At 43.8% G+C, this 60948-nt stretch overlaps 1 long non-coding RNA gene across 2 annotated transcripts; it reads left to right on the top strand.

The window, feature by feature from the left end:
* The first annotated feature begins 1698 nt into the window (after positions 1 to 1698).
* On the top strand, positions 1699 to 34086 carry LOC103786798 (uncharacterized). Of its 2 annotated transcripts, XR_008625991.2 has the most exons (3): positions 1699 to 3180; positions 12754 to 18290; positions 21629 to 34086. It is a non-coding gene; the product is annotated as an uncharacterized LOC103786798 (long non-coding RNA). The 2 variants fall into 2 exon arrangements; XR_008625990.2 differs by having other exon boundaries at positions 12754 to 34086.
* Positions 34087 to 60948: the final 26862 nt, after the last annotated feature.

Here is a 60948-nt window from a genome sequence, read left to right as displayed (position 1 = left end):
AATGCTGGGATTACCGGTGTACCCACCACACCTGGCCTCTGGGCAGATTTTTATGTTTTTATTTTTAATTTTTAATGTTTTTTTTTTGGTATCTAAAATACCAAAATACCATTCTGTCACCCAGGCTGGAGGGCAGTGGCATGATCTTGGCTCACTGCAACCTCCGCCTCTTCATTTCAAGCAATTCTCCTGCCTCAGCCTCCTGACTACAGACACGTGGCACTGTACCTGGATAATTTTGTATTTTTAGGAGAGATGGAGTTTCACCATGTTGGCCAGGCTGGTCTCAAACTCTTGACCTCAAGTGATCTGCCTGCCTCGGCCTCCCAAATTGCAGGGTTTACAGGGCTGAGCCACTGTGCCCAGCCTAGGATTTCTTTGTCTTCTTCCAGTAAGTGTTAGTTCAAGCTCTCCTCTCCCCACTGTTGTTTCTTATCAAGGCCCTCAGCAATCTTCTAAAAACCATATTATAGATCTAAAGTTGCTTTTCAATTCTGGAATTCAAAAAGGTCTGGAGGCTGGGCGAGGTGGCTCACTCTGGTAATCCCAGCAATTTGGCAGGCTGAGGCAGGAGAAGGGCTGGAAGTCAGGTGTTCAAGACCAGCTTGAGCAACATAGCAAGATCCTTGTCTCTACATCTCTACAAACAAAAAATTAGCTGGGTGTGGTGGCATTCACATGTAGTTTCAGCTACTCAGGAGGCTGAGGCAGGAGGATTGTTTGAGCCCAGGAGTTCGAGGATGCAGTGAGTTATGATTGCACCACTGCACTCCAGCCTGGGTGACAGGGTGAGACTCTCTCTCTTAAAAAAAGAGGAGGCATGGGTGGGCATGGTGCTCACGCCTGTAATCCCAGCTCTTTGGGAGGCCAAGGTGGGCGGATCACTTGAGCTCAGGAGTCCAAGACCAGCCTGGCCAACATGGTAAAACCTCGTCTCTACTAAAAGTACAAAAATTAGGCAGGCTTGGTGGTGGGCACCTGTAATCCCAGCTACTAGGGAGGCTGAGGCAGGGGGATAACTTGAACCTGGGAGGTTGCAGTGAGCCGAGATGGTGCCTCTGCACTCCAGCCTGGGTGACAGAGTGAGACCCTGTCTCAAAATTAAATAAATAAATAAATGAAATAAAACTGTGGACCTCCATACCATAGACTCTGCAGCCATGAAAAGTGAGGAAGCCTTCCTGCACCCACAGAGGCCAGTCTCCAAGATATATCATTAGTGAGAAAAGTGAGGTGCTGAACAGTGTAAATGGCATACAGTTTGTGTAAAAATAATTATATGGCCGGGCACGGTGGCTCACCCCTGTAATCCCAGCACTCTGGGAGGCCGAGGTGGGCGGATCACGAGGTCAGGAGATCGAGACCATCCTGGCTAACACGGTGAAACCCCGTCTCTACTAAAAATACAAAAAATTAGCCGGGCGTGGTGGTGGGTGTCTGTAGTCCCAGCTACTCAGGAGGCTGAGGCAGGAGAATGGTGTGAACCCGGGAGGTGGAGCTTGCAGTGAGCCGAGATCATGCCACTGCACTCCAGCCTGGGCGACAGAGTGAGACTCCGTCTCAAAAAAAAAAAAAAATTGTATACACCCAGATGTGAACGTATATACATAACCGTTTCAGAGAATGCACACAAGAAATTGGAAACAGCCCTTCCCTCAGGAGAACAAACCAACGTGGCTGCGAGACAGGAGAGAAACATGAAATTCTAACAGCTTACTCTTTTGTACCTTTGGAATTTTGTAAATGTGCATTCCTCATTTGAATAAATAGACATCTTTTTTTTTTTTTTTTTTTTTTGAGACAGAGTTTCCCTTTTGTTTCCCAGGCTGGAGTACAGTGGTGTGATCTCAGCTCACTGCAACCTCAGCCTTCTGGGTTCAAGCGATTCTCCTGCCACAGCCTCCTGAGTACCTGGGATTACAGGTGCCTGCCACCATGCCTGGCTAATTTTTGCATTTTTAGTAGAGACAGGGTTTCCCCATGTTGGCCAGGCTGGTCTTGAACTCCTGACCTCAGGTGATCCACCCCCTTGGCCTCCCAAAGTGCTGGGATTACAGGCATGAGCCACTGCACCCAGCCAGTATTTTATATTTTTTTGAGACAGGGTCTTGCTCTGTCACCCAGGCTGAAGTGCAGTGGTGCAATCACAGCTCACTGCAACCTCCCCCTCCCGGGTTCAAGCGATTCTCCTGTCTCAGACTCCCAAGTAGCTGGGATTACAGGTGTGTGCCACCATGCCCAGCTGATTTTTGTATTTTTAGTAGAGATGGCGTTTCACCATGTTAGCCAGGCTGGTCTCAATTTCCTGACCTCAGGTGATCTACCTGCTGCCTTCCAAAGTGCTGGGATTATAGGTATGAGCCACTGGCTTCGGCTAGGAAATACTATTGGAACCCTGCTACTGAAAGTGTGGCCCATGGACCAGGAGCTTGGGCATTATCGGGAGCTTGTTAGAAATTCAGAACCTTGGGCCCTATAGCCCAGACTCCACCTTTTTTTTTTTTTTTTTAAGAAGGAGTCCTACCCTGTAGCGCAGGCTTGAGTGCAGTGGCATGATCTCGGCTCACTGCAACCTCTGCCTCTTGGGTTCAAGTGATTCTCCTGTCTCAGCCTCCCAAGTAGCTGGGACTACAGGCATGAGCCACTGCGCCTGGCTAATTTTTGTATTTTTAGTAGAGACAAGGTCTCATGTTGGCCAGCTTGGTCTCGAACTCCTGACCTCAAGTGACCTGCCTGCCTCAGCCACCCAAAGTGCTGGGATTACAGGTGTGAGCCATGGCGCCCAGCCCAGATGCCACAATTTAAAAGGCTTACTTTCCTGGGTCAAGCTGCCTTTTTTGGGGGTCATTAGGGAAGGAATGGATGTGTGCTCTACGGGTTCTTATAATAGCAATGAACCTTCATAATCAGACTCATTCCTTAATTTTGCTTACTTTTTCATGCAGCTGCATTAATACTACATTGTCAAAGACAAAGATGAACATGAGACATGAGATATGAGTTTTAAAAGGAGAGAAGAGCAAAAAAACAATACAGCTATCCAAGGAGCAAGTGCTGAGCTTGTGAAAAAACAGCTTCTATTTTATTAAATAATAGTGTTCCTGCAGGGATGTCTGAAGTACTCTGCAAGGCTAATTAGGACAGATCAATGTACACTTAACCTCTCCAGAAGGCTGAAAGGTGTGTAGTGACTATGTGTCATTAAAAATTTACTTGACCATGGGCATCAGATGTCCATGAAAGAATGACCCTGGTGAGTGCTCTAAGTTTTCATTTTACTCATGTCATTCTCAATGCATCATAAATGCCATAGACACCATTACTATCACCCAGGCTCATAGCAGCTGATGTGCTGTATATGCTTGAGAGGGTGGTATCAATTAACTATATTATCTATAAAGCCATACTTGCAATTACTACCACTTCACAATTTATCATTAACACATTTGGCAGTTTTTTTTCTCCAAAGTAACATTTATTTAAAGGTTAATCAAAATTCTTAGAACAGCATTTATTATAATGTGATTTTTTGATAATTGACTAAATCAGTGGCTCTTAAGAACACCCTCATCTCAGTCCCGCTCAGTATACACCACAGTGCCATTTGGGGAAAAGAAACACATATTAGAAATGTTCGTTTCAGACCTCGTCATGGAAGATCATATATTAATGTAATCAGGTGGTACATTTACATGCTCATTAGTAATTCATCATTAGTCCAAATGCTCACTATTAGGAATAAATGTACAACGAGTTATTCAGAATACCCAGAAAGAGTATTTCTTATTTAAACATTCAGGACAAGCTGACTGAAATAAGTGCACACCTTGAATTTGAACTTTCAAGGCACATCACTAAAGTCAATTAGTTATGTCAGGACACTCTTCTATAATAATCTCAATTATAAAATTCCTGCCTCTCCCTAACACAGGAGTTGGAGGGAGTTCCAATATCTGAATCTTTCTAATTCACTGTAACTGCAAAAAAATCTTGATGAAGTGTGTATTTAAATTTCATGCCTTAATACATAGCATGCCACTAAAACCACATTAGTTATGCTTTATGCTGCTTAATCATACGTCAAAATCTGTAAAATCTGTTCTTGCATGCTAAGGTAATTTAACTGCAATTAATCAATTAAGAAAATAAAATGTAATAAATGCCAAATAATGTAACTTCTTTTAAACAGACCACTATCTACACATTTATTCCCCAAATACTTATTAGCCGACACCATATAAGGAAAACATAATAAAAAGTAGACTTCACTGAGCCTTTCTCCCATTAGTAGCTTGCTCTAAACTTACAAATGTTTTAGAGAATTCTTTGGCATGATCTGACTTTCCAACTAAAATGTGAGCAACTTGAGGGTCAAACTTATCTTTTTTTATCCCGTGTGCCCAACACAATGTGTTAATCATAATAGGTGGTCAGTTTGTTGAATGAAAGAATTGAATGATTCAAATATCATGAACTAAATTATTTTATCGTAATGTTTATGAACTACAATACTTATATTTTTTCTTCTGACAACTATACATTATACTTCATTGGCATTTAACTAAAAGTAGTAGTACACTCTTAGTTAACTTTTTCATTTTTTTCATAGAGTCAGTTAGGTTTCATAGAACCATCAAGGTAGGTTGGTAGATATATTTGTTTGTATTTGTTCCTCTAAATGAAAATGGTGATTTTTTTTTCAAATATGTAATTTAACAACTTGATGAACATAGTTGCGGACTAAGACTTGGGAGGCTAATTATAAGTTATTAGTCCAGCTGGCAAGAATTTATTAAGCACCAACTGAATAAACCAAACTATGCTAGCAGCTAAAAATATATGAAAGGATATACTGAAAAAGAAAACCATGTCCTGCCTTCCAGACCTTAAATCAGAGAAGGTACATACATGTGCATTCAACAAACATTACTGACTACACTTTACACCATGCAAGGCACTAAAAGGGAGGAGGACAGCCAACAAGTCTCAGTTCTCAACAAGAAGCTAAAAAAGAAATTAACAAGTAACTGCATGCCAAGCACAAAGTCATGAATATCACTGAAAAATTACAAACTGATTCCCTTTGAAGCCTCAGGAAAGAAAGCAGGTGAAATCATGGAAGTCTTAAGGAAGTAGGTGCCATTAAAAATAGTTCAAGAGAATTTCCCTGATTACATAAATTAGTGAATTCACTAGTGATGAAGGCATTGAAAGTAAAGGTCCAGAGGTTTTCAGAGTAAGTTACTCACTTTCTTAAAAACAGCAATCTGTTTGTTCATCTCATCAAGTTAGTTTGGTGACATAAAAAAATTATAACTTCTGAATTAATGGCCATTCAGTATGAAGAACACTGAAGAAATTTCCTTTCAAGGTTCCTGATGGTAATTGTAGCTGAGGAATCTCAAGACTGCAAGTATCACAAGAATATTTTAACAATCAGGAGGTGCCCTCCTACCGTTGCACCACTTGCCCCATTGTGGAAGGCCACACTGCAATACAGTAGCCCCTGACCACATGTGGCTATTGAGTACTTGAAATGTAACTTTCTCAAACTGAGTTGTGCCATTGGTGTAAAATACACACTGCACTTCAAAGATTTATTTTATTTTTATTGAGACAGAGTCTCGCTCTGTTGCCCAGGCTGGAGTGCAGTGGCACAATCTCGGCTCACTGCAACCTCCACCTCCCAGGTTCAGGTGATTCCCCTGCCTCAGCCTCCTGACTAGCTGGGACTACAGGCACGTGCCACCACGCCTGGCTAATTTTTTTTTTTTTTTTGTATTTTTAGTAGAGACGGGGTTTCACTGTGTTAGCCAGGATGGTCTTGATCTCCTGACCTCGTGATCCTCCTGCCTTGGCCTCCCAAAGTGCTAAGATTACAGGCATGAACCACCGTGCCCAGCCCGAAGATTTATTTTTTAAATAATGTAAAATACGTCCATAGTTTTATATCGATCACCTGTTGATATAATAAGATTTGGGGGTATATTGACTAGAATGCATATATTATTAAATTATTTTCACATATATCTTTTTACTTTTTACTGTGGATACTAGGAAATTTAAAATTATATATGTGGCTCACATCATATTTCTCTTGGATTAGTGCATGTCTAAAGGCATTGTGAAGAAGAATAATTTTTTGAAGTATATCATGCTAGAAAGGAAGGATGCACGGCATTTTAATATGATTATTTGATATAAAAATAATAAGCTACTCAACACATGCTTCCCCATAGCTAGGAAAAACATAAACATTTCTCCTGACGAACTGGAATCTCCTGCCCCACTCTGATCTGGTAGTAGGTGGCATCATTTCTATGCCTCTCTTTTTCTCCAACTGGCAGAAAGGTGAGCCTAAAATTCAAGTTATTCAACTGCAGGATCTTTGAGGGAGGTCCTGGTTTTCTGGTTTAGTTTTATCCTACGCCCTTTTATTACGTGCCTTTGTTTTAATCCTTATTTTAATGGTTTTATTATCATAAGTTACCAAGATAGCGTTTTGGAACCAAGAAGAGCTATGGAGAAACAGAGTGAATGAGACTCATACTATGGTGCAATCAGTGAGATGCCACCCTTCAGAGCTTGGAAAGACTCATTATGTCTGAGGCCCATCTCTCTGATACAGGTGTGAAGCACAAGGGATGTTTAGCAATACCAGCCAGGACACACATTTGGGATCACAAATACACAGCAGAAACTATTCACAACTGACAACCACAGATCCATAAGACAGAAAGGCACCATATTCAAAGGGCAGAAAGAGCACTGAAGTCATGCAAGCAGCTGTAAGTAATAGGGTATCATATCAGGCAGAAGTAGCAGAGACTATCAGGAATACTTAGAAATCAGGCAGATGGTGGCCATCATCAGATCTGATTCTATTTCATGAAACACCACAGAGTGGAATTAGGGCATAGTGACAGCATCCAAAGATCCAAGGAAACTTAGCAGAGGCCTAGTCCCGTGTAGACAGAAGGGGACAATTTCCATATCTATAGAGCCACACTGGCCCCTAGGATATAATTCGGAATCATGGCCTCCCAGATCTAGTGAACTGCAGAGATTCCAGCTCAGAATGAGCAATAATACGGGAGCCCAGCAGTAGTAGCAGGGCCACTATATGTACCCAATGAGGAAAAGAGAGTCAAAGGCTCCAAATATTCTTCCTATTGTTGTTGAGTTTGGTCCAGGGACTGATAGGTTTGCTGCAGGTGGGAGTAGATTCAGCACACTTTTGTTCAGGCAGAAGCAGAGGAGGGAAGGAAGATGTGGCAAATGCCTTCTCTTTATAAACTGGAGGGATTATAGTGGTGACTATGCAACTCTTGTTCCAAAATCAATGCTTTAAGAATATTTAGGCAACTTTTAAAGAAATACTTCTTCTGAGCCTGGCCAACATAGCGAAACCCCGTCTCTACTAAAAATACAAAAAAAAAAATTAGCTGGGCATGGTAGCGGGCGCCTGTAATCCCAGCTACTAGGGAGGCTGAGGCAAGGAGAATTGCTTGAACCTGGGAGGCGGAGGTTGCAGTGAGCCAAGATGACGCCATTGCACTCCAGCCCGGGCGACAGTGTGAGACTCTGTCCAAAAAAAAAAAAAAATTCCTCTTCGGTGGCTTTCCAAATCTATGGAAACCGTACTGCTTCCTGTTAATTCCTATTCCTCTCCAAAAATGCTTGTAATATTTTTAATAGTATGGTTGTGTATGTCCATTTTAGCACTGGTGCAATCTTAATTAAGGTTGTAGAAAAAGTATAGAATTTGTGGAACGTTGTGTAACTTTGAGAATCCTTATGACTGCATTTTAAAGAAATAATTAACAACAAGGAATAACTAGTAATTTTTTCAGCTATAGAGAGGGATATGAGAAGACGAGGACACAGGAAAGATCATGGCCATATAAAAATCAGGACCACAGAGTCACCACAAATTATCAGAAATATTCTAAGTCAAGTATACATAAACTTGACTATTTTCTTAGAATGATTTTAGAAGATTTAGCACAAAAATGGGTTTCATTTCAGAGAATCAAAATCAATAAACATTTTAAGTGAAAAGTAGTACACAATTGACTACAACAAAAAATAAGGAAAAGTCTTGGGATTGAATCAACCATAAATGACCTGTTAAATGTAAAGTACATTATGACTATATAAGCAAAATTAAAAAAAAAAAAGGCCCAAGACCCAATGAATTCATCAATTTTTTAAAAAGAAGCATGAGATCAAAGGTAGAACTAAGTGGTGAATTTCACAAAGTAGACCTAGGCAATTTCAAATTGGCTGCTATACTTTTCAAGGTAAAGGACACAAACCAAAGGTACCTATATATACTTTTCGTGATATTTATTTCAAGGAGACAGATCAAATTAAAAACTTCAAGAATGTTTTCTGCCTGGTAAATATTCCAGCAACCCACATAGGCACAGACTCAGACACTTAGTCCAATAGAACTCCAAAGAGGTTTTCCTGACGCTGAGAAGAGGGGGTGAGTTTTGGGGGAAAAATTTTTAAAAATAAAGTACTTCCAGTCTATATATTGTAAACTCACCTATTCAAGGATTTGTGAAATTTAGAAACAGCCTAATAAAAATTCTAGGACAACTGAGTTGTCACAACGTCACAAGAGCACAAATTCATATTGAGTGACTTTTCTAGTAATATGAACAAAACCAACATAAATTTCCCTCAACATATCAGAAATAATATATATTCTATTTAGTTCCAAGAAAGAAAAAAAACTTTTATAACTTGAGAAAACTCAAAATATATGACAATCTGTCACTAAATTAAAATAAGCTATAGTAATAAGTGACTATGTAAAAAACCCACTACAACCATGCGTTCATCTTCACGTACAAAGGCTATTTTTAATGGGTCGGAGTAAAGCTTTGGCTGATACATGCTGATGGCAGAATAGGGCCAGAAATGAGCCAAAGCTGTGTGTATTCCAAAACTCATTGATATTTAAATCTGGAGTGGGTCTTTGTGCTTACATTTGAACATGTTGTGAGAACATGAGCCTCCTGTTGCTTTGGAGTAATACATGCTCATTCTTACAAAATGTTTGCCTTGTATGGTTAAGGTATTTTACTGAGGCTATAAAAGGAGGGCATATTACTTTGGTGGGGGTAGAGGAGAATCAGCACAACTATTTTGCTAGTGCACTACTGCTAATACATGTCCTGCAAATAGAAGCATGACCTGATGGGGAAGCTTTAAGAGACAAGAGTAGTAGAGACGTTTGTCTTATGACTTGGGAGTGGGAACAAGGTATTCCCCCAGATGTATGTATTACTTCCCCTTTGCTGAAATAAGCGCAAGAAATAACTAATGGTTTTCTCCGCTATAGAGACAGAGATAGGAAAGGATACAAAAAAGACCATGGCCATAATAAAAATCAGGACTACACAGTCACCACAAATTACCAGAAGATGAGAGAGAAATACTCTGTCAACTATACTACTGACATACACTGGAATGTCTTCTTAGAAGAAATTTTAAAGGATTTAGTGAACAACCAGTTATTATTTCAGAAAATAAAAATTAATAAAAATTTTCAGTGAAAGGTAGTATACAATTGGCTATTATAATTGGCTGTTTAGTTCTTTGTACCCTTCACAAAATTGCAAGATATTTTTTAACTTTTTATTTTAAAGTAATTAAAATTTCACAAAAAACATGCAAAGAAATGGACGGGAAGGTCATGTGCACCCTTCATCCCGTCCTCATTCTCAATGTTAACATCTTGCAAAACTGCAATATTAAAACCAGGAAACTGACAATAGTACAATCCATGGAGCTTTTCATAGAATCCATAGATATTTCACCAGCTATATATACAGTTATTTTTGTTTGTGTATGTGTGTATAGCTCTGTGTCATTGTATCACATGTGTAGCTTTGAGTAACCACTAGCACAATCAAGACACTTAACTGTACCATCACCATAAGACTCCCTACTGCTACCACTTTATGCACACCCCACCCTCTCCCCTTCCCCTCCCTAACCCCTGGCTACCACTAATCTTTCTCCATAATGATCTTATTTCATGAAGGTTGTATAAATGAAATCATTCAGTAATGTATCTTTTTAAGACAGGTTTTTTTTTTCACTCAGCACAATTTCCTTGAGGTTCATCCAGGTTGTTACCCATAATAACAGTTTGTTAGTCTTTATTGCTGTAGTCTATAGCATGCTTATATCACAGTCTGTCCAACCATTCACCCATTGATGGGCATATGGGCATTTCCAGTTTGGTGCTATTACAAATAAAGTTGCTGTGAACATTCATGTTCAAATTTCTGTGTGAAAATTAAATTGCAACATTTTTAAGGGAATGAGTGGTGTTTTATTCACTATTGTATTCTCAACACTTCATATGACACATAATAGGTAATCAAAAATGTCTGTTAAATGAATGAGTGAACCAAAAAACTGCCTCTAAGTGGCAGAAAATAAAAAAGGACTCATCTGTTGGGGGAAACCTAGTTGGGAGGAAATAGGCCAAGAAGAGGTCTTGAAGTGGCACTGGTAGTTTTAAGACTACAGCAGTGTTTCAGAAAGATTTCTGACACACGAACAAACACACATCAATCAGAATATTTTAAAATTTAATTTAAATATTGAGCTTCATATTAAGAAACTGTTTGGATTAACAAGCTATAGCTGACCTTTTTAAGAAACAACTGGGGAGACTTCCATTTCTAGCCAAGATGGACTGAAAGGGACTGGATGTGCCCTGCTTCCTGAAACAACCAAAAATAAACCCCGACAAAATATATGAAACAATGGTTGTCAAGACATGAGCTATCAGACCACAAAGAACGTTGATCCCTGAGGGAGGTGAATCCTATGAAGGCTCTGGCTTAAGCCCGTGAAGGTTTCTTAGCAGTGGCACAGGAAGGGCAACTAACTCAAGGGAGGCAAACTCCATGAATTGAGGAAACAGAGCTAAAGATATGGGATAATAAAGTAGCTAGAACTTACAGGACAGAGTTCAGGAGAGAGCAGATGCACAGACAACAATCTCTTGAAATCTGCAGAGAGTCTCAGAGATCTGGATATGTGCATGAGGAAGCTACCCAAGGCTGAGGAAAGAAGCATCGGAAATAATTATACGGGGAACAGTACCTGGCACCTTCCTAGGGCTGGAAATAGGCCTTTTCTCACCAGTCAGAATGGAAAATCTCTTAATTCATATGCAATTAGGTAGAACCTCAGTAGTGAGAAATGAGGTAGACTATGCACTGCTCTGGTCTCTCCTAGCTAACATTTTAATCCCAAAAAATTGAAAGCAAAAAGAGCCAAGTGAATCTATCTATATCTAGCTGGTGGCATAATCACACCAAAAGAAACAATTTTACATGACTTAAAACCTCAGTAATACATACATCTTTAAAGAGAAGAAGGGGGCTGTACACAGGGTGTACACAGGATGTGTACATCACTACTGATGGTAGTAGTCTTGGTATTATTATTCTGAGCCTGTTGTAAGTGTATTTGTAGCATAAGCAAATAAGTACGCTACTGTCATTAAGAATTAAGATTGTAGGATGGTCGGCTGGGAAGAAAGGACATTGATATGATACAAGATTTATGTGACTAAATTAAAATCCTGTTGGCCTGTATATTAATAGGAAGTATTAGTGTGAGCTCCTGATGTATTTAGTCTTAAAATTAAACATACACATGCACACTCTCACACACACACATACACACACTTTTTCTAGCTCTTTCCTTTGAAAGGGCCTAGATTAAGGACAAAGTCAGTAGCAATGAGCTCACTAATTTTAAGATTACGGTTTTCAAGTACTAGTTCCAAGACAAAAAACTAAAATTTCTTGGATAATTGCCTGCTTCCAGGTTTGGAAAGGAAATATTAAAGATGAGCCTGTTATATTTTGTCACACCAATTATCCTGGAAGCTCTCAAAAACTTGAGGTTCTTTCAAAAACACAGAGGAACCAACTGAGATAAACTTTGAGTAATCAGAGATGTGGCAAACTGGGCATTCATAAGTATGATAACTGCAATAGCTTGAAGCGCATTAATGTTCACAATGAAATTTTTTAAACCATTGGTAAACTTTAGAGGATGTTAAGGAACCACACATTATATTAAGAACTGATAAAGGGAGAGAATAAAGCATCCATCCTGATTTTCTTATATAAATTGAAACTCTAACAAACTAGTTTATCTTTATAGAAGCATTCCACCCAATAAATAAACCAGAAATGACAATTATATTGCCATTTTTCAAGCTCTAAGGAATAAATAGATGTAGGCAATGATCAACAACACCTGCTAACGTCACAAAAAGAGAAAGAGCCAGTAGTCTTGTCCCCCATCCCCTAAATGAATTTCATCAAGTTTCTAGAGTCTTCACTACCCATTAACAGGTAAGAAACAGGGCTGAGGAGCTCATTAAATGACTCTGCAGGAAAGCATCAGCAAATGCAGACTACGGAAAGCTCTACAGCACAAACAATCCAGTTTCTTAAGAAACAAGGAAAAATAAACATAAACCTATAGATTAAAAGAGGAGACATATTAACCAATTACAATGTATGGACCTTATTTGTATCCTGCTTCAAACAGTAAAGAATACAAAACTTTCGGAGACAACCAGAAAATTTTGAATATTGGTTTTGTATATTTGAAAATAGTAAGAAAATGTTGACTTTTTAAGTGTGGTTAATTTTCTAGATGTGGTTCATTTTTAAGTTAAAAAAATCTTATCTTTTAAAGATACAGACTGAAATGTTACCAGATAAAATGATGTCATGTCTGGGATTCACTTCAAAATAATTTGAGGTGGAAGTGGAAAGTGGAAACAACAATTATGAAACAACCTGGCCCATGAGATGATAGCTGTCGAAGGTAGGTATGGTTATACAAAATTTCATTACACTTTTCCCTCTACTTTTCTAATATATTCTGAATTTTCATAACAAAAAGTTAAATACACTTAAAAGTAGACAAATACATACTAATTTGAGGTGGTGGTTAAGGACTCAGAAGTTACAGTCCATGTGTCTGAATGAAAGTACTTTCTCAAACATGCAGATATCAGAGATTTGTAGGATTCCTTCAATGGAGACCCATGTTTTCTCCACACAGAACACTGGTTTCTGAGCAAAAGTAGGCCCTCTTTCTGAAAACAGATCTGACAATATGAAAGTGGTTGGCTACTTAACTGAAGATACCAAAAGGAAAAAAAAAAAGGACACCAAAAAACTGGGTCTACAAATGTGGTTGTTGGTTCTCCTTGTTTTTTTTTTCAAATAAGGCTCGGTTTAGGAGCAGTCTAATAGAGCATGTGACTGCTATACTTCCAACAGTATCTTTGCAAATAAATACAACCCATACAATTCAATTGTCCATCCCACTTTTCCTGTTTGTTTATTGCTCTTCAACAGCAGTTTCACCTCATGCTTTTTAATTTTTTCATCCTGAGGCAAGGAAGAAGGATCTTTAGAGTTGTTAAAAAAGTTTCCTGAAGTCAAGTAATTCATTAGAAAGTATGTTTTATCCAGAATCCTATTGTTTCACTGCAGAAGGAACACTCAGTAGCTTGTCCAAGGTTATGCCAAAGGAAGTCTCCTCTCTCTCGCTTATCTGAATCCTATCCTTCCAAAAGAACATGCCCAGGTCCAATAAACAGAGTTCCTAAAAGGACGGATGTCTCCCATTTAAAAAAATATTTCCCAGAGTCTCTAGGTTCAATGTCCTACAAATAATCAGCATTCAAGATATGAATTTACTAACTTTTAAAATCTATACAAATTTAAAATTTTCAATATTATTTTATACGCAATTATCCTATCTATGATATTACTGTCTAGCATTATTATAAAAGTATCATCACAAATCCTAATGATCATTTCCACTAAACGCCTGAAAAGGTCATGGGAGATTTAAATTCTGATGTGTGCTTTGGAAGTAGAATCAGCTTTTGGAGAAACAAGGCTAGGGAGCACTTTTTGAGGCCGATTACATTTTTGGAATTATTTGCCAAGTTGTATTGCCAAGTTGCATTGCAGAACTTGTAAGAAAACTTTTTCCTTTTTTTATTTTTATTTTATTTATTTATTTATTTATTTATTTATTTATTTATTTTTTGAGATGGAGTTTCACTCTTGTTGCCCAGGCTGGAGTGCAATGGTGTGGTCTCAGCTCACTGGAACCTCCACCTCCCGGGTTCAAGTGATTCTCTTGCCTCAGCCTCCCAAGTAGCTAGGATTACAGGTGCCTGCCACCACGCCCGGCTAATTTTGTATTTTTAGTAGAGACAGGGTTTCACCATGTTGGTCAGGCTGGTCTTGAATCCTGACCTCAGATGATCCACTCACCTTGGCCTCCCAAAGTTCTGGGATTACAGTCATGAGCCACAACACCCAGCCAATTATAACTAAACTTTTAAAAATATTTGTCCCCATAGTTAGAATTTTCATTAGTGTATTTATCTTTTTCATGTAGTCTTGTTTACAAAGGCCATTTTAAAAGTTGCTGTCCCAGGCTTATAAAGTAATTTTATAATGTCTTCCTATCGACCATATGAAAGCATTCATCTCTGAGAAAGTATCATAAAGAAATTCTACTGTAATATAATTCAAATATTAAAGTAAACATAAAAAATTATATTGTATGACAGAATACCAAAAGAAATAGAAAATCTCTGCAAGAGGGTATTTAATTTCTGATGAAAACAAAATAGTACTCTTTACAGTTTGGCCTATCACATGACAGTATTTCTCAAAATCCTGCTAAATTAATGTTGGAGCACACTTCTTCAGGCATTAATGATTTCAGTAATGGTCAATGGTAGTTGATACAGATAAGAAATAACTGATAGTGATATCAAATCTATACATATTTGACTCTCCCCACATTTCTAAGTGATCTAGACCAGAGCTAGGTTGTTTATATGGTAGCCACTAGTTACATGTGGGCTATTTATATTTAAATTAATTAAATGTAAATAAAATTCAAAATTAAGTTTCTCTGTTGCACTAGCCATGTTTCAAGTACTCAATAGCCACATATGGCTAGTGAGTACCATATGGGATGGTGCAGCTATGGAACATGTCCATTATCACAGAAAGTTCTACTAAACAAGGTTGGTCTACATTAGAGAGGTGACTACTGATGAATGGAAAATCTCAAATATATACATAAATGTGTGTGTGTGTGTATATATATATACATATACACATTTATTTCTATAGCAATTTTCCTTTTGTTATAGGAGGTTTCATTAAATATGTCAAATTTAAATTTTTTTCTGGAAAAATTTATATTTTAATGTAAACAGTTAAAATTGTGCCATGAGCATTGTACTATAGATTTTCATTTCCCTTGTATTACAAGGAGAATGAATTCAAAAGATTCCATTTTCTCAAAATAGTGAATTATAACATTACCTGGTCTTCCCCTTCAATTAGCATTTTCTTTCTTTATAAACATCTATTCTAAGCCCTCTCTGCTTCCAATTTTACTCAGCCAAAGCCCATTTTTATTATGCAGCAAGGAAATCCCACTTCTGGCCTCAAACTCCACTTTCAGTGGAGTTTGGTAGCACTTCCGGTCTCAAACTCCACACTTGTGAAGTTTGTGAGTTACATAAAAAATTAAATTCCTAGCCAGGTCTTCCTATTGGGTGAGGAGGCCCTTCCAAAGTTCCAGCGAATTCCTTAGTCTGACAACTTTTCTCAATTCAGAAAGATGTGTTTGGTAACATATATTAAAAGGCAGAAATATGCAAATGCATAAACAATAGAATTTGACATAATTATGTGATAAAGTGAAATGCTCCTGCAGTTAGTTATTGAACATGAAGGACCTCTCTAATTCTTCAGAGAAACTGTGAGATAATCTCTACCATTTATGCTTAGCAAGGAGCCATGCTGCAGAGGAAAAGTAGAAATACACACGAGTGACAAAAGCAAAAAAATATATATATGAAAAACTCTGAAACCACCCTCAATGAAAAGTAATATGTCTGTATTTAAAGAGTAGGTAAATCATATAGTGAATTTAGAAGGTAAAAAACGAGGTCTATAATTACATGAGTATATAGAAAATGTTAAGTGTTTTCGTGAAAAGCTATATAAACAATAATGAATAATCATTTCACATTGAAAATAATTTAATTTTAAAAGGAGATAGTACAAATAACAAAAAAAAAAGTCGAAGTATGGAAATAGTAGAAATTTCAAATATTTTAGGAATGTCTTTCTCCAGAGTAGCATGTTGTTTAGAAACTAAATTTCCACAGTAGATTTCATAGCTCCTGAACATGAATTAAAACTTTGATATTAGCTGCAGAAATGTACATTAGTTTGTGGGGAGGGGATAAAGAAAATAATGTGCCAACCTCCCAACAATTTCCCCAAACAGATTTTTGCATCTTGGTCATTACACTTACTTTCAAGATTCTTTTCTTGGTTTAAACATGTAATCTTGTCTCTTTGCTCACCTGCTCACTCTTCAAGCAAGCCTACGGCCAAATAAATTGCCATACATGTTTACCAATAAACCATTATTTTCCAAGGAATTTTTTCTTAATTTTTAAAATTTAACAAGTTTAACTACAATTAATAAAGTACTCCCGGCACAAGGACTCTGAAACATTGTTTGGGTCTTGGAAAAGTTTGAAACTTCCAATTCATTAGGACTTTGAGTAACTATTTTGTACCTAAGAATGAGAATTGATGGAGAGAGTGGTACTAAGCACATAATTTTATGAAATATGATGAAAACATGAGAGTTTTGTTATGACGCACATAACAATAAAGAACCTGTTTCTTTTTAGCAGGCTCCTAAAAAGTACCTCCCTTATAATTATTAAATAAAAACACTCACTTATTCAGTACTCAGCTAGCTTTTAAGATCTGAATAACAGAAGTACACGGTGAGAGAGGTACTTACATGGTTTCCTTGGATACTGGATGATGCCATTCAGGTCTATGTTTTTATCTGAAAGTGGTGCCCTGTGGAGAAACGAGGCTTGGTGAGTGGCTGTTTATACATAGTAAGTAAATAGGAACTTTGTTTATTTTACAAAGCATTTTTTATTTTGACCCAGCTTTCCTTTTCTCATCACACCCAACTCCTGTAAACAGCAATAATATGGTAGAACAGGTACTCTGTACAACTCTTTTTAACTCCACTTAAGAAATCATAATTATTAAGGCAGAAGCTCAGAATGCTTTGGCTAAGGATGTTACTCCTTGGGCTGCTTTATATATCTTGACTATTTTATTTATGTCAGACATATTAATGAATATTGCCTGCCTCTCTATTTTCCTCAAAAGGAATATTGCTCAAACCACTAATAAAGAAATTAGTCTAAAACATTCACATAAATGATAAATGTCCTTACCTTAACCAAAAGATAAGAGAACTCAAGCTTTAGCCAGTTTCTAAACATGAAGGGTTTCCATAGACCTTAGCTGCCATTTTACATGTTCCAGTGGCATCCTAGATTCCCAATAGTTTTAGTGCTATGAGCATACAATTTTGACATTCAGTCCCTCAGAACTACACACATTCTAATTTTGGTAGTATGAATAATCTCTCCTATGTGATAAGTTATTTAACCTTCTAATATTTCTTAGAATCGAAAAGAACAAATGAGCTGCAGCAAAGAATGGCAAATAACTTTTATGCTTAACACAATTTAATAACCTGAAATGAAGTAAGTATGTGCTATGTTTCCATTAAAAAGTTTCCAGCCACAATTAATTGAACGAAAACTTGTCTTGTTCCAAGATTATTCTTGGAAATGTAATTTTAAAATCTGCTTGAAATGACGAAACTTACTTTTTTATACCATATGAAAGCAATTTCATTTTTTAGGAATGATTTTTGGATAGACTTCCGATTGGATATTTTCCATCGGAACTAGCAGCATAGGGGGTCGGGAGGGGGGAGGGGAGGGAAGCAATTCTGTGTTCTTTTGCCAGCACTGACAAAGGTCTGGTTGTCAGTGATACCTTTACAGCTAAATTTACTCCAGAGTGACAGAAACAGGTGCACCTCGGCCTGCCAGACACTTGTGCAGAGAGATCACGCATCTCACGGCTTGACGATCAAGGGGGCAAAGCCTCGGTCTTCATAGAAAAGGAGAGGAGGCAAACGCAGCCCAAACTGGGGGTTTCTCTTCAAAGCCAGCTGGTCTGGCTTTATTCTACAGGAATTTTTTTTACCTGTCAGGGTTTGGACAACAAAGCCCTCAGCAGGTGCTGACGGGTACAACTTCCTGGAGAAGCAGAAAGGCACTGGTGAGTTTCAATTGCCAAAATATATTTTTTAATCTCTAAAAGTTAATTTTGTTGTGTTGAAAGAGGCACCACTGAGGTACCTGTGTTCACAAAGTTGATGAGACCATTGGAATCAGAGCCAACTCACTCAACAGTGGGTTTGCCTTATGTGAAAGTAAAGCTGTTACCACATAACAATTTTTTAGTTTTTTTTTTTAGGTTTAAAAAAAGATTCTATTTTTAAATATTGGTCTCTTTCATTACTGTTTTCAATATTTGGAAGTTGAAGAGTTAATTACATTTATAATATTACACGATTTAACACACATTTTAGTCTCCTTTTTATCTAATTCTGTCATAATCTTTTCTGAATAAAAAGTTATTTTCTAATAAATCTCCCAAATAAAAAGGTGTAATGGTACATACTATTTTCAAAAATTACATGTACTGGGTTTTTTTAAATGTGTGCATGCTACAAGAACATGAATAGAGAGAACATGCAATTAACTTTATTTTAATACATTTTTAAAATATACATTGCATGTATAATTAAATAATTTAAAATATATTGCATGTTTAATTAAATAAAAGTAAATTGTATTGTAGTAAATATTATTTAATAATTAAAAGTGGCAATATTTTCTCATTACTTTACAAAGAGTGTCTTTTGAGAAAAATCTTTGAAATTAACAACCAAGACGGTATTAAAGCATGTTTTTACATCACTGATTTCCAAAATTCGTATATTTGTATATTTTTTATTTTTATTTTGTTAATTCAAAAGTTTAGGCAAAAATATTTTTTTTAGAATAGGACTTTAATTAATGCAAAACATGAAAAAATGAGACCACATGTTAGGACATATTTTTAAAAAGTGATTCTATTTCAGGGATTCATTCTTTTAACTATGCTTCACAGCATTTCTCTACAAATTGTTGCATTATAGTAAATTGAAAACATTTATTTAAGCAAGTAAGCAGCTCAAAGCTAGAGCCTATACATAGTAAACATATGAAACCATTTTAATAACCAAATTCCATATTCACAAGCAACATGGGCTAATGAATTTAAAAGAAACAACAGTATACATTGATTAAGAATGCTATAAATTATTATGGATAAAATCAATTTTCTGGGCTGTGGGGAGTAGAATTGGTGCTTAAGAAAGAAAAGACTCCTACCAATATAAATTACTAATACTATGAGGCAGTTGTTTTATTCTGATGATCCCATAAATAACTTTAAATCTACATCCTTAACACATGATTTTATAGTGGAAAAAAAATAAGGTCTGACTTTTTTAATGACCACTGTACCTGAAATGATTTTTAAATCAGTGACGACATGGATATGCCACAAATGTATAACTAACATACTCTTTTAAACTGTTGTAATTACTGTTGAAAATTATGAAACATTTGTGGTTTAAAAAATTATCAGAAATACTCCACCCAAACAAAATAGCTAATATTTAAAAAACATAACGTTACCCACAAACATTTTAATGAACCCCTATTTTAAAACATTAAAACCCAAATATACTTTTTATTATAAATTGTTACATATATATTTCAAATGATTAAAACATTTAAAAATATATATGTATTTATTGCGATTTCAAGCTGCTACTTTCATATATATTTTGTCATGCTTCATTATGTTTCATTATATTGATTCAGACACCTGAGTAACTATAGTCGCTAAATTTTTAGAATAACTTCATTAGTCTCTTAAAGAATTAGTATGTATTTCATGCACTTGAAAATTTACTTATATTTTTCTAGTCTGTTAAATACTATATTCCTAAACAATCACAATATTTACTTTTAAAGATGATAGTTACTGCAAAACTGAACAACATGTGTTCTTATGTCAACTTCAGAATTGTATTTGTTAAGTTTTCACATGCATTACCATTGGCTATAATTATTACATTGTCATTAAGTATAAGCAAACCAAAAGCTTCTGCCAAACTATTGTTTATGACTCTGTCAATTATTTAAGTATAAATGAAGCTATTGGAAATAATATTAAATATAGCTCAAATATTTCAAAATAACTAAAATTTATCATTTTAGCTGTGCCTGAATTGTAGACTTAGTCTAAAATCCCATTTTTTAAAATTTTCATTATGAGAAGCTGTAAATTCTTGTCCACCATGCAGCTATGTTTGTCCTTTCTAATAAATCTTCAACATTGTGTCACAAAAAAACCTATGCCAACTCCCTCAATGTATGGGAATGGTTTATTTTAATAAAATATTGGAGTTTAAAGTAGCATTGATTTACACCTGCTCTAAATATTTAACATTAAAACATATGCATTTTAAACATTATTTGCAAGTTATCTTCCTATCTTACAGATAGCTTATTTACAGTGGAGAAAAATTGTTTTCCTGTTTCAGAAAGACACTTGGAAAAACATGTTATTTAACCTTATATATTAATAGGGAAAATCTTGATTCTCCCAGTAGTTAACTTCAATTAATTATATTTTAAATATCAGCCTATTTAATTTCAGTGCAACAAAATTTCCAGCTAAAATGGTTTACTTGTAAGTATTTAAAGCAACAAAAATATTTTGGCAGCTTTATATGTATCTCCTCATTGACCAGCCACCTGACTGACAGCTGTCAACTGTCCCTGTGCCAAATGTAACCCAGTAAAGATAAAAATTACATATTACTCATCCCTGTTGATAATACCTGGTGCCAGTAGGTTTTCAAATAGGAATAACTAGACTATAGATAAAAAACAAGTAAGTGGGGAATCATTTCTACTACCTACCATTCCTCCTTTGTCATTAACTCATTTCCCTTTCTTTTTCTTATTGATCCCTTTTCCCTTGCTGTCCATATCTACAGAGTTATTTTCCTTAAAGGAACTTTCAGAATATGTTACAAGTCTGTGTCCATGAAAATACTGGGCAGCCAGGTAATGATGCCCACACATTTCTTTTAGTCATATTTTCTTTTGAGCTCATAAACTATTTCGGAGTTATGGGAAGAAAGCTTTAAAGCTTTCAGCTTCTCATTTTCAAAGAAAATGAAATCAAAGAACAAAAATGAAATTTACCAAAGGTCACCAAGGTGGTGACCTTTATGTAGATACAGACTTGGGTCTGTTTCCCAACTTAATATCCAGGGATTTTTTTTCTAATTAGACTTTAAGCATGTTGACTAGTAAACTATAAGTAACAATGATCACGTGGAAGTTGTTTAATGAGTTTTTTCCAGGGAAGGCACTAGTGGCTCATTTTTTCAGTCTACCCGAGGTCCCTGTACTTGAATGTTTGAGAAGCACTTTGTTTCTTTTAAAGATTTACTTTACTTGGATTTTAATTTTTATCTTTATTTTTAGAGAAAACATCTTGCTCTGTTGCTCAGGCTGGAGCGCAATGGTGCCATCGTAGCTTACTGTAACCTTGAACGTCTGTGCTCAAGCAATCTTCCTGCCTCAGCCTCCTGAGTAGCTGGGACTACAGGTATGCATCACAATGCCCAGTGAATTAAAAACAACCTTTTTTTTTTTTTTTTTTAAGAGATGGGGTCTCACTCTGTCACCTAAATTGGAGAGCAGTGGCACTGTCATAGCTCACTGTGGCCTTGAAGTTCTGGGCTGAAGCAATCCTCCTGCCTCAGCTTCCTGAGTGGCTGGGACTACAGGCATGAACCACTACATTCGGCTAATTTTAATTTTTTTTTGTAGAGACAGGGTCTTGTTCTATTGTCCAAGCTGGTCTTGAATTCCTGACCTCAAGCAATCCTCCTGCCTCTGCCTCCCAAAGCACTGGGATTATTATAGGTATGAGCCACGGCGCTGGGCCGTCATGCTTACTCTTCGGAGAGAGAAGTGAAGTATCTGAACGCCTCAGCCTGAGAATGGGTCATTTGCAAAGTAAATAAAGGCAATGCCAAACGTCAGCACAACAAGCAATTGAACAGAATGACTGCAAACTGCTAATGAAGGAGAAGGCAAGGTGCGGTTAGGATGAACTGTAGAAGGACCCATCCCCTAGAGCTCATTGAGCATCCACCCTGCTGTCCGGCCATCCTCTCCATAGAAAAACTACGGCTCTTTGTTATTTTTCCAAAGCGTGCATCTTGACGAGCACATTGAGCCCAGGTGGCATCTTTGCGGCTGCTCTGGCCATGTACGCAGCTGTATTTTTAGAGCACTCGGGGGGCTCGATGGTCTTTGCTGACTTGAGGAAATAGGTCACTGTATTGCAGCAGATCCTTGGTCATGGGGCTGGGTTGGTCATTGCCACTATTTTATGGGATGGGGAATTTGGAAGATTATGAAGTGTCAGCTGGTTGCCCTTGGACATGCAGTGAGAGGGAGGATTCTGTTTTGCTGGAATTTATAGTTTTTCTTTCTTTCTTTTTTTTTTGAGACAGAGTCTCGCTCTGTCGCCCAGGCTGGAGTGTGCAGTGGCTCGATCTCGGCTCACTGCAAGCTCTGCCTCCCGGGTTCACGCCTTTCTCCTGCCTCAGCCTCCCGAGTAGCTGGGACTACAGGCGCCCGCCACGACGCCCGGCTAATTTTTTTGTATTTTTAGTAGAGACGGGGTTTCATCGTGTTAGCCAGGATGGTCTCGATCTCCTGACCTCGTGATCCGCCCGCCTCGGCCTCCCAAAGTGCTGGGATTACATAAGAGACCATGAGGCAGGGGCGCAGTGGCTCATACCTGTAATCCCAGTGCTTTCGGAGGCTGAGTAGGAGGGATCACTTGATGCCAGGAGTTCGAGACCAGCCTGGGTAACATAGTGAGACCCTCATTTCTACAAAATATAAAAATATTAGCCAGGCATGGTGGTACATGCCTATAATTTCAGCACTTTGGGAGGCTGAGGCAGGAGGATCGCTTGACCCCAGGAGTTGGAGGATGCAGTGAGCTATGATTGCTTCACTGTACCACAGTCTGGGTGACAGAGAATGACTATATCAAAAAAAAAAAAAAAAGATCTGGTGGTACAGTTGCCCACCCCACCTCATATCACTGGAGTTTCTTGCTTGGCCCCACATTCTCTCCATAGTCTGACCAGAGAAGAGCCTTTGGGGTTTTTTTTTTTTTTTTAAGATGGAGTCTCACTCTGTCACCCAGGATGGAGTGGGATCTTGGCTCACTGCAACCTCTGCCTCCTGGGTTCAAGTGATCCTCCCACCTCAGCCTCCTGAGTAGCTGGGACTATAGGCGTGTGCCACGACACCTGGCTAATTTTTGTATTTCACTATGTTGGCCAGGCTGGTCTTGAACTCCTGACCACAGGTGATCCTCCTGCTTCGGCCTCCCAAAATGCTGGAATCACAGGCATAAGCCACCGTGCCTGGCCTGGGGTGTCTTTATCCTAGACTTTCCCACTTTCTTGTATCCTTGTTTCCTATCCACGTGGGTCTCCTTGGCTCTGGCGTCTCCTTAGTCCTGCCACTTCTAATACCTGATGTGTTCCTCCCTGGAGGTAGCATGACTTAGCAGAAAGAGCACAGCCTTTAGAGCGAGGCACACTAGGTTTGAAACCTAGCTCCCCATTTACCAGCTGTGTGACCCTGGGAAAGTCACTTAACCTCTCTGAGCTTCCAGTCCTCATTTGTAAAATTGGGAACAAGAGTACATAGGGGCTGGGCGCAGTGGCTCACGCCTGTAATCCTAGCACTTTGGGAGGCTGAGGTGGGCAGATCACCTGAGGTCAGGAGTTTGAGACCAGCCTGGCCAACATGACAAAACCCCTCTTTAGTAAAAATACAATAATTAGCTGGGTATGGTGGCAGGAGTCTGTAATCCCAGCTACTTGGGGGACTGAGGCAGGAGAATTGCCTGAATGTGGGAGGCAGAAGTTGCAGTGAGCCGAGATCACAGCACGACACTCCAGCCTGGGCGACAGAGTGAGACTCTGTCTCAAAAAAAAAAAAAGGGGGGGTGCATTGGGATTGTTGTGAGGATTCAATGGGACAGTGTATGCAAACCACCTAATACAAGGCACATAGTAGGAGCTTATTATGGTGATGGGGTGGCATTGGCCACAGGGCCTTGGGCTCAGCCTGTCCCTCTGTCCCTCTGATCTGGATGGGTGGGTATCCAGGGAAGTACCCCTACTTGATAGGCCTCAAGCCCTCCCTCCTTGTGTCCAGATCCTTTGAGCACCTACCTCCACGTCCTGCCCCTCTGCCCTCTCTCCCTGGCATGATCCTGGCCTTCCAGTCACATCCCAAAACCACTTTGCCTGGTTTCCTTTGGGAAGCAAAGCCTGTCTGGGGCCCTCCATAGACAGAGAAGCTGTGAAGGAGATAAATGCTGAAGAAGGGGTGAGGCGACAGACTCAGGGGCCAATCAAAGTCAGGAAATAGGCTGGGTGTGGTGGCTCATGCCTGTAATCCCAGCACTTTGGGAGGCTGAGCCGCGGATGACCTGAGTTCAGGAGTTCGAGACCAGCCTGGCCAACATGGGGAAACCTCATCTCCACTAAAAATACAAAAATTAACCGAGCATGGTGGTGCATGCTTGTAATCCCAGATACTCGGAAGGCTGAGACAGGAGAATCGCTTGAACCCAGTGAGCCGAGATCGCTTCACTGCAGTCCAGCCTGGGTGACAGAGCGAGACTCCATCTCAAAAAAAAAAAAAAAAAAAAAGGCTGGGTGTGGTGGCTCACGCCTGTAATCTCAGCACTTTGGGAGACCAAGGCAGGTGGATCACTTGAGGCCAGGAGTTTGAGACCAGCTTGGCCAACATGGTGAAACCCCGTCTCTACTAAAAATACAAAAAATAGCCGGGCGTGATGGAGTATGCCTGTAGTCCCAGCTACTCGGGTGGTTGAGGCACAAGAATTGTTTAAACCCAGGAAGTGGAGGTTGCAGTGAGCCGAAATTGAGCCACTGCACTCCAGCCTGGGCAACAGAACGAGACTCTGTCTCAAAAAAAAAAAAAAAAAAAAAAAAAAATATATATATATATATATATACACACACACACAAAATTATATATATGTGTGTGTGTGTTTATATCTATCTATCTATCTATCTATCTATATATACATATACACAAAATTAAGCCTACAAATATCTCTAATCCTAGCCCTGGTTTTAGCCCTACCCTTATCCCTAACCCTAAGACTAATCCTGCTCATAACCCTAAACCTAGCCTGAATCCTAGCCGTAGCCATCACTTAACCCTAACCTAACTCTAGTCCTATCCCTAACCCTACCCCTAAATCAAATCCTAATCCTAAAAACAGCCCTAGCTTCAATCCTAACTCTACCATAAGCCCTACTCTAGCCCTAAACCTAATGGTAAATCTAAGTGAGGTTTGCAAAATGAACCCGGTGAAGCTGATACTAAACTTTCCTCTTTTATTCTGTTGCACTCAGGCCAAATGAGTCTGGAGGAGTTGGGAAAAAAATGGGGCAGGGAGGGAAATCTTAGCTTCCTACTGCAGAGGCGACTTTCAGCATAAATCGTAGCCTTCCACAAGAAAGCCAACATGTTTCCAACAAGGAATCTAAATGGAATCTTTCCTGAGTTAAGAGTGCACAGGGCTGTTACCAGCACCCACTCTCACAACAGACACCGGAATCACAAATGTCAGGGCTGGAAGAGGCTGTCGGGCAGCCCTTGAGGGGATGAGAGACTGAGTACCATGAAGAGCTAGTGACTTGCCTGAGGTCCCTAAAGGAAATCGAATTCCATCCTGCACCTCCTCCAATAATACTGGCTTCCAGGCCAGGCGCGGTGGCTCACGCCTGTAATCCCAGCACTTTGGGAGGCTGAGGCAGGCAGATCACGAGGTCAGGAGTTCGAGACCAGCCGGGCCAACATGGTGAAACCTCATCTCTACTAAAAATACAAAAATTAGCCGGGTGTGGTGGCACGTGCCTATAATCCCAGCTACTCAGGAGGCTGAGGCAGGAGAATCACTTGAACCCGGGGGGCGGAAGTTGCAGTGAACTGAGATCGAGCCACTGCATTGCAGCCTGAGTAATAGAATGATGACTCTCTCAAAAGAAAAAAAAAAAGCAAAAAACCGGCTTCCAGCATTTGTCAAATGGCGTGATCAGGTCAAATATTAGTTCAGGCCATCTCCAGGGTCTCTTGTTTGTTTGTTTTGAGACAGGGTCTCACACTGTCATGCAGACTGGAGTGCAGTGGCATGATCATAGCTAACTGTGGCCTCCAACTCCTGGGCTCAAGTGATCTTCCCACCTCAGTCACCTGAGTAGCTAAGCCTACAGGCATGCACCACCATGTCCGGCTAATTTTATTTTTTTGTAGGGGTGGGGTCTTGCTATGTTGCCTAGGCTGATCTTGAATTCCTGGGATCAAGGAATCCTTCTGCTTTGGTCTCCCAAAGTGCTGGGATTACAGGTGTGAGCCACTGTGCCTGGCCAAAGGGGTGCATTTTGTGTGTTTATTTTTATTTTTATTTTTTGAGACAGAGTTTCACTCTGTCGCCCAGTCTGGAGTGCAGTGGCACGATCTCAGCTCACTACAGCCTCTCCCTCCCAGGTTCAAGCGATTCTGCCACCTCAGCCTCCAGAATAGCTGGGACTACAGGTGCCCACCACCACGCCCGGCTAATTTTTGTATTTTTAGTAGAGATGGGGTTTCACCATGTTGACCGGGCTGGTCTTGAACACCTGAACTCAGGTGATCAGCCTGCCTCGGCCTTCCATAGTGCTGGGATTACAGGTGTGAACCACTGCGCTCAGCCAGGGGTGCATTTTTGAGTAGTAAATGTGGGGAACACGGCTACAGCACATAAACCCCAGCAACCATGCGGCTGCCACCAGGTTTGAGGGGACGCTGGTGGCCCCCTTCCACTGGGCAGCTTGCTCCTTCCGCCCTGTAATGTGATGTTCCTTGAAGTGTGCTTCAAATTCCTTAGCTATAACGTTTTATTTCAGAATAAAAATAAATAACCAGGTCAGGAAAAGAAAACTGATGGCAAGCCTTGCTGTGCGAGAGGAATTTTTTTTTTTTTTTTTTTTTTTTTACAGGTGACAATTCCCAGTTAAACATTTTCACACAGTCAAGGAGGGGGACAGCTTGGGCTCACAACAATGCTGCTAGAAAATCGGCCGGGCACGATGGCTCATGCCTGTAATGCCAGCACTTTGGGAGGCCGAGGCAGGCAGATCACATGAGGTCAGGAGTTTCAGATTAGCCTGGCCAACATGGTGAAAAGTCGTCTCTACTAAAAATACAAAAATTGGCCAGGTGTGGTGGTGGGCACCTGTAATCCCAGCTACTCAGGAGGCTGAGGCAGGAGAATTGCTTGAACCTGGGAGGTGGAGTTTGCAGTGAGCTGAGATCACACTACTACACTTCAGCCTGGAAAACAGAGTGACACTCTGTCTCAAAAATAAAATAAAATAAAATAATGGACTGGAAAATCACTCATGGGCCAAGCGGATTGCTTGATGGCTTGCCCAAGAGATATTTGAAAATATTAAGAGAAATAGGAATTATGGATCACGATGGGCCCTTCAAAGAGGAGAAGAACGATGCATCGTCAGCTTCTGCAGAAGATGAATGACAGAGAAAAGATAGACGCGCTTAGGCCGGGCGCCGTGGCTCACGCCTGTAATCCCAGCACTTTGGGAGGCTGAGGTGGGTAGATCACGAGGTCAGGAGATCGAGACCATCTTGGCTAACATGGTGAAACCCTGTCTTTACTAAAATACAAAAATTATTATATTTTTGTAGAAGTGTGGTGGCAGATGTCTGTAATCCCAGCTACTTGGGAGGCTGAAGCAGGGGAATCACTTGAATCTGGGAGGTGGAGGTTGCTGTGAGCCAAGATCACACCACTGCACTCCAGCCTGGCAACAGAGCAAGACTCTGTCTCAAAAAAAAAAAAAAAAAAAAAAAAAAAGAATAAAGAAAAAAGAAAAGATAGTGGCTCACGCCTGTAATCCCAGCACTTTGGGAGGCCGAGGCGGGCAGATCACGAGGTCAGGAGATCGAGACCATCCTGGCTAACACGGTGAAACCCTGTCTCTACTAAAAATACAAAATATTAGCCTGGTGTGGTGGCGGGCACCTGTAGTCACAGCTACTGGGGAGGCTGAGGCAGGAGAATGGCGTGAACCTGGGAGGCGGAGCTTGCAGTGAGCCGAGATTGCACCACTGCACTCCACCCTGGGCAACAGAGTGAAACTCCGCCTAAAAAAAAAAAAGGTAGATACACTGTTTTTTTCTTTTTTTTTCCACACTAGAGTTTTATACTCTTCTCACATAGTTTTGTTCTTTTCAGTAAAAGTAATTCATTAAATCTAAACCTAGCTGTGATGGTTTCTTGTTTCTTTGCAGGATGTATTTTGTTTTGCTTGTTAAACAAGTAACTCTACAAATCGGAAAATGTGCCTTGTCAGTATACCCCGGGTATGGAGTTTTCGTTGATCAAATATGGTCCCTGGAGGTCTGTTTAGGGACCAGGCAGGGTTTTTTTTCTAGCACTTTGTAGGAGCAAAGAACCAAGGCCAGGGCTGGGCGTGGTGGCTCACACTTGTAATCCCAACACTTCAATGGGAAGACCACTTGAAGCCAGGAGTTTGAGACCAGCCTGGACAACATAGCAAGACCTCATCTCTACAAAGAAATTAAAAATAATTTGTCAGGGCCAGGTGCAGTGGCTCACGCCTGTAATCCCAGTACTTTGGGAGGCAGAAGCAGGTGGATCACCCGAGGTCAGGAGTTCGAGACCAGCCTGGCTAACATGGCGAAACCTCTACTAAAAATACAAAAAATTAGCTGGGCCTAGTGGCACATGCCTGTAATCCAGCTACTTGGGAGGCTGAGGCAGGAGAATTGCTCGAACCCTGGAGGCAGAGGTTGCAGTGAGTTGAGATTGCGCCACTGCACTCCAGCCTGGGGGAAAGAGCAAGATTTGGTCTCAAAAAAAAAAAAAATTAGGCATAGTGGGGTGCACCTGTAGTCCCAGATGCTTGGGAGGCCGAGGTGGGAGGACTGCTTGAGTCTAGGAGTTTGAGGCTGCAGTAAGCCATGATCACACCACTGCACTCCAGCCTGGGTGACAGAGCAAGACCCTGTCTCAAAAAACAAAAACAAACCACTAGGACTAGAGCTTTCGTGAAATGGCCTCATCGTCTAGGGTGCTACCTGAAGTTCTCTGTCTCACGGCTGAAGAAATCAAGGGCATGAACTCTCCCAGGTGAGGTTAGAGCAGGAGTTTAATAAATGAAAGAGAGAGAGATAGTTATCTGCCGCAGAGAGGGGTCCTGAAAAAGGGTTGCTGTTTCTTCTTTTTTTTTTTTTTTTTTTGAGACAGAGTCTCACTCTGTCGCCCAGGCTGGAGTGCAGTGGTGTGATCTCGGCTCACTGCAAGCTCCACCTCCCGGGTTCACGCCATTCTCCTGCCTCAGCCTCCCGAGTAGCTGGGACTACAGGTGCCCACCACCACGCCCGGCTGATTCATTTTGTATTTTTTTAGTAGAGATGTGGTTTCACTGGGTTAGCCAGGATAGTCTCGATCTCCTGACCTTGTGGTCCGCCTGCCTCGGCCTTCCAAAGTGCTGGAATTACAGGTGTGAGCCACCGTGCCCGGCCAAGGGTCGATGTTGCACAGGTGAATACAGAGGCTTTTAAAAGAAATTGATGAGAGGTAGGTGTCTCATTTGCATAAGGTGTGAATTTCTGGTCCCCGTCCTCCTAGTGTGCATGCGGGCCCTCAGCTTGAGTTACTCCATATTGCTTTGTTCCCCATACTGCGCATGTGTCAGGGAATTGAATTTTCCATTGCAGGTATGTCTGGACAAGCCTCTTGTGTGGACTTTTTTCTTTTTTTTTGAGACAGGGTCTCACTCTGTCTCCTAGACTGGAGTGCAGTGGTGAGATCTCTGCTTGCTGCAACCTCTGCCTCCCAGGTTCAAGTGATTCTCCTGCCTCAGGCTCCCAAATAGCTGGGATTACTGGCGCATGCCACTACCCCTGGCTAATTTTGTATTTTTAGTAGAGATGGGGTTTCACCATGTTGGCCAGGCTAGTTTCGAACTCCTGACCTCAGGGGATCCACCTGCCTCAGCATCCCAAGGTGCTGGGTCTATGCAGCTATAGGCACGTCTTAGGCAAGCCCCCTTGTGCAAGTTCCTTTGTCTGTGGCTGCAGGCTGTTCTTTCGTTTGAAAGAACTCAACTGAGGACCCACCCTAACTGCCTGCCTGACTGGTTTCTTCCTTCCTCCTTTCTCACTGGCTTGGACTAGGCTTTGGAGAAGGAGACCATGGGGAGAAAGGTCAGGGGATTCTGTAACTGCCCAGTGGGTTCACCTTGCATGCTGTCTAGACAGGGCCAATTTTTCATGACAGGGGAATTGCAATAGAGAAGGAGTAATTCATGCAGAGCTGGCTGTGTGGGAGACTGGAGTTCTATTATTACTCAAAGCAGTCCCCTGGAGCATTCGGGGAGCAGAGTTTTTGTTTGTTTGTTTTTGTTTTGTTTTTTTTTGAGACGGAGTCTCACTCTGGCAGGCTGGAGTGCAGTGTCACGATCTCAGCTCACTGCAACCTCTGCCTCTCAGGTTCAAGCGATTCTCCTGCCTCAGCCTCCTGAGTAGCTGGGATTACATGCCTGTGCCACCACGCTCGGCTAATTTTTGTATTTTTAGTAGAGACGAGGTTTCACCATGTTGGCCAGGATGGTCTCAATCTCTTGACCTCGTGATCCGCCTGCCTCGGCCTCCCAGAGTGCCAGGATTATGGGATTACAGGCATGAGCCACCACGCCCGGCCAAGGAGAGCAGAGTTTTTAAGGACTACTTGGTGGGTGAGTGGAGCCAGTGACCCGGGAGTGCTGATTTGTCAGAGATAAAATCGTAGTGGGTACGTGCTGTCTTCTTGCACTGAGTCAGTTCCTGGGTGGGAGGAGCCACAAGATTAGATGAGCCAGTTTATCAGTCTGGGTGGTGCCAGCTGCTCTATCAAATGCAGGGTCTGCAAAATATCTCAAGCACTGGTCTTAGGAGCAGTTTAGGGAGGGTCAGAATCTTGTAGCCTCCAGCTGCATGACTCCTAAAACCGTAATTTCTAATCTTGTGGCTAATGTTAGTCCTACAAAGGCAATCTAGTCGCTTTTGTTTAAACTATAAACTAAATTTCTCCCAAAGTTAGTTCAGCCTATGCCCAGGAATGAATGAGGACAGCTTGGAGGTTAGAAACAAGATGGAGTCAGTGAAGTTAGATCTCTTTCACTGTCTCAGTCATAATTTTGCAAAGGTGGTTTCAGTTGCTGGGAGGGCAAGGGCTTGTCCCTGATGCTGGTCTGGAGTAGGAGAGGTTGGGGATGGGAGTGAGACTCCCCCATGCAATACAGTTCAGTTCAATTCATAAAATGTTTATTGGGCACCCACTATGTGCCAAGCCCCATGCTAAGCTCTGACACTCATGGCAAAGTGCTTCCCCTTATGGCCTCACTCTGCCCATTCTACTTGCCTTCTGTGAAGGCCCCAGCCCCTCTCTTTCCCCTGTGGGCCCCTCTCTGGTCCTGGGGTCCTGGATTGGACCCTCACCAAGGTAATATCCCCCATTGACCTCTTCCTCTCTTAGTGGCAGAACTTGGTAAAAAGTAGTTGCTCAGTAAAAGTTCTCAGGCTTGAATTAAATGGAATGCACTAGGATCTGGTAGATGTTCACCTAGGAGACCGAGGCTGGGGTAATGGAAGGAAAGCTATTACCACAATCTATGGGAAAAGTAATGAAACATGCTGTTATCTCAGTAGATAGGACGAGGCTTTTGATAAAATTCAGTAGTGATTCTCCCCAAGTCTAACTCTTATTTATTGTACAAACAAATCATAGTGATAATAAGATAAACAAAGACTGCCTGCAATTCTACCTCCCAAATGCAGAAGCTGTCTTCATTTTATTCTATCTTTCTTTCCTGTTCTCATTCATGGCATAATTTTTACATAATTATATCATTTTGTTGTCTGCCCGAAAGAATCAGGAGTGTGTGTTTTTTTTTTGGATTGATCCATTATCTTCATAATTATAGCCCCTAGTGGCTATAGTTTTCCACAGCAGTGGTTGTATTATAAGTGACTTAAATTTTTCTTATTGTTGGCAGTATGGGCTCTTCCCATGTCTTCCTTTTGATGATCAAAATAATAAAATTGTCTTTTATATTCAGTTACAACACAGTTGTGTAAATACCTTTTGTTCAATCTTTCCTAAAGCTTGCAAGGTGAATGTACTTCACTATTACAGGCAATTACACGGTGGAAATGAAGAAGCCATAAGGTGACAAGGGAAGGATCGGGAGACAACCGGAATTTGAGCCCATTCTTTTTTTGAAATGAAAATTTTTACTCTTGTCAGAGGCATTCAAACCAGAGTGACTCCATTTTGAATAGGGGCTGGGTGAAATAAGGCTGAGACCTGCTGGACTGCATTCCCAGTTAGGTATTCTTAGTCACAGGATGAGATAAGAGGTCAGCACAAGATACAGGTCACAAAGACCTTGCTGATAAAACAGGATGCGGTAAAGCCAGCCAAAAGTCACCAAAACCAACATGGCGATGAGAGTGACCTCTGGTTGTCCTCACTGCTCATTATATGCTAATTATTGATACAGGAGCTAGAAAGAAATTATTTAGGCAGATAGTGAGGGTAAGAGAGCCTTCAGTAAGGTTACCTTTTAATAAAAAGCAGCCCCCAAATCATTTCTTTTCTAACAGAAAGCAGCCTGAAAAATCAAGCTGCAAACATAGATAAGCAAGCTAAAAGCTTGCATAGGTAAATGCTGACAGCTGTGCCAATAGAAAAGGGATACCTGGAAGCCAGGTATATTCAACATGGAAGTTCCCTCTTCCCTTTTCTTTGTCGCCACGTGTGCAGTAAAAAAGCAGGCAACATGGAGACGGCCAGGTAGAGACTCCATTTGCATAATAAAAGATTAGGGTGGGGTTGGGCACGGTGGCTCACACCTGTAATCCCAGCACTTTGGGAGGCCGAGGCAGGCGGATCACCTGAGGTCAGGAGTTTGAGACCAGCCTGGCCAACATGGTGAAACCCTCTCTCTACTAAAAATACAAAAATTAGCTGAGTGGTAGTGGCCCACGCCTGTAATCCTAGCTACTCAGGAGGCTGAGGCAAGAGAATCGCTTGAGCTTGGGAGGCAGAGGTTGTGGTTAGCTGAGATTGCGCCACTGCACTCCAGTCTGGGCGACAGAGTGAGACCCTGTCTCAAAAAAAAAAAAAAAAAAAGAAACGAAGAGATTAGGGTGGGATGGCCAGCTTCTTTGCATGCTATGCAAATGGCACACCTGGTCCAGTCAATCTCTTGGGCCCTAGGTAAATCAGATACCACCTCCTCAAGCTTGTCTATAAAAATCCCCTGCATTTCACCACGAGACTAGAAGACCAACTTAAGAGGCCCTCCCTCTCTGCAGCAGAAAGAGCTTTACTCTTTCTTTTGCCTACTAAACCTCCACTCTTAACCTCACTCCTTGTGTGTGTCTGCATCCTCAATTTCTCCAGGTGTGGGGCAACAAACCTCTGGTATTACCCCAGACAAATAACGCTGCTTCATTATAATGCATTAGCATGCTAAGAGACACTCCCGCCAGTGCCATGACGTTTTACAGAAGTCATCCTATATGGTCTAGAAAGGGGGAGGGGACTCTCAGTTCCAATAATTACCCCCCTCTTTCCTGGAAAACTCATGAACAGTCCACCTCTTGTTTAGCATATAATCAAGAAGTAACTAAGTATTATCAATCAAGCATCCCAAGCTGCTGCTATGCCTATGGAGTAGCCATTATTTATTCCTTTACTTTCTTAATAAACTTGCTTTCACATTACTGTATGGATTCACCCTGAATTCTTTCTTGTGTGAGGTCTGAGAACCCACTCTTGTGGTCTGGATGGGGACCCCTTTCTGGTAACACTCTTTCCACTATACTATATTCCTTTCCAGATTTTACAAATAAAACTGCAGTGGGCTGGGCACAGTGGCTCACGCCTGTGATCTTAGCACTTTGGGAGGCCGAGGTGGGTGGATCACCTGAGGTCAGGAGTTCGAGACCAGCCTGGCCAACATGGTGAAACCACTGCCTCTACTAAAAACACAAAAATTAGGCCAGGTGTGGTGGCTAACACCTGTAATCCCAGCACTTTGGGAGGCTGAGGCAGGCAGATCGCTTGAGGTCAGAAGTTCCAGACCAGCCTGGCCAACATGATGAAACCCCTTCTCTACTAAAAATACAAAAATTGACTCATGCCTGTAGTCCCAGCTACTCAGGAGGCTGAGACAGGAGAATCTCTTGAACCTGGGAGGTGGAGGTTGCAGTGAGCTGAGATTGTGTCACTGCACTCCAGCCTGGGTGACAGAGTGAGACTGTGTCTCAAAAAAAAAAAAAAAAAAAAAAAAGAAAAGAAAACAAAAAAAAACTTCAGCTAATTTTTTTTTTTAGATGGAGTTTCGCTCTTGTTGCCCAAGCTGGAGTGCAATGGCGTGATCTCAGCTTACTGCAACCTCTGCCTCCTGGGTTCAAGCAATTCTCCTGCCTCAGTTTCCCGAGTAGCTGGGATTACAGGCGTGTGCTACCATGCCTGGCTAATTTTTTGTATTTTTAGTAGAAACACGGTTTCACCATGTTGGCCAGGCTGGTCTCGAACTCCTGACCTCGTGATCCATCTGCCTTGGCCTCCCAAGGTGCTGGGATTACAGGCATGCGCCCCACCTGAGCTAAGATTTTAAAATAACTTTCTTTCCTCTTCAGAATCGTTTCCTTTGGTCAAGTTCCTAGGTGTGGGATTGTTGGATCAAAGAGTATGAGCATTGTTGCGTCTCTTGATACCCTTTGGCAAAATGCTTTGCAAAGGGCTTGTTTCCAGCAGTCCTCATGTACATTGTTTCAGTGAACTTCTTTATTTCTTTCCTACTGCAACTCACTAACAAGGAACATTATGAGAAAAAGGTTTCCCAGCTCATTTACAATGGATAAATGAAAAATTTTTTTTTTTTTTAGACGAAGTCTCGCTCTGTCGCCCAGGCTGGAGTGCAGTGGCACAATCTCTGCTCACTGCAAGTTCTGCCTCCTGGGTTCACGCCATTCTCCTGCCTCAGCCTCCCAAGTAGCTGGGACTACAGGCGCCCACCACCATGCCCAGCTAATTTTTTGTATTTTTTTTTTAGTAGAGACGAGGTTTCACTGTGTTAGCCAGGATGGTCTCAATCTCCTGACCTTGTGATCCACCCGCCTCGGCCTCCCAAAGTGCTGGGATTACAGGCGTGAGCCACCGCGCCCGGCTACAATGGATAAATGATTTCTTATTGTACTTTTAATTTGCATTTCTTTGATTACTGTGAGGTTGAACCATTTAAAAATAAGCATTGCCTTTTGTGTGAATTGTGTTTCTTCTTTTGAGGAACATTCCTCCTGCATTCTTTGGCTCCCCTCCCCGCCCCAGACATACATTAGACTTTCCAAAGACGTGGAAATTAACACTTCTGGGTCATATTTACAGCAATTATTTACTCTGGTAATTTCCTTTTCATTTTAATTGTACTATTTTCAGGACTTTTATGTGTTTTCAAATGAAGATCTTCTCATCTGTGATTGCTTCAAAGCTTGGAAAATAATAATACCATCAACGAAGTGAAAATTACCCAATTTTATTTTTTCCTTCTATTATATATTTGTATTAAGCTCTTTCATCAACATGGAAAAAAATGACAGTATTTATGATAGTCACACACACACACACACACACACACACGGAATGTGAGAGGGGGAGGGTATTTGTGAAAAGACCACAAATTAGATTGGGCAAAATGGCTCATACCTATAATCCTAGCACTTTGGGAGGACGAGGAAGGACGATTTCTGAAAGCCAGGAGTTTGAGACCAGCTTGGGCAACATAGTGAGACCTCATCTCTATAAAAAATACAAAAATTAGCTGGACATGGTGGTGTGTACTTGTAGTCCCAGCTACTTAGGAGGCTGTGGCAGGAGGATTGCTTGACCTTAGGAGTTCAAGGCTGCAGTGAGCTGTGATTGCACTGTGTCCAGAATTGGTGGGTTCTTGGTCTTACTGACTTCAAGAATGAAGCTGCACACCCTCGAGGTGAGTGTTACAGTTCTTAAAGATGGTGTGTCCGGCGTTTGTTCCTTCTGATGTTCAGACGTGGTCAGAGTTTTTTCCTTCTGGTGAGTTCGTGGTCTCACTGGCTTCAGGAGTGAAACTGCAGACCTTCGCCGTGAGTGTTACAGCTCTTAAGGCGGCGCGTCTGGAGTTGTTCATTCCTCTCGGTGGGTTTGTGGTCTCGCTGGCCTCAGGAGTGGAGCTGCAGACCTTCTAGGTGAGTGTTACAGCTCATAAAGGCAGTGCAGATCCAAAGAGCGAGCAGCAGCAAGATTTATTGCAACGAGTGAAAAAACAAAGCTTCCACAGTGTGGAAGGGGACCCAAGCAGATTGCTGCTGCTGGCTCCAGCCACCTGCTTTTATTCTCTTATCTGGCCCTCCAAGTCCCCAAGAGATTAGCTAGACACAGAACACTGGTGCATTTACAAACCTTGAGCTAGACACAGAGTGCTGATTGGTGTTATTTACAATCCTTTAGCTAGATATATAGGTTCTCCAAGTCCCCACCAGATTAGCCAGATACAGAGTGCTGATTGGTGCATCCACAAACCCCGAGCTAGACACAGAGCACTGATTGGTGCATTTACAATCCTTTAGCTAGACATAAAGGTTCTCCAAGTCCCCACCTGACTCAGGAGCCCAGCTGGCTTCCCCTAGTGGATCACAGGCCAGGGCCGTGGGAGGAGCTGCCCGCTAGTCCTGTGGTGCGCGCCTGCACTCCTCAGCCCTTCGGCGGTCGATGGGACCGGGTGCAGGGGGCGGCGCCCGTCGAAGAGTCTCGGGCTGCCGAGGAGCCCACCGCGGGGGACTCTGGCATGGCGGGCTGCAGGTACTGAGCCCTGCCCGGCCGGGAGGCGGCTGAGGCCCCGCGAGAATTCCAGCCTGGCGCGGGCGGGCCGGCGGTACTGGGGGACCCGGCGCCCCCTCCGCAGCTGCTGGCCCAGGTGCTAAGCCCCTCACTGCCTGGGGCCAGCGGCGCCTGCTGGCCGCTTTGAGTGCGGAGCCCGCCGAGCCCACGCCCACCCGGAACTCGCGCTGGCCCGCGAGCTCCGCGCGCAGCCCGGTTCCCGCCCGCGCTTCTCCCTCCACACCTCCCTGCAAGCAGAGGGAGCCGGCTCCAGCCTCGGCCAGCCCAGAGAGGGGCTCTCACGGTGCAGCGGTGGGCCGAAGGGCTCCTCAAGCGTGGCCAGAGCGGACGCCGCGGTCGAGGAGGCACAGCGAGCGAGGGCCGCCAGCACGTTGTCACCTTTCAGCGCCACTGTACTCCAGCCCAGGTAACAGAGTGGGTCCGTGTCTCTATAAACACACACACATACACACACACACACACACCCCTTAGAAACTGTGAATAAATGGAGAGAAATGCCATGTTTTTGGTTGGGAAAATGCAGTCGAAGAATTGTAATATTTCTGGCTGGGTGCAGTGGCTCATGCCTGTAATCCCAGCACTTTGGGAGGTCAAGGTGAGTGGATCACTTGAGGTAAGGAGTTTGAGACCAGCCTGGCCAACATGGCAAAACCGTGTCTCTACTAAAAATAGAAAAATTAGCCGGGCGTGGTGGCAGGCGCCTGTAATCCCAGCTACTCGGGAGACTGAGGCAGAAGAATTGCTTGAATCTGGGAGGTGGAGGCAGCAGTGAGCCGAGATCGCACCACTGCACTCCAGCCTGGGCGACAGAGCAAGACTCTGCCTCAAAAAAAAAAAAAAAAAAAAAAAAAAAAAGTACCCCCCAATGCATTCGCAACTGTGCCTAACCAGGCCAAAGCCCTGGCAGGTGGTTTTAATTTCTGATGTTTTTAGGGGCAGATGGAGCTGATGGGTTCATGAAAGTTGTGTTATTCTAAAAACTGTCACTGGTGGACAAATCTAGCAGTTGCCAGGGGGACCTAATTTTACATAACTTTATTCTGTTTTCCCCCAATTTTTTTATTGTGATAAAATACACATAACATAAAATTTACTATCTTAACCATTTTAAGTGTACACCTCAGTAGTATTAAATGCATGCATAATTTTGTGCAAACATCCCCACCATCTGTCTCCAGAATGCTTTCCATCTTGTAAAAAAATTGAAACCCTGTCCCTATTAAACACTTAACTCCTCGTTCCTCCCTTCCCTCAATCCCTGGCAACCACCCTTCTGCTTTCTGTCTGTATGAATTTGACTCCTCTAACTACCTCATCTGAGTGGAATTATGCAGTCTTTGTCTTTTTGTATAACTTTATTCTTTCAACAAAGAATAATAGATGATAATACATAGCTCTGTAGGTTTTATTATTATAACTTAAGAGGTTTTTCTCCATAGAAATAAATATACACATTTAAAAATGAGACTGGCCAGGAACGATGGCTCATGCCCGTAATCCCAGCACTTTGGGAGCCGAAGTGGGAGGATCTCTTGAAGTCAGGAGTTCGAGACTAGCCCAGACAACATAGTGAGAACCTTGCTCTACAAAAAATAAAATTAAAATTAGCCTGGCATGGTGACACATGCCTGTGGTCCCAGTTCCTTGGGAGGCTGAGGTGGGAGGATCACTTGAGACCAGTAGTTCAAGGCTGCAGTGAGCTATGATTGCACCACGGCACCCCAGCCTGGGCGAATGAGCGAGATCCTGTCTCTAAAAATAAATAAATAAATATTTTAAAGTAGCTGTCCTGATTTGAGTTTTACAAATAGTTATTGCAGTAACAGAGGATGAGAAGGTGCAAGGGATGGGAACATCTGGTCACAGATCTTTGGCCACAGATATCACCTCTGGGAGTTAAGCGGGGGTCAGAAGGGATGAGGCAGAGTGATTGATGGATCAACTGAAGTGAAGTAACTCAGGGGGGAATAACCAAAAACCTTATGTTCTCACTTACAAGTGGGAGCTAAGGCCAGGCATGGTGACTCACGCCTGTAATCCCAGCACTTTGGGAGGCTGAGACGGATGGCTCACTTGAGGTCAGGAGTTCGAGACTAGCCTGGCCAACATGGTGAAACCCTGTCTCCACTAAAAAAAATACAAAAATTAGCCGGGTGTGGTGGCACACGCCTGTAATCCCAGCTACTCGGGAGGGTGAGGCAGGAGAATCACTTGAACCTGGGAGGCAGAGGTTGCAGTGAGCCAAGATTGTGCCACTGCACTGCAGCCTGGGAAACAGAGTGAGACTCCATCTCAAAAAAAAAAAAAAAAAAAAAAAAAAAAAAAGCTACAGGCATGCAAAGGCAAACAGAATAGTATAATGAACTTTAGAGATGCAGAAGGTAGAAGGATGGGAGGGGAGTTAGGGATAAAAAAACTGCCTCTGAAGTATAAGGTATACTACTTGAGTGACAGGTGCACTAAAAGCTCAGAATTCATCCATGTAACAAAAAAACACTTGTACCCCCCAAAATATTGAAATAAATTTTTTAAAAAAGAGACTGTTTGAGAGAGCAGCATTCAAACAGGGAGAACGTAGGAGGAATGCCTTCTGGGCGGATTGGGATCTCTATCTTTATGTTTTTGTTTGCTGTCACATCCTGGGAAAGTGACTGGTGTGTATTCTCCAACTTTGAGACTGTTTAGATGTGGCTGGGATGAGCCACGCTTGGTAAGGTGTGATGGGATGTGGGGGTCAACCTTCTGAGGGATCTGGAGTCTAATACAACCATGGGAGACTTATCCACTTGTTCAAGGTCAGCGATTCTTCTCATTGACACAGGAGACAGGCAGGGGCTGCCCTCAGCATTTCATTTATTCCAAACACATCACAAAGAATCATTCACTCTTCCCTGTAACTTTGAGAGAAGGGTTGCTATGGACTGAATGTGTCCCCCGCAGAATTCATATGTTGAAGCCTAAATCCCTGAAGTGATGATATGTGGAGGTGGGGCATTGGGGAGGTCATTAGGTCATGAGGATGAAGCCCTACAAATAGGATTAGTGCCGTTAGTGCCCTTATAAGGAAAGACACAAGAGAGATGGAAGGAGAGGATTGCTCTCTACTTTCTCAATGAGAAGGCTGCCATCTACAACTCAGGGAGTGGGCTCTCACCAGACACAGGGCTTGCTAGCACCTTGCTCTTGGACTTCCCAGCCTCCAGAACTGTGAGAAATAGAGATTTTAGCTGGACATGGTGGCTCATGTCTGTAGTCTCAGTGCTTTGGTTGGGCAAAGTGGGAGGATTACTTGAGACCAAGATTTCTGGACCAGACTGGGCAAAATAGTGAGACCCCATCTCTATAAAAAATTTAAAAAATTAGCTAGGTGTGGTGGCATGCGCCTATAGCCCCAGCTCCTGAGGAGACTGAGGCAGGAGGATCGCTTGAGCCCAGGAGTTCAAGGCTGCAGTGGGCTATGATTGCACCACTGCACTCGAGCCTGGGCAGAGACAGACCCTGTCTCTTAAAAAAAAAAGACACAAGGCAGATGGAAGGAGATGATTCCTCTCCACGCTCTCCCATGTGAAGGCACAATGGGAAGGTTGCAGCTGTAAACCGGGAAGTGAGCCCTCACCAGACACAAGATTTGCTGGCACTTTGATCTTGGACTTCCCAGCCTCCAGAATCATGAGGAATAAATGTTTCTTGGTAAATCACCCAGTCTGTGGTATGTGTTATAGCAGCCAGAGCTGATTAAGACATGGGGGCAATCAGGCTCACCAATGAGGCCACCCAGCTAGAGCAGCAGAGCCTGGATTTAAATCTGGGCATGTGGGCTCTGGGGTCAGGGCTCGTCACTTCTAGGCTTTGCTGGCTATCCCATTTTTAGAGGCAATTAACATGTTTTTTAATCACTCAGTCATCAACCACTAAAACAGCTTTTTCTATGCGCCAGGCCGCATGTCACCAACCATGGGAGACATAGAAATGACACCGGGGCATTAAACCTGGTGTCTTTAAAGACTTCCAGCAGAGGTGGCTGCTATTGCATAGCCCTTCCCAGGTAAGTTTTTGTGAAGCCCCTCCAACCCCCAGGGCATTAGCATCAAGAACTCTTCTTGCTATGTGGCAAGGCAAGCCGTCTGGGCGTTCTGTGGACTGAGGATGATAATTAACCTACATGGAAAACACCAACCCCTGATGTTCCTGGGTGAGCTCTGGCTGCAGAACCTGGGGCCCTGAGGTTTCTTCCCTTTTCCTGGGTGGGTGGGAGCCTTGGGAAGGGTCCTGTTATCTTCCTGGCCTGTGTCCTGTTCTTCTCTTCCTCCCTCACTTTTTCTACCCTGCCCTCCCAGATTTGCTGTCGGGGTCTTTGTGTTACTCCAAGGGCCTCTCTGTCCAGGTGCCCTCCCCTTTCCACTCCTTGTCCTTGCCCATCATTCCTGGATGACACCTTGTTAGAAGTGCTGTCTTATCTTACCAGTAAGGAAACTGGGAATCAGAGAGGTTGAGCAACTCATATAGGGTCACCTAAGAAGCTGGAGGCACAACTGGGCTGGGAATGCACCCAGAACTAAAGCCGATCATGGGCAAGAGGAGGCCACACTCCCACTGAGAGAGGGGAAGGGCTGGCAAGGAGCAGGGAAGGGTGAGAACAGCTGGGGCTTCTCCACCATTTGGCTCTGCCAGCCTGGGCAGTGCCACTCAGTGTCAGATCTGCAAGTCCCTTGGAGGGCAACCAATCCTGAGGGTGGAAACTGTGGTCCCAGGCCAGACCCTGTTCAGTCTCTTTATTAAAAAAATTAGAAGTAATTTCAAACATATTGCTACAATAGTATAAACCACTGTGTGCAACAATAGTATAAAGTATACAGCAATACAACATCAAGAGTATAAAGACCAAGAATTGCAAGAATACTATAAAAACCCATTATTGACATTTTGGCACGTCTTTCTTTTCCTCTCTTCCTTTCTTTTCCTTCCTTTCTTCCTTCCTTCTCTCTCTCTCTTTCTCTTTCTTTCTCTCTTTTTCTTTCCCTCCCTCCCTCCCTCCCTCTTTTCTTTTTCTTTCTTTCTTTCTCTCTCTCTCCTTCCTTCCTCTTCTTCTTTTCTTCTTTCTTTCTTTCTCTCTCTTTCTTTCTTCTTTCCCTCCCTCCCTCCCATCTTTCTTTTTCTTTCTTTCTTTCTCTCTCTCTCCTTCCTTCCTCTTCTTTCTCTCTCTTTCTTTCTTCTTTCCCTCCCTCCCTCCCTCCTTTCTTTCTCTTTCTTTCTTCTTTCTCTTCTTTCTCTTTCTTTCTTTCTTTCTCTCTCTCTCTCCTTCCTTCCTTTCTTTCTCTTTCTTTCCTTTTCCTTCCTTCCTTCCCTCCTTCCTTCTTTCCTTCTTTTTCTTTCTTTTCTCTCTTTCAAGACAGAGTCTCCCTCTGTCACCCAGGCTGGAGTGCAGTGGTGCGATCTCAGCTCATTGCAACCTCCACCTCCTGGGTTCAAGCAATTCTCCTGCCTCAGCCTTACAAGTAGCTGGGATTACAGGTGACTGCCACCATGCTGAGCTAATTTTTGTGTTTTTAGTAGAGATGGGGTTTCATCATGTTGGCCAGGCTGGTCTCAAACTCCTTTACCTCAAGTGATCCACTTGCCTCGGACTCCCAAAGTGCTGGGATTACAGGCATGAGCCACCACGCCCAGCCCATTTTGCTTTCTATATGTACATATTTCCCCCTTAACCATTTGAGAGTTATAGATGTCATGCTTATCACTCCTACATGCTTGAGTGTGTATATTATAAGAACAAGGACTGGCCGGGCATGGTGGCTCACACCTGTAATCCCAGCACTTTGGGAGGCTGAGGCAGGTGGATCATAAGGTCAAGAGATCGAGACCATCCTGGCCAACATGGTGAAAACCCATCTCTTCTAAAAATACAAAAATTAGCTGGACATGGTGGCGCCCACCTGTAGTCCCAGCTACTCAGGAGGCTGAGGCAGGAGAATGGCATGAACCCGGGAGGCAGAAGTTGCAGTGAGCTGAGATCATGCCACTGCACTCCAGCCTGGGGCACAGAGCGAGACTCCATCCCCCAGCCCCCCCCTCCAAAAAAAAGAATAAGGACATTATTTTATAAGACCAAAGTGCACTTACCCAATTCAGGAAATTCAGCTTATGTAATACTAGTGTGTAATATATAGAACATATGCACATTTTGACAATTGTCCCCAATACTGCCCTTTCTGAATAGTCCTTTCCCCCACTTGATTTAGAATATCCTCTAAGATCATGAACTGCATTTAGCTATCTTGACTGTCTCCTTCCCTTTCTTCGGAAATAGTCATTCAGTCTTCCTTTGTCTTTCTTTATCTTGATATTTTTAAAAAGCACAAGCCAGTTGTTTTGCAGAATGCCCTTCAATTTGGATTTGTCTGATGTTTTCCAAATGGGCTATGCATTTTTGGCAGGAGTAATTCCTAAGCGATGTTGTGTCTTCTGCTCCGAGTCTTTGAAAAAAAGTGGAACCAGTTGCCAATATTAAAACCTGAGAGATTTTACATATTGTCTTGGTTTCTGGATACTCTCATGAACAGATAGCTACACTCTGGCCCCCTGGGCTAGGCTCCTGCGGAGAATGGCCAGTTGGAGCTGGACAGTGGGTGCTTGAGATGGGGGTGGGAGTACTGGGGTGTCATACTCTCTCTTTGCTTACCCCTTGTTCATCTAGGGGAGCCCACCTGGCCAGGCAGGTACTGAGTGTCCAACTCTTGCTGAATATCCCATTTATTTATTTATTTATTTATTATTATTTTTTAAAAATTTTCAGAGGTAGGGTCTCCCTCTGTTGCCCCGGCTGGAGTGCAGTGGTGCAAACACAGCTCACTGCAGCTCTAAACTTCTGGGTGCAAACGATCCTTTGCCTCAGCTTCCTAAGTAACTGGGACTACAGGCATGCACCACCATGCCTGGCTAATTAAAAAAAAATTTTTTTTATAGAGATAGGGTCTCACTATGCTGTCCAGGCTGGTTTTGAACTCCGGACCTCAAGCCATCCTCCAGTTTCAGCCTCCCAAATGTTGGGATTACAAGCGTGAGCCACCGCGCCTGGCCTTCCTTCGTTTTTCAGTTGAGGCAACGATCCAGAAGACCCAGAGAGGGCCAGGAGTGAGCTGCGGTCACCCTCAGAGGCCAGACTTGTCCTCGTTTTGTCAGAGCAATTACAAGTGGTTAGGTTCACATCTCACCATGTTTTATTAACACTTGACAAGAAATGGGGCATTGGCTGTGTTTGAGCAACTGCACCCTGCTGGTGTGTAATTCAGGGAGATGGGAACATGGGAACGTTTTCCGGAGCTGTGTCTGCCCCTGTCCTGAGCAGTCCCCGGCTGCCTTCTCCTCCCTGACGTCGTTATGTTCTTGCTGTTCATACTTTGGACACTAGGTGGCACTGGTTCCCTATGAATAACCTAGAGCAGCTGGCGGCCTCAGAGGCCACCAGTCCAGGTGCAGAGGGGCCTTGACATCAGCCAGCTCAGCACAGTTATGCTCTTTTTAGCCTTGGAATCCTTTCTTCCGATAAGATCCTTTGCCCCTGACTTAAAAAAATGGAAGTAGACATCACATACTATAAAATCCACCCTTTAAACGCATACAGTGATTTTTAGGCTATTCACAAGACTGCAGCCATCACCACTATCGTTTTTTTTTTGAGTTGGAGTCCCACTCTGTCACCCAGGCTGGAGTGCAGTGGCAGCCACCTCGGCTCACTGCAACCTCCGCCTCCCCAGTTCAAGCGATTCTCCTGCCTCAGCCTCCTGAGTAGCTGGGACTACAGGGGTGCACCACCGTGACCAGCTAATTTTTGTATTTTTAGTAGAGACAGGGTTTCGCCATGTTGGCCAGGCTGGTCTCAAACTCCTGACCTCAGGTGTTCTGCCCGTCTCGGCCTCCCCAAATGCTGGGATTACAGATGTGAGCCACCGCACCCGGTCCATCACCACTATCTAATTACAAGATGTTTTCATTCTGATGAAATCTTACATGGAAGGCAGGAGCGAGGGGGATTTTTCCTGGCTTTGCCTGGGGGAGAAAAGCTATTAGGTTGCAGGCCGGGCTCAGTGGCTCACACCTGTAATCCCAGCACTTTGGGAGGTTGAGGTGGGTGGATCACTTGAGGTCAGGACTTTGAGACCAGCCTGACCAACATGGTAAAACCCTGTCTCTACTAAAAATACAAAAATTAGCCGGATGTGGTGGCATACACCTGTAATCCCCGCTATTCGGGAGGCTGAGGCAGGCGAATCTCTTTTTTTTTGTTTTGTTTTGACGGAGTCTGGCTCTGTTGCCCAGGCTGGAGTGCAATGGTGCAATCTTGGCTCACTGCAACCTCTGCCTCCTAGGTTCAAGTGATTCTCCTGCCTCAGCCTCCCGAGTAGCTAGGACTACAGGCGGGCGCCACCACACCCGGCTAATTTTTGCATTTTTAGTAGAGACGGGGTTTCACCACATTGGCCAGGCTGGTCTTGAACTCCTGATCTCTTGATCCGCCCGCCTCAGTCTCCCAAAGTGCTGGGATTACAGGCATGAGCCACCGCACTGGGTCTTAACTTTTATTTTAGGTTTGGGGTACATGTGAAAGTTTGTGACATAGGTAAACTCATATCATGGGGGTTTGTTGTACAGGCTATTTCATCACCCAGGTATTAAAGCCGAGTACCCACTAGTCATCTTTTCTGCTCCTCTCCCTCCCCGACCCTCCACCCTCACATAGATCCCAATGTCTGTTGTTCCTTCTTTGTGTTCATAAGTTGTCAACATTTATCTCCCACTTATAAGTGAGAACACGTGATTCAAGCAATTCTCCTGCCTCAGCCTCCCGAGTAGCTAAGATTACAGGTGTGTGCGCCATCATGTCTGGCTAATTTTGGTATTTTTAGTATTTTGTATTTCAGTATTCCTGTTCTTGCTCTAGTTTGCTAAGAATGATGGCCCCCAGCTCCATCCATGTCCCTGCAAAAGACATGATCTTGCTCTTTTTGATGGCTGCATAGTATTCCATGGTGTATCTGTACCACATTTTCTTTATTCAATCTGTCATTGATGAGTATTTGGGTTTATTCCACGTGTTTACTATTTTTTTTTATTATGCTTTAAGTTCTAGGGTACATGTGCACAACATGCAGGTTTGTTACATATGTATACATGTGCCATGTTGGTTTGCTGAACCCATCAACTCAACATTTACATTAGGTATTTCTTCTAATGCTATCCCTCCCCCTGCTCCCCACCCCGCAACAGGCCTTGGTGTGTGATGTTCCTCACCCTGTGTCCAAGTGTTCTCATTGTTCAATTCCCACCTATGAGTGAGAACATGCGGTGTTTGGTTTTCTGTCCTTGTGATAGTTTGCTGAGAATGATGGTTTCCAGCTTCATCCATGTCCCTGCAAAGGACATGAACTCATCCTTTTTTATGGCTGCATAGTATTGCATGGTGTATATGTGCCACATTTGTCTTTACTATTTTGAATAGTGCTGCAATTAACATTCACATGCATGTGTCTTTTTTTTTTTTCTTTTGAGACGGAGTTTTGCTCTTGTTGCCCAGGCTGGAGTGCAATGGCGTGATCTGGGCTCACCGCAACCTCCGCCTCCTGGGTTCAAGCGATTCTCCTGCCTCAGCCTCCCGAGTAGCTGGGATTACAGGCATGACACCACCACGGCCAGCTAATTTCGTATTTTTAGTAGTGACAGGATTTCTCCATGTTGGTCAGGCTGGTCTCGAACTCCCAACCTCAGCTGATCCGCCTGCCTCGGCCTCCCAAAGTGCTGGGATTATAGGCGTGAGCCACTGCGCCTGGCCATGCGTGTGTCTTTATGATAGAATGATTTATATTCCTTTGGGTAGATACCCAGTAATGGGATTGCTGGGTTGAATGGTAGTTCTGCTTTTAGCCCTTTGAGGAATCGCCACACTGCTTTCCACAATGGCTGAACTAATTTACACTCCCACCAACAGTGTATCTGCATTCCCAGAAAAGTGTTCTTGTTCTTGAAAAAGGAAATCACTATATTTGTTGTGTAGTAGGTGGAATAACGTGCTCCCAAAGATGTCTTCATTCTCATCCCTAGAACTTGTGGACAGGGTAGCTTATATGGCAGAAGGCATTTTGCAGTTGTGATTATGTTCAGGATCTGGGGATGGAGATATTGTCTTGGATTATCCACATGGGTCCAGTGTAGTCATGAAAGTTCTTATACAGGAAAGAGGGAGGCAGGAGAATTAGAGAGGGAGGGATGTGAGGATGGATGAAAGTGTAGGGGGACACAAAGAGAAAGAGAGAAAGGAGAAGGAGAGAGACAGGGAGAGACAGAGAGAAATAGGGAAAGAAGAGGGAGAGAAAAAGAGACAGGGAGAGACAGAGAGAGAGAAATAGGGAGAGGAGAGGGAGAGAAAAAGAGACAGAGAGACAGAGAGAGTAGAGGAAGAGAGACAGAGAGAGAAAGAGAGACAGAAATAGAGAAGAGGGAAAGAAAAAGTAGAGGGAGAGAGAGACAGACAGAGAAATAGAGGAGAGGGAAAGAAAAAGAGACAGAGAGACACAGAGAGAAATAGAGGAGAGGGAGAGAAAGAGAGAGACAGAGGGAGAGAGTAGAGGGAGAGAGACAGAGAGAGATGGAGAGAAACACATACACACACAGAGAGAGAGAGATTGTGAAGATGTTATGCTGTAGGCTTTGAAGTTAGAGGAAGGGTCCACCAGCCAAGGAATGCAGGAAGCCTCTAAAAGTTGTTGGAGACAAAGAAACAGATTTCCCTGCAAAGCCTCCAGAAGGAACACAGCTGTTCAAGACCAGGAATTCAAGACCTGCCTGGGCAACATAGCGAGACCCCTGTCTCTACAAAAAAAAAAGTAAAGAAATTAGATGGGCGTGGTGGTGCGTACCTGTAGTCCCAGTTACTTGGGAGGGTGAGGTGGGAGGATCGCTTGAGCCCAGGAGTTCTATGTTGTAAGCTCTCAACATCTTGATTTCAAGACTTCTGACCCCCAGAACAATTAGAGAATGGATTTGTGTTGTTTTAAGCCACTGAGTTGGTGGCTATTTGTTACAGCAGCCATAGGAAGCTAATACCTCCTAATACTTCTCATTTCCTCGTTTTTCCCCATTCCCTCATCTCATGATCTCCCTTTCTGGTGATCTCAGGTGAAATGCAGCTTTCTCAGGGAAGTCTCCCCTCTATTGCCTGACTAGAGATGCCCTTTTAGCTCCCAGAATGGTTTCAAAGAGCAACAGCGCAATTGTAGAATCATGTCAACATCTGTGTCATGCCTGGTTGGTGCTTATTTCCCTGGTTCCAATACCAGTTCTTTTTTTTTCTTTTTTCCAAGGCAGAGTCTTGCTCTGCCGCCCAGGCTGGAGTGCAGTTGTGTGATCTCGACTCACTGCAACCTCTGCCTCCTGGGTTCAGGAGATTGTCCCTGCTTCAGCCACCTTAGTAGCTGGGATTACAGGCGTACACCACCACACTTGGCTAATTTTTGTATTTTTGGTAGAGACAGGGTTTTGCCATGTTGGTCAGGCTAGTCTCGAACTCCTGGCCTCAAGTGATCTTCCCTCCTTGGCCTCCCAAAGTGCTGGGATGACAGGCGTGAGTCACCACATCCTGCCCCAATACCACCACGCCTGGCCCCAATACCAGCCTCCCAATACATGGTTGTCTTCTTCACAGGTGTGTCTCAGGCACACAACATGAGCCTGGACCCCACAGAGGATCAAGGAATGTGTGTACAATGAGCATGTGGAATGTTTGTAAAATGCACGAATGTCTGTAAAACGGGAATGTTTATAAAATGCATGAATGAGTGAGCTTCTAATTGAGTTCACTGTCATCATGGGCCAGGCATAGCCGTGTCCTGGGAATGGTGTGTGTGTTATGAGGGGCCTGGAAAGACCCAAACACGTCCTCATTCCCACACATTGGGGAGGAGAAGATGAACACAGACAGGTGAAGATTTAAATGGTGTTAACATCATTAATTCACTGTTGCAATCATCATATTCACAGAGGCAGAGAGAAGGATGATGGTTGGCAGGGGCTGGTGGGAGGGAGAAATGGGGAGTGAGTGTTTCATGGGGACAGGGTTTCAGTTTGAGAAGATGAGAAAGTTCTGGAGATGGATGACAGTGAAGGTTGCATGATAATGGGAATTTATTTAAGACTACCAAACTCTGTCCTTAGAAATGCTGAAAATGACACATTTTTTGTTATATATATATTCAGCCACAATTGAGAAAATTTCTTGCATCTAAAAATATGCCTCTAAGAACCCACCATTCACATGAATGCATTAAAAACCTTCATTCACTGAAAAAAAAATTTAATTCAGTTTCAGACAATGCTGGGAGAAGTTAAAAATGTTTCAGTCCAGTCAAAGATTAAGAACAAGTATGTGGCTGGGCGTGGTGGCTTATGCCTATAATCCCAGCATTTTGAGAGGCTGAGGTGGGCAGATCACCTGAGGTTAGGAGTTCAAGACCAGCCTGGGCAACATGGTGGAACTGTTGTTCTACTAAAAATATAAAAATTAGCCAGACGTGGTGGCACATGCCTGTAATTTCAGCTACTTGGGAGGCTGAGGCAGGAGAATTGCTTGATCCCGGGAGGCAGAGGTTGCAGTGAGCCGAGATCACACCACTGCACTCCAGTCTGGGCAACAGAGTGAGACTCCATCTCAAAAAACAAAAACGACAAACAAACAACCAAGTATGTAACAAGGCATAGAGTTTCATGCCTATAATCCCAGCACTTTGGGAGGCCAACTTGGGAGGAGCAATTGAGGCCAGGAGTTTGAGACCAGCCTGGGCAGCATTGTGAGACTCCTGTCTCTATAAAAAGTAAAAAAAAAAAAAAAAAAAAAATCAGCTGGGCATGGTGGTATGCACCTGCAGTCCCAGCTCAGGAGGCTGAGGTGGGAGGATTGGTTGAACCCAATAATTGGAGGCTGCAGTGAGCTATGAGTGTGCCACTGTACTCTGTCTAGCTTGGGCAACAGAGCAAGACCCTGTGGCAAAAAAACAAAAAACAAAAAAAAAGGAAAAAAGAGGCCAGGCACAGTGGCTCACGTCTGTAATCCCAGCAGTTTGGATGGCCGAGGCAGGTGGATCACCTGAGGTCAGGAGTTTGAGACCAGCCTGGCCAACATAGTGAAACCCTGTCTCTACTAAAAATACAAAAATTAGCCGGGTGTGGTGTTGCACGCCTGTAATCCCAGCTACTTGGGAGGCTGAGGCAGGAGAATCACTTGAACCCAGGAGGCAGAGACTGCAGTGAGCGAGCAGAGGTTGCACCACTGCACTCCAGCCTGGGCGACACAGCGGGACTCCGTCTCAAAAAACAAAACAAAATGAAACAAAAAAAACCCCCACGTACCTTATCAGACCTTGGATCCCACAATTTGGTTGGGACAGTGTGATCCCAAAGAGAGACACATTTCTAGGGAACGGTTCTGGGGAAGGGTTCCAGGGAGGTGGTCCTTGAGTTGTAGGTTGAACCCAAGGTAGTGGGGGCCTGGGTAGAGAGCTTGGAGGGCCTTCTGAGCCCAAGGCAGGGCTTCCGAGAGGCCCCAGAGCCCATCCTGGTGCAGGGCCACCTTTCAGCCTGAGGACACCCGGGCTGCACACGGTAGGGTTCCAGGGCTGAGATCCTAGCCTGCAGAACTCTTGAACAGTTCCTTCTGGAAGACAGCTGGCCTCAGGGAGAAGAAGGGAGCCCCGTCAGGCATGAGGCTGGGCACACAGGAGCAGCTGGGCTGGGATGGCCACAGGCTTGCTTGTGAGTAGGTGGAGCAGTGGGAGGAGTACTCCTGGCAGCCACCAGGGGTCACTCTTGATTCATGAAAGATGCTTGCAGGCCCCACGTGCTGGGTGTCTCGGGCCTGTAGCTTGGCAGTCCCCAGGGGGTCTAAAGGTCTGGGAGACCCAGTGCATGGTCTAGCTGGGAGCCGCCACATGCCTTAGGTGGCTCAACTCGGAGACCCCGAGCCGGGGAGGAACATTAGTCTCTTTTGCTCCAGCCTCTCTCTGTTTCAGCCTGGGCAGCTGGCCTCGTGCCCTCTGCCTTGGTTCCCACTGCCAGGATTTGAGGGAGGATGAAAGGCGACCATGGTCCTGGCACAGTGTCAAGGCTGCATTCATGGAGTCGTGGGTAGAACAATGATCGTCCCAGGACCTCAAAGCTGCAGAGGCCTGGAGAGGCACATCCCGGCCTCAGCTGGGAACATGACCTTTGCAAGACACAGGTCTTTCTGGTACATCCAGAGTCAAGGAGGTGCCCTGGGTGTCAGATGACAAATTTAGGGTTGCACTCAGCCGTTCCTATCACCGTTGGGTTCAGTGTTGTCCTCTTCAGGAACCCCACTTTTCTGTAGGTGTGGCTGCTGTTCACATCTGCACACCAGCTGAAAGGGATTTGAGTGTATCTGGAACTTTCTTGCTACCAGCATTTATTTCTGATCTATTTCGGGCTAAAATACTTCATTGTGAATAATTTTTCCTAATGAGCTTTTCTCCCTGTCCAGAGAAACTGGGATAATATGAGAACTTCAGGCTTTTTTTTTTGAGACAGAGTTTCACTCTTGTTGCCCAGAATGGAGTGCAAGGCGTGATCTTGGCTCACTGCAACCTCCGCCTCCTGGGTTCAAGCGATTCTCCTGCCTCAGCCTCCTGAGTATCTGAGATTACAGGCGCCCATGACCACGCCCGGCTAATTTTGTATTTTTAGGAGAGACGGGGTTTCTCCATGTTGGTCAGGCTGGTCTCAAACTCCTGACCTCAGGTGATCTGCCCGTCTTGGCCTCCCAAAGTGCTGGGATTACACGGGTGAGCCACCGTGCCTGGCCAGCTTCAGGCCTTTGTACTGGGGCCAGGGCAGGACAGGGAAGCAAGTCCTGAAAAGTTCAGGGATATAAAGGACCACAAAGGGCAAACTTCATGAGCATCACCGTTTTGCTGGATTAGCAGTAACACAGGGTCATGGAGCAACAGAGATAGAAGGTTGCTGAGTCCCATCGTCCCATTTCACAGATGGAAACTGAGGCCCAGAGATGGAGGTGCAGTGCCTGGGCCAGGGCTCTTCCCTCTTGGAGAGGATGTTTATTCTTTGCTCCTATGGGGCTGTCAGTTCTGTGGCTTGAATATACAGAGAAGAAGGGGAAAGATGAGGAGGGAACCTAGGGTCTCTCAGACTGAAAGAAGCTTCTGGAAGACCCCAGAGGTGTGGGGATCCTGGGTGTGGGGAGACAGCAGCCTGCCAAACTGGTAGACAGTGGACAATGGTCCTCTGAGACTCAGTTTCACATCTGTAAAAAGAGCCAGTTGGTCTGAGAAAATAGCTGAAAAATAGCTGAGGACTTTCCTAGGTCTGACTCCTTCTCTCTCTACCCCTCTAATTCAGTGTCACAGTCCACACTTGGGGTAAAGGAACCCCACTTTTCTGCAGATCTGGGTGCTGCTCACATCTGCACGCCAGCTGGAAGGGATTTGAGTGTATCTGGAACTCTCTTGCTACCAGCATTGTTTATTTCTGACCTATTTCTGGCTAAAAAAATCCATGTACTAGAGAGATTGGTTTCTAATACCGTGTAGACATGACCTTTGTGTATTTTCCCTACATATCTTCCAGGGTTCAGCCTGATTTCCATACAGCCTGAGCTCTTCACCGTGAATGTGGGCAGGCCAGTTAGTAATTTGTACTTTACAGAGCCTTTGTGGATAGATGGTTCAGCTGCTTGGAGAGTCAGGGGCAAGTGTGTGTGGATTGCATGTGTGTGTGTGTGTATGTGTACGTATGTGTGGATGTGTGCACATGGTGTGTGCATGCATGTGTGCATGATGTATGTATATGTATGTGCACATGTGTATGTATGGTACATGGTCTGTGCATTCTCTGTGTGCATGATATATGTATGTGCACGTGTACATGTAGTGCATGCTGTGTGAATGTGCATGTGTGTGCATGTGTACATGTGGCACATGGTGTGTGCATGTGTGTGCCTGCATGCATGTGTTTATCTTTGTACATATGTACATGTGGTATATGGTATGTGCATGTGTGTATGCATGTATGCACGATGTATGTTTGTACATATGTACATGTTCATGGTGTATGCATGCATGTGAATGCATGTATGCGTGATATGTTTGTACATGCGTACATGTACATGGTATGTGCATGCGTGTGCATGCATGTATGCATGATGCGTGTTTGTACATATGTACATGTGTATATTGTTTGCATTTGTATGCATGCATGTATGTGTGATTTATGTTCGTACCTGTGTACATGTGGTACATGGTGTATGCATGCATATATGCATGTATGCATGATGTTTGTACATGAGTACATGTGGCACATGGTGTGCCCATGTGTGCACACACATGTATGCATGATGTATGTTTGTACATATGTACATGTGATGCATGGTGTGTGCATGTGTGTGCATGCATATATGCATGATTTATGTATGTACATGTGTACATGTGGTCCATAGTCCGCACATGTGCTTGTGTACATAAGTACATGTGCATGGTGTGTGCATGCTGTGTGTGCCTGCATGTGTGCATGGTGTATGTATGTGCATGTGTACATGTGGCACATGGTGTGTGTGTGTATGCTGTGCATATGTGTGTACATGCATGTGCACATATGATTTGAGATGGAGGTGGGCCGGGCCTCCTGAGAGAGCGTGGAGAACTCAGGGCACCTGCAGACTCAGTCTAAGCTCTCCAGGACCATCTCAGGCAGATTCTGTTCCTTGCATCCAGTCCCTAGGTGGCTTCAATTTGGATGGGAGGCCATTTTCCATTTTTTCTGTCCAAGAAATGGAGCTTGGCCCTTGAAATCAGACACTTGAAAGGCATTTTGCATTTTCTTAGGGGTATAGAAGCATTAGTTTGTCTGGGATGAGTGGCACGTGATCATCTTGTTCCCAGCATCGCGAATTAAGAAGTGCAGAAGTCCTGGGTGCCAGCCCAGTAGTTCCTGCCCCTTTCTGGTGCCTGCTCTGTTACGTTTGAGGTCCTGGCTGGCATGGCACATGGAAGGTAGGGGGCCAGAAGTGCAAAGGTTACTGAAACAAGGACTCCTTGAGGCAGCTAGAGTCATTTCACATCAAGCCAGACAGGAGACCTTTGCTTGTCAGAGGCAGGACCGTAGTGTGCCTCTCGGATAATGCAAACATGATTGTATGGAAATCAGGACACAGCTAAATTAGTTTTCTGCAGACACGATTTGCAATATGCTTGTGATAGTAAATGTTAATACTCTCACTCACGGTGGTTTATTTTGCAGCATCTGAATCTCACAAATGTACTTTCATCTATGGCTAATGTGACATTGGCTAGCGCAAACTTTCATTGGTTACTACTTTTCTTCCCAACTACCTGCTCTGAATACTTGGGAAACAGTTTCTTCGAAGTTAGCTCAATAAACAATGGAGGAAAAAGACAGGAGCTGAAGAACTGCTGTTTACATTTCTGTGTTTCTGGAGGGTTGGGGACTGGCAGTCAGCTTGGTGCTGGGGGGCCCTACTTGGAGTTGCCTGTCTATAAGGAAGCCAGGACCTGTCATGTATGTTACTTAAATTCCATAGCCTCGCTATGCTATAGTTTCTTGATCTATAAAATTATTTCGGCTGGGCGCGGTGGCTCACATCTGTAATCCCAGCACTTTGGGAGGCCGAGGCAGGCAGATCACGAGGTCAGGAGATCGAGACCATCCTGGCTAACACGGTGAAACCCCATCTCTACTAAAAATGCAAAAAATTAGCCGGGCGTGGTGGCACGCGCCTGTAGTCCCAGCTACTTGGGAGGCTGAGGCAGGAGAATCGCTTGAACCCGGGAGGCAGAGGTTGCAGTGAGCCGAGATTGCGCGCCATTGCATTCCAGCCTGGGTGACAGAGCGAGACTCCATCTCAAAAAAAAAAAAAAAAATTGTTTCAATCCTACTTTCCATATTATGTCTGTTGTATGAGTCTTTGGAAGATTAAATGAGGTGCTGCATGAGATGGGCTCAGTTCAGTGTCTCCTCGTAGTAAAAGACTCAGTGAGTGCTATTATTATTAGCTATGATTTATTTATTTATTATTATTATTTTTAGGTGGAGTTTTGCTCTGTCGCCCAGGCCGGAGTGCAGTGGTGCGACCTCAGCTCACTGCAACCTCCACCTCCTGGGTTCAAGCGATTCTTGTGCCTCAGCCTCTCCAGTAGCTGGGATTACAACGCCTGGCTAATATATATTTTTATTTTTATTTTTAGTAGAGACAGGATTTCACCATGTTGGCCGGGCTGGTCTTGAACTCCTGACCTCAAATGATCCACCCGCCTCGGCCTCCCAAAGTGCTGGGATTACAGGCATGAGCCACTACGCCCGGCCTATTTACTGGTTTTTAAAATTCCCTATCTATTCCAAAAATATCTGAGGCAGCTTATAAAACTAAAACAACACAGGCTGGGTGTGGTAGCTCACACCTCTAATTCCAGCTATTTGGGAGACTGAGGTGGGAGGATTGCTTGAGCCCAAGGGTTGGAGGCTGCAGTGAGCTATGATTACACCACTGCACTCCAGCCTGGGTAATAGAGTGAGACCCTATCTCAACAAATAAACAAACAAACAACACATTAAAAAAAAAAGAATAAAGAGAAAAATTGATCAGGATAAAGGAAAGTTAAAAGTGGAAGAGAAAGATGAAGGCAGAGGCCCGGCGTGGTGGCTCACTCCTGTAATCACAGCACTTTGGGAGGCCAAGGTAGGTGGATGACTTGAGGTCAGGAGTTTGAGACCAGCCTAGCCAACATGGTGAAACCCCACATCTACTAAAAATCAAAAAATTAGGCAGATGTAGTGACATGTGCCTGTAATTCCAGCTACTCAGGAGGCTGAGCCAGGAGACTCACTTGAAGCCCGGAGGCAGAAGTTGCAGTGAGCCGAGATTGTGCCACTGCACTCCCACCTGAGTTACAGAGCCAGACTCCGTCCCCCCAACCAAAAAAGATGAAGGTAGAATGTAAATGGCAATATATAGGGATATAAGCTAGAAATTCTGATAGTATTGCAGTATTAACTACAGGTGGAGATCCTGCCAATTTGGCTGTTAATATCCCAAAGCAAGATGGGAGGTGTATGTGTACCAGCCAGTTCTTTGATCACAAAGCAAGAAGAAAATACCGTTAGGTGTGTGTGGCTGGTGGTTGAGAGGATTTAGGTGGCCCATAAGGACACTCAGCAGAAGCAAGTCTCTTGGTTTTTAAGACTGCCCAAGAAAGAAAGACTCTTGTTTTTTGTTTGTTTGTTTGTTTTGTTTATTGAGATGGAGTTTGGCTCTGTCGCGCAGGCTGGAGTGTAGTGGTGTGATCTCAGCTCACCGCAACCTCCGCCTCCCAGGTTCAAGCAAGTCTCCTGCCTCAGCCTCCCGAGTAGCTGGGACCACAGGTGTGTGCCACCACACCCAGCTAATTTTTGTATTTTTAGTAGAGATGGGGTTTCACCATGTTGGCCAGGCTGGTCTTAAACTCCTGACCTCAAGTGATCTTCCCACCTCGGCCTCCCAAGGTGCTGGGATTATAGGTGTGAGCCACCGCACCTGGCCAGACTCTTGGTTTTAGGAACTTCCCACTATTCCCTGTGACCAACAGATCCCAAGTGACTCCCAGCTGGTCAGCCACTTGACTTCAACTGCAGAGGCCAAGCCGAAATTTTCTCAGGGCAAGCTATTGGACCAGAGGTGGTGGCCAGTGGAGGACCAGCCCAGGGGCAGAAAGGAGGCTGGCTGGGGCGGGGGCGGGGGCGGGGGCAGTGTCCCCAAGTGTTTCCAGCATGATGATTTTTCATCCTGAGATTTCAGCCAAACTCAGCTTGTGTTCTTTGCTGGTTCTGCGTCTCAAGATGCAGTTTATACCTAAATGTCACTCTTTAGTATTGAACGCGCGCACTTTGGAGTGATTTTTTTTTTTTTTTGAGATGGAGTCTCGCTCTGTTGCCCAGGCTGGAGTACAATGGCGCAATCTCCGCTCACTGCAAGCTCCGCCTCCCGGGTTCACGCCGTTCTCCTGCCTCAGCCTCCCGAGTAGCTGGGACTACAGGCGCCCGCCACCACGCCCGGCTAATTTTTGTATTTTTAGTAGAGACGGGGTTTCACTGTGTTAGCCAGGATGGTCTCGATCTCCTGATCTCGTGATCTGCCTGCCTCGGCCTCCCAAAGTGCTGGGATTACAGGCGTGAGCCACCGTGCCCGGCCCTGGAGTGATTCTTTCGAGGTCTCGGTTTGGCAAGTTCTAGGCTAGGAATTTTAAGATGTCCTCCTTACTCATGTGCAGGGAGGACACTGTCATTTTGGAATGCCCCCTGGCCCTTTAGTTTTTGTTGAATTTTTTTATTTTAAAATTTAATTTAATTTAATTTTTTTTTTTTTTTGAGACAGAGTCTCGCTCTATTGCCCAGGCTGGAGTGCAGTGGCGCGATCTCAGCTCACTGCAACCTCCGCCTCCCGGATTCAAGGGATTCTTCTGCCTCAGCCTCCCGAGTAGCTGGAATTACAGGCATGCACCACCACACCTGGCTAATTTTGTATTTTTTAGTAGAGACAGGGTTTCACCATGGTGGCCAGGCTGGTCTTGAACTCCTCACCTCAGGTGATCTGCCTGCCTTGGCCTCCCAAAATGCTGGGATTACAGGCATAAGCCATAGCACCCAGCCTAACTTGTTTCTAAGAGACTGGGTCTCACTCTGTTGCCCAGGCTGGAGTACAGTGGTATGATCATAGCTCACTACAGCCTTGAACTATTGGGCTCAAAGGATCCTCTCACTTCAGCTTCCTGAGTAGCTGGGACTACAATCATGCACCACCATGCCTGGCTAATTTTTTAAGTTTTTAGTAGAGATGAAGTCTCACTATGTTTCCCAGGCTGATCTCGAATTCCTGGCCTCAAGCTATCCTCATGCTTCAGCCCCTCCCACAGCACTGGAATTATAGGCATAAGCCACTGTGCTTGGCCTAGTTTTTGTTGAATGTGGATCATTATCATCATCACCTCTGACTTTACTAAACACTTTGTTCTCAGCACTGTGCTAGGCAGCTTGCAGACATAATTCAATCATTCAATGGTCATTTTTTTTTTTTGAGACAGAGTCTTGCTCTGTCACCCAGGCTGGAGTGCAGTGGCACAGTCTCAGCTCACTGCAACCTGCACCTCTGGGGTTCAAGCCATTCTCCTGCCTCAGCCTCCTGAGTAGCTGGGATTACAGGTGCATGCCACCGCACCCAGCTAATTTTTTTTTTTTTTTAAAACGGAGTCTCGCTCTGTCACCCAGGCTGGAGTGCAGTGGCGTGATCTCTGCTCACTGCAAGCTCTGCCTCCCAGGTTCACGCCATTCTCCTGTCTCAGCCTCCCGAGTAGCTGGGACTACAGGCACCCGCCACCACGCCTGGCTAATTTTTTTTGTATTTTTAGTAGAGATGGGGTTTCACCGTGTTAGCCAGGATGGTCTTGATCTCCTGATCTCGTGATCCACCCGCCTCAGCCTCCCAAAGTGCTGGGATTACAGATGTGAGCCACCGCACCCGGCCCACACCCAGCTAATTTTTTATATTTTTGGTAAAGACATGGTTTCATCATGTTGGCCAGGCTGGTCTCAAACTCCTGACCTCAAATGATCCACCTGCCTCGGCCTCCCAGAGTGCTGGGATTACAAGTGTGAGCCACTGCGCCCAGCCAATACCTGTTGAGTGCCTACTATGCATCTGGGGCTGTTTGAGGTGTTTAGGATACAGCAATGGACAAAACAAAGTCCCTGCCCTTTGGAATCTACCTTCTAGTTGGGAGACAGGTAACAGAAGGTTGAACAATAAATATGAAATATACCCTCAGGCAGGGGTTAGTACTCAGGATAGAAAGGAAACAAGGGGAGGGCCGGAGAGTGATGGACAGTTGAAGAGCTGCAATAGACAGGGTGCTTGCAGCATGAAATGAGAGAGGAGCAGGTGCAAAGTCCCTTCGGTGGGAACATGCTTGGTCTACTTGAGGAACAGTAAGTGAATAGGCCACAGCATCTGGGGCACAGTGACATACCTCATTTACGGATGAAGGAGTGGAGAGATTAAATAGCTGAGACCCTCAGTCCCAGAGAAAGTGCTAGAGCTAGAATTCAATCACAGAAAAAGAAAAAGGAGGTGAGGTCAGATGTGGAGGCTCATGTCTGTAATCAGTGCTTTGGGAGGCTGAGGTGGGAGGCTTGACGCAGGAGTTTGAGACCAGTCTGGGCAACATTGTGAGATCCCATCTCTACAAAAATTTAAAAATCAACTGGATGTGGTGGTGCATGTCTGTAGTTCCAGCTACCTGGGAGGCTGAGATGGGAGCACTGCTTGAGCCCAGGAGCTCAAGACCAGCCTGGGCAACACAGCAAGACCTTGTCTCTACAAATAATAAAATTAGCTGGGCCTGGTGGTGTGCACCTGTAGTCCCAGCTACTTTGGAGGCTGAGGAGGGAGGATTGCTTGAGCCCAGGAGTTCAAGGCCAGCCTGGGCAACACAGCAAACCTTGTCTCTACAAATAATAAAAATTAGCTGGGCATGGTGGTGTGCACCTGTAGTCCCAGCTACTTGGGAGGCTGAGGAGGGAGGATTGCTTGAGCCCAGGAGTTTAAGACCAGCCTGGGCAACACAGCAAGATCCTGTTTCTACAAATAATAAAAATTAGCTGGATGTCATGGTGTGCACCTGTAGTCTCAGCTACTTGAGAGGCTGAGGAGGGAGGATTGCTTGAGCCCAGGAGTTCAAGACCAGCCTGGGCAACACAGCAAGATCCTGTTTCTACAAATAATAAAAATTAGCCGGATGTCATGGTGTGCACCTGTAGTCTCAGCTACTTGGGAGGCTGAGGAGGCAGGATTGCTTGAGCCCAGGAGTTCAAGACCAGCCTAGGCAACACAGCAAGATCCTCTTTCTACAAATAATAAAAATTAGCTGGATGTCATGGTGTGCACCTGTAGTCTCAGCTACTTGGGAGGCTGAGGCAGGATTATCGCTTGAACCCAGGAGTTGGAGGCTACAGTGAGCTATGATCACACCACTGCGCTTCAGCCTGGGCAACACAGCAAGGCCCTGTCTCACATAATAAATAAATAAATAAAAGGAGGACTGATGGCTTAGACATGGCAAAAGGAGAAAGATGAAATAAATGGCAGGAGGACAGAGAGAGAGAGATATCAAGAGAGGGGAGGGAGACAGAGCAAGGATGTGGTAGAGAAAGAGGAACTGGAGAGGGAGATACAGAAAAGGAGAGGCTGGGGAGGGAATGGAAAATGTGTATTAGAGGTCAGCCTCATGGCCAGGGCTCTAGCTGGCTCGCACTGGGAAACCCACAGGAAGCAGAAAGCGAATCCTTCCTTGGCAACCCTCAGGCAAACAAGTGCCCATTGATCACACAGTTGCCTTTTTTTTTTTTTTTTTTTTTTTCTTTTTCTGTCTCCCATGCTGGAGTGCAGTGGTGCAATCTCGGCTCTCTGCAACCTCTGCCTCCCAGGTTCAAGCAATTTTCCCACCTCAGCCTCCCGAGTAGCTAGGATTACAGGCGCGTGCCACCACACCCAGTCAATTTTTGTAATTTTAGTAGAGACGGGTTTTCACCATGTTGGCCAGGCTGTTCTTGAACTCCTGGCCTCAAGTGATCCTCCCACCTTGGCCTCCTA

This window comes from Pan paniscus, chromosome 6 (assembly GCF_029289425.2).
Source record: "Pan paniscus chromosome 6, NHGRI_mPanPan1-v2.0_pri, whole genome shotgun sequence".
NCBI lineage: Eukaryota > Metazoa > Chordata > Mammalia > Primates > Hominidae > Pan > Pan paniscus.
The sequence above is the reverse complement of the archived record's forward strand: the minus strand, read 5'-3'. Positions and strand labels throughout refer to the sequence as shown.